Genomic DNA, 61,369 nt, shown 5'->3' on the forward strand with positions numbered 1-61,369 from the left:
AAAGCTTCTGAAGCAAATGGCAGCAACGCATGATCAAATCCCTCGCATATTCAATGATTCCTTGCTGTCAGTGTTGTTGTGATCAGACTAATCATCTTCCTGGCTGTCTCCATCTTCACCTCTCCAACACGCGGCCATGTCACGAGCCACTTTACATGATTAGTTTGATGCAGGAGGATGCGGGGGGGGGGGGGGGGGTTGCACTGTTGGTTATGCATGGAGGAGAGCGAGTGCGAGAAATATGGAGAGAGACGGCTCCTGCATGTCGTCACTGTCGGGCGGAAACCTTGTATCTCCTTATTTCAACTTTTTATGTTTTTTTGTTCCCCATAAATGAATGCCCTACTTTGTCGAACAAGAGCGTTGCTTGACAAGTGAGGTTATTTTTTTTCCATTTGCTGGAGATAAAACAAACACACTTTTGGACATACAAGGTTTCCACCAGCGACAATATGCTCGCGGCTGAGAGTGATTGGGGGGGTGCGGGGGGTGTTGACGACCTAATCTCTGAGTCTGATTATCTTCTGTGTACAATCAGACGGCAGACACTTGAGGAAGAAGAGAATGTGTAATTATTACACCGAAATCTACTAAAACAAAAAGAGGATAATAAGAAAAGGCATTTTTATTTATAGTTTTGATTAAAAACAACAGAGTTGTAGCAGAACTGTATTTTTCTGTGAGTTTGTTCCAGATTATGTGGTGCATAAAAACTGTACGTTGTTTCTTCCCGATGACCTGAAGAGTCTCGATGGTTCACGATGTAGCACAAGATCATGAATGTATTTTGGCCCGAAACCATTCAATGCTTTATAAACAAGCAGTAATATTTTGAAATCAATTATTTGACAGACCGGCAGCCAGTGTAAAAAGCTAAGAACTGCAGTGATATGCTCCACTTTCTTGGTATAAGTAAGGACTCAAGCAGCAGCGTTCTGAATCAACTGCAGTCGTCTGGTAGTGTTTTTTAGGGAGACCTGTAAAGACAGTTATTAGTCGAGTCTACTGAAGATAATGCATGTTTTTCCAAATCCTGCTGAGACATAAATCCTTTAATCCTTGATACATTCTTGAGGTGATAGTGCTGACTTTACAATTGTATTAATGGGATATTCAAAAAATTCAGGTCTTGAGTCCATGACTACGGCGAGATTGCTGTCTTAGTGTTGTTTTTTTTAACATTACCTTGTAGTGAACCTGAGCACTGACCTTTAATAAGCAGGGCCAGAGTTACGCGCTCATGTGTAATCATTAACGTTATTTTCTGCAGAAAAGGAGGGTGGGCTTAAGTTTTTGTTCTGTAAGTTGGGGCATTACAGTAATGAGTTTGTGGGGAAAAGTACACTAGAAGCCATGGGCTAACCATAATGATTGATAAATTACTTTCTCAAAGTCTATGAATGGACTACAAAATTGTGGTTTCAGAAACTCAGAAATTATTCATTTTGTCAAAAGGGGCATATTAACTTTCTGGCCTTTAACAAATCTGAACTTTAGAAAGAAGACGGCGCTTAAACTTCTTTCAGTACTTTTCCCAGCATGCATCTACCCTGAAATATACTGGTTGAGAGAAATGGAAGGGTGGTGGTGGGGGGGGGGGGGCACGCACTGTGGACTGGAGGAAATGGTTGCCTGAACCAACATAGTGGGGTTCCGTGTCAATGCAATTTTTAATTTTCATTTCCGATTCTTGTGAAAGTTTCGTTTTCACTACTAATTTGAAGGTAAGGGTCTATAAAACAATTCTGGTCGAAGATATTTTCACCCAGATAAAAAATGTGCCTCTAGGGGGTGTCAGCGGTTCCCAACCCCACACCAGCCATAGAACAATATGGGAACTGTTATAACTTTTGATTGGATTATCCAATATGAACATAATGAGGTATCTATGGATTCAGGATCAGGAGTAGCAACTGGTACTTCACACATATTTCCCAAAGAAGCAATATTTCTATCTGCACATTTCCACAAGAATTGTCAGAAGAGGTCTATGCGCTAACGTATGTGTCGGAATAGCATTAATTTCCATTTTCTCCACTACCCATCTATCTACTTGAATAACTAACATTACAGTGTCTTGCTATGTACATTATTATCATTATAATTATTAGTAGTATTACTTTCCATTTTAAGATAAATCATTCCAGAACAGCATGTTAAATGTCTTTCAATATAGGCAGGATTTCTATTAATATATGGCATACATGTTTTTTGGGGTATTAAGTGGTGCTGAATCCAAATCTGCTGTATGCCCAGCTCAAAATTGACCATTTAAAGATGGCGGCCACCACTATGCTGAAATATATTACGTAAAACATATTTTTGACTACACAAGGCAGAAACTTGATTGAATTTAGCTTTTTAGGTTTTCATATGGGGAATCCAATCCCATATTCTGATTTGAGATCAAATGTGAGGAACGTGTTTAAAACGTATATTGGGAAAATTGTCATTTATAGGGGATATTACAAACAATTTGGAACAAATTAGGCCTAAGGGAACCCGTGACAGCTGGAAGTCCAGGGAGTCCTGGGTTGTCCCCCTTCTCCCCTGTACAGTTTTGATAAGCTCCAGATTCGAGGGCTGAGCAGGGCCATTAAGGGTATAAGTTAGATGGGCTCATCAGTGGGGATACAGTGAAGAGGCATGGCCCCTTATGGGCCTGGAGAGGGTGTGGAGATCAGTGCAGAACTGTCATAACATACAGTGTCTACTGGGTGTCTTGGAACGGGTAGAGGCGGAGTGTAGCAGGGATAGGGTTTACCTTTGCTTGTTGCTTTTTATCTGGAGCTTTTTAACAGCTATAGGGGAAAGGTGAACAGTCCATGATGCCCTGTGCTCCATTCTCCTCCATATGATCCTAGTGTAACCAACCTCCAGGCCCTCAAGGGGCCATGTCTCTGCTGCTATCGGACAGACAAGCATTGCTTTCTGTATTCACCTGTTACAGCCCATGCCATAATGATAAGTCACTGATGACCACAGGTAATATTACTTAGAAACAACCAGACTCTCCTGTGAGCCAGTCTGACATAGGGATATCCTTGTCTGCCTGACACCACTGGGGACTGACCTGCATCGCTACCTATGTCTGCCCACGAGCACCTATCTTGGGCATAGGAAGAGCCAGCCGATCCGCATGGAGGTCCACTTGGGATGAACGTATCCAGTGATCCAGACCGACATAGGGACACCCCTGTCGGCCGTACGCATAGCCATGTGGTGACATGGAGTTCGTAGAACCACCATCACCAGCAACCGACTCACATATCAACACTCTCTCTAACCGGCTATGAGCACTCCTCCTGGGCTCACAAGTGCCCCACTCTACAGATTATTTATTTGGCAGCTGTTATGAGATGGGAAAGGGAATCAGCCGATGGAGTGCTTTCTTGGTCCCTATAACTTTGATCTTCCATGCTCCAAGTGCCCAGGGATCTATCCAGTGACCCCCATACTCCCCTTTACCCACCTGAGGGGCATCCTAGACTCACTAAACTCATAAACCAGACCCCCTATTACCTCCAAACCCACCACCCACTCCATACCCTCTCTACCCTGATAGCCCTGTTACACTCATCCAGACAGTGGGTTCTGATAGCTTTGCACCAACCTTCACACCCTGGCCCATAATAGGCCATGTCTCTTCAGTGTATCCCCACTGAGTAGCCCATCTTCCCTATAAACCTGATGGCCCAGCTCAATCCCCAGGTCAGGAGCTTTTCAAATCCATATATTGTAAGTACTTATTGTACAGCAGATATGTCATAAAGTCATGGGATAAAGTTGGTTGGAAAACCTATTCACAATAAATGACAATTTACCCAATATAAGCACTTTCCTCACATTTGATCTCTAAATATGCCATTGCATTCCCCATATGAAAACCCAATAAAGCAAAATGCAATCCAGTTTATACCTGGTTTAGTCAAAAGTATATGTTGTTTTAAATATATTTCAGCATAGTGGTGGCCGCCATCTTAAAATGTTAAATTTTGAGCAATTATCAGCCATTTCTGAGCCATTCTGATTTGGATCCAGCACCCCTTATTACCCCTAAAACCATGTATGCCATAAATGAACACAATTTGCTTTCAGGGTTAAGATTTTTGGAAATCTGACCTACATGTAGACTAATTTCGATTGTTGCCATTTTGGAAAATCGGTAAAAAAAACAAAAACATTTCAATCTGGTTTCTTGACACTCAAACTAAAATTGTTCTATAGACCCTTATCTTCAAATTAGAAGTGAAAACTAAACTTTCACAACAACTTGAAATTACTGACTGTCCAGGGCTAATAGAAGTTAGGTGCAATTTGAAGTAATTCAATGTAAATGGCAGCCATCTTAATTTTTTTCACATACCAGAATATTCAAAACATCAATATTTTTAACTCCAGTTGATTCCTCACACAGTATTGACTTGATATAGCAATAAAAAAAAATATCACACAGCAAATTAAGACATTTATCAAAACATCATAATTCCGATTTTGGCCATTTTGGAAATGGGGCAAAAACAATATTTTTTTTTCAATCTGGTTCATATATCTTCGAGACAAATTGTTCTATAGACCATTATCTACAAATTAGAAGTGAAAAATTAACTTTCACATGAATTTGAAATGACTGAGTGTCCTGGCACCCCACTAACATACATCTTCTCAAACGGTTAACCGAGCGTGTCCGAGTCAACAGATAAACACACTTCAAAAGGGTCTATGCAGCAAAAAATAATAAAAATAGGCCTACCAGATCAACCAGCTGACAATGTGTCGCAATGCGCTTGTGGTCAGATTGTAGATCGGCTGTTTTTTGCCAGGTGACACCGTAGTGTAAATCAGGCTTAAGTGCTTAACAGGTTTCTTTTCTATTCTCCTCGCAGGACGGAGTCGAGAGCCTGTCAGACGCTGGGGACGGACGATAAGCAGGCGGACACTGCAGAGACGAGAGTGGACGCTGCAGACAGAAATGGCTGCATCAGAGGCAAGGGACGCAAGCGTGGCGGTCACCACCGACGACGCGCCAGGAGGTGAGTGGCGCTCTCACACCTCCACTAGTGACGGGCGAAAAATGCATTTGTTCAGTGGTGATCCTGCTTCCAAAACAGGCAGTGACAAATGGAGGAAAAGGGACATTGAAAAAGAATGGTCAGTTTTCCCTTAGCCGCAGCTGTCCATCATTTGAAGTAAAGTAGCATTGCATTGCAGATAATAAGACAGCTTTTTCCTCCTTTTTTCTTCTAACAATGAGTCACTTTGGGGGAAAATTCAAGCTTTCCGTAACATAAGTGCTTATTTGTTGTCGGAGATGGGTTTTTTCTTTTTTCTTCGCTTTAGTGACTTTCTGATTAAGGTGCTGATGATAAAGCCTTTTACAATACACCAAAACCCCTGCAGGGCTCAACTCTGACTGCAAAAACAGAAATAATCTCCACGTTCTAGTAAACATCCTTATCAGGTCAGGAACAGTGTGGAGCAACACAAAGGTGTTGCTAAGAGTTCTGCACCCGCTGTCAATCGGCTCCCCTCTTTCATGGACACCTTGAACCAAACAACTTTCTTCATAAGCCGTGAATAGAACGCCTTTCCTTTAGAACTGTTATTCTAAGGTGAGAAAGTCAATTGAAGAATTTTTTTTAAGGAAACTGTCTAAATACAGGGGCACACGTGCAATATTTTGTGGGATTGGATGAAGTTTACTCAGCTGCCATTACTCTGTGGTTTTGAGCTGAACAAGACAGCATCATATTTTGTTTCTTTATTTTGCTCACAATGGAGTCCAGGGTATGTGGTTAACATATATTTTTTAATTAAATTGGATATTAGCAAACATAAATATCAAACATACTGTATCAGACAGTCTGCATGTCCCAAAATGAAATGCATATATTTAAATCAGTCTGACCAGAGGCAGGGTTAAAACATATCAAAATACACTATTGTGATGGACAACAGGCCCGGATTGGCCGTCGGGAGGACCGGGACTATTCCCGGTGGCCTGCCTCCTTAGTGGCCTGCCTGTCTCTTTTTTTTTTTTTTTTTTTTTCATCAGGTCAGGCCAGCCAGCCACGCAGCGCTTAAGTGCTGCAGCAAAAAAAAAAAAAATCTCCTAAACTCAGGCCAGGCCAGTCAGGCCTGTTGTGTGACTGTCACAGATGGTACATTTTTCAAGTGAAATTGCTGTAACTTAACTGTAAAGGCCCCCCAAAGCCTTCCAAAGGCCCCCAATTCGAGTGGCCTGACTGGGCGTATAACTCCCGGTCAGTTTTGGAGTCCCACTCCGGCCCTGATGGACAATAAGGTATTTCGAATCGCTGAATCTTTGAGCTTGAGCCATGGTTTCCCATTCCACCTTGAGCATGTGAATGTGAGTATAGAGAAAATGAACTGTGGACAGATTCCATGTGTTCGCCGGAAGAATGAAGGTTGTGAAACATCCCCTCCATTCACCCTCTGCAAACGGCCGATCAGAAATGGCTTTGAAGGCCTTTGCACCACCAGAGGCTCAATGAATAAGCCTTTCAGGTGGAGATGGAAGAAGTATTGAGATTTAAGTTAAAATAGTTAAAAGTCCTTCAAAATGTGTCAAACGTTCTTCGAACATTCTACAAGTGCTGCTATTTTCAAATAGACTAATAGGGTTTCATTGCTTATTGTATAACATACAAGGTAGTAACTAAAGTTTTCAAATAATTGTAGTTGGGTAAAAAGCACAATATTTGCCTCTGAGATGCAGTGGAGTAGAAGTATCGAAGAACAGACATACATAAGTAAAGTAAAAGAACAGGATTACAGTACAGGAGATGGTACGGTATGATACAATTGTACAGTACTGTTGGAAGACATGCAGGGTGATAGAGAGAGAGAGAGAGAGAGAGAGAGAGAGAGAGAGAGAGAGAGAGAGAGAGAGAGAGAGAAATGTTCTGGAAGCATTTGTCTGACTGCTATTCATCTGGGCAGCCTCGCGTTGGCTTCAGTAATTAGGTTTAAAATTAGCGTTATCGGGGAAATTAGACCTGGTGTTTGATGCAGATTAAAATAGATTGGCAGAGGGAGAGGAAGGGCTGGCAGGACATCTGGATCAGCGGTGCCAACACACTGGTAAATATGGGGACAGAACACATCGGCATGGAGAGAGGGGCCACTTACGGCTGTTCCTACACACACACACACACACACACACAGCCATCATCCACACACTATGTGCACAGCAGAGATGGCATGCCCTGGCACGCTGTCAGGCAGAAACGCCATATTTTATACTTTGTCACGCATAAGTAGCGAAAACAGCCAAACTACAAGCTCGCAATGCTTCGTGACTATAAATAAATAATAGAATATGTTCACCACACCTTTGCTGTATTATTTGTCAAGGGACATCCTCTGCATTTACCCATAAAGGAGCAGTGGGCACTATTAATACTGGGCCCGGGGAGCAGTTACGGGTCAAGTGTCTTGCTTAGGGACACTTTGACACACAGACCGCGCTGGGAGGGGGAGACCTTCTGTTTACCCATTTACCCATTCAGCCATTGTCGCCCCAGTGCGATGCAACGTGTAGTGAGGTAGATCAGCTATTTTTGCTGTCTTCCACAACTGCCTGGCTAGTTATGTTATTAGATGGTCCCTGTCTTTCTGGTGAATCCTGCCTGTAGTTGTGTGTGTTCTGTTCCTGTATTCAGCCTTTTGTGAAAGTCAACTTGTTTTACCCCACAATTCCTGCTTGCTCTTTCCTGTGCTTGGGTCCCTGCTTAAAGGGATATTTCACTTTCAAACATGTTTGGGGTCATTTTAATGTTCACACATTTTAACCATGTTAGATTCATTGAAAACACCCGTCCTTGGTGCTGGTGACTGATATTGTCTGATATGGTCTATTGAGAAAGAGCCATTGCAACATTTTACCGTCCGTAATGCAAGAAAGAGACACATGAATAGAATACAATATACAAGTATAATCAATGTAAGTTTTTTTATTCTGCAAAGTTAACACATCACATACAGTGCACTGCAAACACATAGCAGCCTAGTCTACAGCATGAGACGACGGGGCTTGCACACATTAAATGTCAATAATTTCATCCAATTTCGGTCCAAACGGTTGGTTAAATCTCTCTCAAACGCCAGGAGACACACTAATTGGGCGAGAGGTTGACATTGTACTTCTGCATGCAGTTTTGACTCTGTTTACACTGGAAAATAGGCATTCAACGCTGCATGTCGTCATTGGCAGTGTTACTTATTAATGCCCTTAAGAAATTATGGACACTGGAATGTTGGATCAGAATCATGCAACTCATTCTTGTGGTTACTTCTTTGTAGCCCAGGTACTTTTTTACTCCTGCGTGAAACCGGTTTTGCCGACTTTCCCACCCCCCATTTGAAAACAAAGGCGACTTGCTGTGGTTGGCTACAACAGAAATTAGCATGCACCGTGCGCCGTTCCCACAGTATGGACACAGTGGTGATTGGCTGTCCGTCTGGTGGGCATCCATTGGAGGGGCAGCCAATGTATCTATTGTTGGCGGGGCAAGAGCTCCATTGGCTTAGCCAAGGCCCGAGTTGCCCAACGGCCGATACGCTTCTGCCGGGGGCATGCGGGCAATGGCCGAAAAGTCACATAGCGTTAAGGAGAATTCCTTCTAACGCTATGGAGCAGAGCTACTGTGTCACCTGCAGTTCTGTGAAAGTGACCACCCTGGCCACACTGTAAACAGCAGCCAATGCTTTTGATGCGATCGCACAACAGTGACAAACTGCCGCCCGTCCTGATAATGCATCCACGTAGCCCCGGAGACTATAGGTGCCTGTTTCATTGGATGCAGAAGGCTGTCTCCCTCTAACAAATGGCTTTGGTCCGTGTAGTTGGCAGTTTGGGAGCATTAGCAACTGAAATGCATTAGGGCTGATTAGACTGCCTCGACCCAAGTACCCTCTCCCAGTAATGAGAAAGCTTTGTCACTCATTAACACCTCTCCCTCTCTAGCCGTGGAGGGGGGAAAAGGCATTTTTATTTATTTTTCTGTTTCCTTTGATGAGGTGCTGAGGAGAAGGAGAATGAGCGCAGTCGATCGCTGAATGCTGGTTACTTAGTGAGCGGTGTGGTGAATGAGACAGTGTGGTCTGTATTTTGTTGGGCCAAAATTGCATTAGAGCTCCATGAATAAGGCATAATTACTTGTGTGGATAATAAAACATAAATTATACGTAGCCTGCGAGTTAGTTCTGGCAGCATACACTCGAGAGGTTACATGCATTGCTCATTCTATATGGCTGTTTACAGCGTCATGCAAGATCCTTACGTCATACACAGACGTGGCAATCAGCTGTCCAATTGGGCGGGTATTTAAGTTCTCTTGAATCGGGCATTCCATCCGGTTGTGTCTTCTAGCTTGTTGTCATGCAGCGTTTGCTGTTCCTGGCTGGTTGTTTGGTTGTTGCTGGAGCTACTGCTACTTGCTATCATGCTTCCTTGATCAGAAGCTGCTGTTGTTCGCTGGTGTTACTGCTTCATGCTACTTGAATCATGCTTTCTGCTCATAAGCTGCTGTCTATTATAGGCTACTGTGAAGGCACCTGTGTACAGGTGGTATGGCGTCGCGGTTGTTATCTACTAAGGCTGCTGTGTTCTTCTCTATGCTGCTGAAAAAAGCTAATATGCTGTTGCTGCTATGTCATTGTTGAGGCTTCAGTGGTGGTCTGGTGCCGCTGGTTGTTATATGATACTCGTTCTATTACTAAAAGCAAAGCAACTTAAATTGTAGTGAAACTGCTCCTTGCTAATGTTTTCAAATTTAAGCTGAAAAACAGCGTGTTTTAGCTCAGCCAGCAGAGCTTTCTGTTGTGTCCCTCCGGGCTATGGGGCCTCATCTCATTATTAGCAACATTGGCTGGTTTTCTGTCAAATCGCTTATTAATGGTGGTTTGGCTTATTTCTGGGGAAAAGTTATTTTGGGATCGCTTTCTTATGTGGTTCTGTCATGGTCCCCAGATTAATGTGTAAAAAAAAATATATATATATATATATATATTCCACTTTATCATAAGATTTCGAAATAGCAGATCATCTACAAGCTCACTTTAGGCTATTTCAATGGCAATACATACATTAGGATAATGCAGGTTAAATACAAGTATTTTCGTGATCTAGGTTGGCTAATTTCTCTCTCAAACCGGCATCACTGCACGTATCAGTGATCAGTTGTTCAGAGCAGAGAGGGAGAGAGAGGACCAATAGTTAGTGTCACTTATGCAGTGCATTGCTCAAATCTTATGTTTCATATAATGTACTGGTTAAAAACGATTAATGCACAGTCTGGCCGTCATCTTGAGTGGGATAAGAAAGTACACTTGTGGATGAAGAAGAGCTAGTGTGTGTTCTTGCGCTTCCAAACATGTTGTGATTCACTGATCAACGTCGAGTGCGTTCCCTCCGGGCTATGGGACTGCAAGCATAGACCGCAACCCAGTGCTGGGTTGCCATGTCCGCTTATTATAAGCACAAGTTATAACTAAGTCATATTTTCTTGATCTCGTTTTAGTGTTGCAGTCAGTAGTCTGCGGATTTTACTCGAGTAAAGCAGCATAGTACCAGGTATCTCAGTGTAGGAATTAATAATGTTTCAAGTAAATCTACAGTTGGTTAAAATATATATATAGGCTATTTATATTAGTGATTCATTCTTTCAGCAGTTTTCAAATCTAGGAGTCTGCATTCAAATATGCTGTAAAGAGAACTTATGGTGCATACTTTTATACTAAAGTAGACTATAGTGTGCAGTATGGCCATTATATTGTGGTAATATATTTTATGTTGCAGCTAGTATGTGCTAATTGGTGGCTATAGCTATTTCCATCTGATGTAGCCTACATTTTCTGGTAATAATTTGCTCTAAGATATAGTGGAGGCTGGTAAATATTATAATGAAGTAAATTGTGCAAATCAAGTAAGTAATGGGCTATTTTACTGTGTTGGCTGCAGTGCTTGGTTAGATGTAAGCTTTTGGTTACATTCTAAAGTTGCCCCTGTGCTATTGTATTGCAAAGCTAATTAAGCTATTCTTGCTGTCAAGGTGATATACATTTTGCTGCTTACACCTTGGATAAGAGACTGGTAGGTTACAGGGATTTTCTTAAGTAAATCTGGAAACACTTGAAGGAAAACAACTGCTTTCCTTTATCTTTAGCAATAGCAGCCCATCTAAATGGTCTTGCTTATCTTTTGTTATATTAAAGATGGTTTAACACTGCTAATTGCGAAATGCAGTCAGTCCAGCAGAGGGCATTCATGCTCTCAGGGCATAAAGGAGGGGAGCAATTTATGAGGGCACTCATGTCTTATCTTGGGATCAACATATGTTCAGATCCCCGGATGTAATGCATTCTTATAAAAGCGGTTGACAATTGATGTCATGTTGTGTGACAAGCTACAGGAGTAAAGTTATTGCTACCAGATAAATGGTGGGGCTCTTCAGTAGAGTCATGGTTGATGGGCATTTCAAAGGTTCTTGGAATCCAAACTTAGTTCCGTTATTGTTGTTATGAAGTTATTGGATAATGAATGGTATGGTCATTAATTAAAATCTGCTCAGGAGGCAAATATTTAATGTTATGTTCTTTAAATGGTGGCTTATCATTCTTGGTATTATGTTGGCGTGGTTCTTCTTGCAGTCTCGTAAGCAAGGTTGCAATTTTACAAGCATGTAATGTAAAGGGAGTACTGGATTCAGATTAAATATTGTTGGTACTACTAACTACTATAAGTCGATAACCATTGCTTTCATCTACGTGGAGTCTAATCTAAGTGTATATCAAGAGTTAGTCATGCATCTTGATTTCTGATGTTTTATTTCTATGGAGGGACATTTTATGAATATATCTTAAATCTCTCATTGGAAGCTGCTTCAGTATTCTTAGTTAATTAGAAGTCAATCTATGGTTAGATGGGGCAGTCATAGATCTTAGCTGTTAAAACACAGATCTTAGTCTGTTCTCACACAAGCAGCATTATGTTTTATCTGTGGCTCATTTGTTCATCAGGTCATGTCCCATCTTCAGTTTAAGCTTTAATTCAACAGAACAAATTTTAACCATCTGCATATTATCAGTTGGTGCACAGATCAACCGTTCTGAATAAAATGGTCCTTAGTGCCATGTTCGTCATGTGCGCTAAAATGGGGAGTTCTTTGTTGGCTCAGGATGTAATGAATACAAGTGTTGTAATAGCTAAATGTAAATGGTAGTTCTGTTATTACCATGCATATCTGGTGGTCGCTGGGTGAAGGTAAGGTGTAGCGTGACTTCAAAGTCATGTTAAGTTTTAAATGTTTCTTTAGTTGGCACTAAAGAGTTAAGCTGGTTGCTCAAACTCAAACTCAAAAAAGTGGCATCATGGTTGATGTGGTTGGTTTGCATCATGGCTGATGCGGTTGGGTAATAGCATCACGGTGATGCAGTTGGCTTGCATAAGAGTTGATGCGGTTGGGGGCATCAGTAGGATGCGGTTGGGGGCATCAACTCTTAACACTAGGCATGTTAAGTTTATGTAGTATATTCTTCTATGTGGCTATTAGAGGAATGGTTAAGTGCTGCCTGTGCATGGCAGCTAAGGCCTTTTAGTTCACATAAAGTTAGTATGTCCTCGCTGATCCCAGACGCTGGTCTGTGGTGGATGGGATATCAGCTTGGTCAATTGGTATATGGGTTTGAGAATTCACCCCACACATAGTTTTAGTTCACATAAAGTTAGTATGTCCTCGCTGATCCCAGACGCTGGTCTGTGGTGGATGGGATATCAGCTTGGTCAATTGGTATGGGTTTGAGAATTCACCCCACACATAGTTTTCCTATCATATAGAATAAGGCTTACGGCAAGCGTAGCCATGGCTTCACATTCAAGTTCACATACTGTTAGAATATCCTAGCATGATCCAGAATTGCTAGCTGCATATTCGTCACTGTCTCCTGAAGGAGTCTATTGGGATATCTGCTAGGATGAATCGGTGAGCGTTCACCGTAGGGCGTTCTTGGTTCCGCGTGTTGGGGGTTATGTTAGAATATCCTAGCATGATCCAGAATTGCTAGCTGCATATTCGTCACTGTCTCCTGAAGGAGTTTAGTGGGATATCTGTTTGGATGAATCGGTGAGCGTTCACCGTAGGTCACGCGTGTTGGGGGTTGTTATGTTATGGTATATCTATCTCCCTGCTCTTAATGGTTAATGATGGCCGTATGATTGTGCTGAGCAGGGAGAACAAATATAGCAGAGCCTGAACGCCAAGATAAAATATTACTTCCACACTTGTATTCTCATTCTATTATATTGCTTAAATATATTCGGTCTATAATATTGGTTCAATCTATTCGTGAGTTATCTGACAGAAATTATACGTAGCCTGCGAGTTAGTTCTGGCAGCATACACTCGAGAGGTTACATGCATTGCTCATTCTATATGGCTGTTTACAGCGTCATGCAAGATCCTTACGTCATACACAGACGTGGCAATCAGCTGTCCAATTGGGCGGGTATTTAAGTTCTCTTGAATCGGGCATTCCATCCGGTTGTGTCTTCTAGCTTGTTGTCATGCAGCGTTTTCTCCCACCACCACCCCAGCACCACCAGTGGGCTCTGCTATTGGTCTGTTCCCCATGGGGGGTTGTTATGTTATGGTATATCTATCTCCCTGCTCTTAATGGTTAATGATGGCCGTATGATTGTGCTGAGCAGGGAGAACAAATATAGCAGAGCCTGAACGCCAAGATAAAATATTACTTCCACACTTGTATTCTCATTCTATTATATTGCTTAAATATATTCGGTCTATAATATTGGTTCAATCTATTCGTGAGTTATCTGACAGAACTCAATATGGGCAAATTGTCGACGCGAGTGCCACTAGTGATCATGTTAGTTGTATTCCACTGCCGGCATCGAGTAAATGAATTCCCTTTGTTTACGGTGAGCCCTACTTGTTCTTGTTCAATACAGAACCATACTTGGTATCAGTGGTTAATCAACGTGGGCTCCAGGGACACCCAGGGGTCTTTGAGGAGGTCCCAAGGGGTCCCCAGCAAAATGTGTTAATATTATATCAAAATCAGTTTAACCACCTTAACCCTATATACTGTACGTGCATCGTCTATTTGAAAATAGCAGGTCCACAAGCTCACAAAGTGTCACAATGCGATGCGTTTTGAGCTTGTAGATCTGCTATTTTCAAAACATATTGAAAGTTGAAGAAAATGTGAATATCTTTTGGAAAATCTTTGACAACACAAATCTTGTCTGGGGTCCCTGGCACAAAAATATTGTTAGATGGGGGGGGCCTGCAGCCAAATGCATATACATGTGGGGGTCATTGACATGAGAAGGTTTGAGAACCACTGATGTATATCAGGCCCAAGTCTAGCTGATCTCCTCAAGCTGTCGTTGTCCCTGCTGACCTTGGGGGTAAAGCTGAGATAAACAGGGACCATTACTCCTGAGCAGCCAACGCGTATGCACGCTGAGAGCGTCTGATCCAAAGGGATGGTCTCCCAGAAACAGATTCTCTTTCTTTTTTGTATTTTTTTTTCTTCACTTTATTTAGACTGGAAAGTATTGAGAGACAGGAAGCTAAGGACAGAGAGGTTCAAGGCCCTCTCTGAGTTTGCTTTTAGATTAGTTTTCTTTATTATAAGATAATTCACTGAAAGGGACATTCACCTTTTTTTTATCTTTAAAGGCATAGTATGTAACATTGCCCTGTGTTTACATAACAACACTATATAGATATATATTTCGTTCTACTCCTCCCGCCCAACACTCCATGCTGACAGGTGCCGCCCCAGCCCGTAAGAGTACGCGCAAAGCCAGTTGCACAACAGTGGATTTGTACCCACAACCTCTGCGGTGGTGGGCAGGCACTTTACCACTGCGCCACCTGAGCGCCCAGATTGTATAATCTACTTGCTCTGTGTCTCAGAGGCAGGTTGTGGATAGCATCTGCCGATGATCTCATCGGCAAGTTAATTTGTTTTAGCACTTCAGCTCTCTATTCTAAAGTGTGTTTTGAGGAAAACGCAAAATGGACGAAAATCGAGGGGAAACATTTTTGATTGTACGAACTACGGTTCAAGAGTTATGTGCCCGATTTTGAAAAACTGGGCACATTAGGGTGGAGGTTCTTCCTTGGCCTACTGGCAGCAGTGTGCATGCAACGTTTCATGCTGATCGGATCTGATTGCCGTGAAACGGATCTGATTGCAGTACACAGTGCACTACAGTATTTGAGTAAATGTACTTTGAGTATGTGTTACTTTCCACCTCTGTCTATAAGCTGTTGTGTTTTGTTGTGTGGTTTCAGCCCATCCTCTGACGAGGACCTCTCCCCTCGGCCCACACCCAAGGCCAAGAAGAAGAAACGCAAGTCAGAGAGGAAGAGGAAGAGGAAAAGGTGAAGTTGGACACGTTGTTCCCTGAGCAAATTGAAAAGGAATAGAAAATAACTGTTCTTTAATCTCTTGGTGCCTTTTTACTCAGAGCTGAATTAACAACGTTATTTTGTGTTTGTACCTTTATCTTTTCCCCCACTATATAGGTCTCCTTCCTACAGCCTCTCACCTCCAAGGAAGAAGAAAAAGAAGAAGAAGAAAAGAAGTTCCAAGAAAAGCAAGCGACACCGGTGAGTTCTGACAAAGTTAATATGGAACGGCGATTCCCAACCTGCGGGCAGGGGCCCACTGGTGGGCCGTGAGGATATTGCGAGTGGGCCCCCAAATAATTGGTTAAACACTAAGATTTCATTGATAATATAACATTAATATGAAAACATTTATATAAAAAAAAAAAGTCATGGGTATTTCCTCTTCAAAATCAATTGATTGATCATTAAAATTAAAATGCTGTGAAAATGCAGATGGGTGGGCCATGAACAGTTTTTCATGGCCCACCCATTTTCAAGTGAGCCCTGATCCAGAAAATCACGCATTACGTTTTTGTTTGACAGGAAGTGATTGGGATTGAACTTTCAGGGACTTGCACACAAACATATACCAAAATTGCTTCTACAGTATTGTTAATTATAACTCCATTGTGACCACGGATGTGCTCTAGAAGTGCCGAAAAACTCATTTTAAATTTCATAATTACTTTAAGGCATTTAGCAGATGCTCTTTTCCAGAGCAGTAAGTGGAGTAGGCATGAAGTAAACAGACACATTAGTAGAGTGCAAAGAGAGCAATGTAGTGTCTTAAATAAATTGGGATTCAAGGTAGAAGCATCAAACCTAGCATCTGTCTAAACCACATGCTATCTAAAAAATAATATTTTTAACAATTCTGGTCAAGGAAAATCTATGTTTTATACAGCAAATAAAAACCATCAAAAAGAAGGTGATACAAGGAGAGAGGAATGCTAGGGGTTGAGGTCTGAAGAGGTGAGCCTTCAGACTGCGGCGGAACATTTAGAGTGAGTTTGCAGTTCTGATTGCAAGGAGAGTCTAGGTCTCAAGGGCGTTTTAGGGAAGGCTAAAAAATAACAGCCATATAATCAGAATATGGGTTATTTCATATATTGGGCTGTTAGTTTTGACAGTGCTAGTAGATTCTCCCATGTAGCAGAATAGGGTGATAGAGGCGTAATCCAGTTCACAAATGTATGAGCACAATCCCATACAATCATAGAGTGGATTATAAATGAATTGCTTTTTTCCCCTGAGATTTTTCATTCCACAGTAAAGGGCGTAATTTAGATCCAAAGGTAATACATCATTGTTTTCTAGTTCATGCACAAGATTTATCAAACCATTCAGAGGTCTTAATTGCCCAGTGCTGCCCAGTAGTATAATTTAATGTTAGGTACACTAAGCCCATCTGACAAGTGGGAGATACAATACACTTAAACTGACTCTCAGGACTTTACCACTACAAGAAAATAAGGATTGATCTTCTTAACAACATACAGTACTCAGGGACCAGTATATGGGGAGCATTTGAAATAGATGTATTAGCCTAGGTAAAATGTACATTTTTAAAACAGTCACAAGGGCTAAGATAAGATGTTGGTACATTTAAGAATTAACAATGCATTTACACTTTTAAAAAAAAAAGTATTACAAGTTCACGTTCATGGCAAGAAACACTACAAAACCAGAACCGGTGCTTGATCTGCACATCATCATCATACAGAATGTATTTTTTAGGTCACATCATATTTATTTATTTTCTTCTTTCCTATAGGTACACATCCAAAAAGTCAAAACACAGGTATGTGCGTTTCAAATTTCTAAAAGTATTGTATTGTTCAAAACAAAAAGGTCACGTTATAAATATAAGAGACATGGATACATGCTATACCTCTATAGCCCCATTTTGAACCTCTAATAGCGGAGGGTGAGGTTTCAAAACAGGGCTAGGGGTATATCACGAGCCAAACAGTAGTGACTCCTTCTTGCGAGATTGCCTGACTGTTAATACACTTCACTTACAGCATGACTCTCTTTGATCTGAACAGTTCTTCAAGCTTGAAGCGTAAGAGGAAGGAGGAGCGCAAGCACAAGAAAAGGTCAGTGTGTCAGAATTACTGTACTGTGTACTGTGTACTATGTATGTATCCTATAAGATTCTGATTCAGTCAGACACTTTCATCAGGATTAAACATTCATTGCAATGACATTTCGTCTAGTTTGGCGGTGATGTGACTCTGCTCCTGTGATAATACAGATTGTCTGCGCAAGCATGACACAGAATCTGAGATCACTAGCCCCCAGAAGAAGAGCCTGAGATACAGAGTTATTACTTGAACATAACATTGAACAATCAACAGAATCATACATTTAACATAGTGAAGAACTAAATGCCACAGGGAGGAGGCTGGGGAGGTTTGATCACTGACAGGCTGCAGGAATGGTGCTGTGACCAATGCTGAGAATAATGGAATAAATAGGGAACAGTGTTGTGCTTAAAAAGACCACCTAGAATGAAGCATTAGGATTGAGGGCGAATATGTTGTTAGCGAATGAGAATAAAGGGAGATAGAGTGAGCTGAGCGCGGAGAACCGCCTGACTGCCGCGCCTGCCTGAATTATCTAGATGTTTGATTTCTCAGCCTGGGGTCTGGGGACCCCCAGGGGTCCTTGAAGGGGTTCCAAGGGGTCCTCAGCTAAATTATTGAAAGTTAGATACCAATTGGACTCTTAGGGGTCTGTAACTCAAAGAGTGTACTAATGGAACCAAATGGACCTGTAAAACTCTTACAGGTCCATTTGGTTCCATTTCCCACATCCGATATTTGGTCTATCCAGATTGGAATCTGATTGCAAAAAAAAAACATGTGTAAACTGATTTCTGCCAATCAGATTTGAGACACACATTCCTAGAGGTTATCTGACCATTTCTGTCTCTTCCTCCGAGTCCGATCCATTCTGACGATGCCCCTGCAGCTGAGAGAAACAAATAGAAGGGCACCCAGGGGTCCTTGAAAGGGTTCCAGGGGGGTCCCCAGCAAAATGTGTTAATATAGAATCAAAATAATGTTAGCAGCTTTAACCTCTTCAAGCTCACAACAGGTTGCGAGCTTGTGGATCTGCTATTTTCCAAAAATCTTGAAGATATGTGAAACCTTATTGTCTCCGCCAGGCCGAAAGGCATGGCGAGAGTATGTTTTACTCCCTGTCCGTCCGTCCGTGTGTCCATCCGTGTTTCCGTCCGTGTGTCCATCTGTCTGTGAACAGGTAATCTCTGGCACCGTTGGCTTGATCGCAGCGAAACTGTGCACACACGCTCCCTGGATGCCAATTCAGAACCCCTGGCCCAAATTTTTCACATGGGCCAATTATAGCGCCACCAGAAGGCCGATTTGTGCAAATACTTCTACAGATTTTGTCCAAAACATCCCGTAAATCGGTACACAGTATCTCAGTCATTACACAAAACGGCTCTTTCAGATTTTTTACATTCCATCCTGATTGGCTAAAATTGGCTTCCAAAGTTTGCAGGAGTGCTCCATTTTGAACAAAATGCCTCAAATCATGAACATAGCTTGCAATTCCCGTGAACATTTTCAAATATAACTATATAACAGGCCGATTTGTGTGTTTACCTATAATTGCACTGTTCTGTGTAAAACTTTGTTTGCACACTCCCTAGAGGCCAAGGAAAAACCTTTGCCCTGCATTTTTCACATTTGCCTATTATAGCGCCACCAGGAGGCCAACTTATGTAAAAAAAAAATTACATTAAGCCTTCAGATTTTATCCAAATTTCACGCAAATTGGTACGCATGATCTCTATAGTCATGTGATCAAGATGGATCTCTTTGATTTTTCATATTCCATCCTGATTGGCTAAGATTGACATCTAAAGTTTGCAGGAGTGGCCTGTCTTGAACAAAATGCCGCAAATCATCAACGCAGTGTCCGATTACGGTGAAACTACGTTGAGGAACAAATGCCACCCTTTTAACATTTCCCTATTATAGCCCCACCAGGAGGCCAATTCTTGCAACACCTTTCTTTTTTATATTAATCTTAAAAATGTTGTCCAAACATCATGCAAATAAGGATAAGGATAAGGATAATTCCTTTAACAGGTCCGTTCATGAAAGTCCTTGCGGTCTTGTTTCCAATGAGGGCCTGTGAGCAATTAGGGGTTAAGAGTCTTGCTCAGGGACATATTTCATTTCATCGACACATTTGCTGGCCTGGCCTGGAATCGTACCTGGGGCAACCAGGGCCTCTGTCACTAACCACTCAGCTATGGCCGCCCCAAATCGGTACACATTATCTCTATAGTCAAGTGATCAAGATATGGTTCCGTCCGAATATTCATATTCCATGCTGATTGGCAAATTCGGAACATTGCTGACCCAATAACCTACCTGACCTGGTGGTGACCTGTAGCCTGGTTCCATACCATAGACCCAGCCCACTCTCTGAGTGGACTGCCTCTTGGTCTGGAGTTGTAAATATGAACCTAAGACTTCTCCGGTACAAAATGCGTTGTCCAATGAGAGGCGGAGGTGGGCGTGGGGATCCCTTAGGATTAGTTTAGGGAATTTCTAATCCCCTCCCCCTTGTAATCCCCAACACTGGAGCCAATTTCAGATAATCAGGCTAGGTGACCTGTGCTCCGTGGAGCACTTTTTCTAGTTTTTGAATCATTTTAACACAAAACTGGTAGAGGGTCCCCATGGCACAAAATATTTTCAAATGGAGGTTCACGGCCAAATACATATTAATTTGGGGGTCCTTGACATGGAAAAGTTTGAGAAACACTGCTCAACCAAGTATCTTCACCAAAAATGGCCAAATCTACAAGCTCACGATATGTCACGTTGCAACGCGTTGTGAGCTTGTAGATCTCTGTCCGGGTTCCCAGGCTGTGTCCTAAAGGCATTATGCAGACCAGCTGACGGGAGTTTTTGCAGACATTTCTAACCTCTCCCGGAGGTTGTCCACCATTTTACCCGTCATCTCCAAGCACTCCAAGGTGACATGCCTGAATGATTGGAGACCTGTCGCTCTCACCCCAATAGTCATCAAATGCTTCAAGAGGCTGGTGAGAGACTACATCTCGTCTCTGTCGGGTGGAAACCTCATATCTCCAAAACTGTTACTTTTCAGGATTCTAATTCAAAAATAGCAAAAATAGCAGCTCTACAAGTTCAAACATAGCAAAGCGACGCGTTTCGAGCTTATGGATGTGAGCTATGTTTGATGCTTTTGTGTGATGCTGTAGTATGATCAAGTAGGGCATTAATTTGGAAGAAACTCAAAAAAGTAAAAAAATATGGAGATAAGAGGTTTCTGCCCGTCAGCAACAATCTGCTCCACGCTACCTTCTTTGCTAGACCTGCGTGGCAATTTGCATATAATCAAAACAGATCCACTGTTGATGCAATTGCCTTGGCTCTTCACACTGTCCTCTCACACATGGATGTCAAGTTGCTGAAGGACAAGTATGTATGTATGTTGTTGGTGGACTACAGCTTTGCATTCAACACTATAGTTCCAGCAAGGCTTGCCATAAAACTCAGAGACCTCGAGCTGCACCCAAGCATGTGCGATTGGATGTTAGACGTCTTGACGAAGCGCCGCCAGGTGGTGACAATGGGCAACGGCATCACATCTGACCCTCTCATCCTCAGCACAGGAGCCCCTCAGGGATACGTGTTGATCCCTCTCCTTTGCTCACTGTACACACATGACGCACAGCTCCAATGTCATCATCACGTATGCTGCTGACACGACAGTGGTATAGGCAGACGTGATTGTCAATGCTGATGAGTCTGCCTTGAGGGATGAGGTCAAAGCAATGGCACTGTGGTGCCAGGAGAACAACCTCGCCCTCAACGGCAGCAAGACCCAAGGCGGGTCCATTGATGGCGTTGCAGCAGCGGAAAGGGTCAGGGTGTTCAAGTTCCTCTGCGTACACATTGAGGAGGAGCTCAAGTGGCATACGCGCACTAGTGGTGTGAGAGAACGTTCATTTCAGTGAACGAACGATTTTGTTCATGTGATTCGTTCACATTCACCGCTCAGTAGCGCTATTGTGTATTGAAAAACACTATCGCGGGAGCGTGTCGTGCGTTCAGGCCGCCCTCCCGTCCTGTGTAAGGGTGGAGGGGACGGGGGGGCATGAACGAAATCGTGAACGTAGCGGTTTCAGAAAGTGAACGGCTCCACTGAAAGCGTTCTGTCAGGCCGTGTCACCGCCTGGTATGGGAACTGCACCACCTGTGAACGGAAAAGAGAAACGGTGCCGTAGACAAAGCTCACCATATCATCGAGGACATTCACCACCCCAGCTCTGTTCACATGACCGCTGCTATGACCGCGGCCGGGCAAGCTGGTCTACCACAGTATCAAGGGCAAGACCACCAGTCTGTTGAGCAAGGCCTGAACACCGGCTGTCACCAAGCTGGCGAGCCACACTTTAAACAGACAGTTTTTCCTTATGTTGGATTGCCTCCCTGGCTCCCTCTGTGTGGATCTGTTTCCCAATGCAGACTACTTTCCGTTGTGGATCTACCATGTGGATTTTTACCTGTGAAGTTTTGCCTGCTACCTTTGCACCTTATGTCTAACCTCATGTAGGCCTACAAACCTGCTGCAATTTAGACCTACCGATTAGGGGTGGGACGATATATCGATATCGCGATACTTCCTCCCGCGATAAATAATCGATATACTGCCGAAAAATACAGATATTTTTTTTTTTTTTTTAAGTGATAGGTTTTTTTTCCGACTGTATTTGTGTGATGATGATTTTGAACTGTTTGGTGCTATTTTATGTGTTTATGAATTGAATACAAGGACTATCGTGATATATCGTTGGTGAAATTTCATGCAATATATCGTGATATCGCAATATATCGAATATCGTGAAATTATTGTTATCGAGGGCCTAATATCGCCACAGATATCGTATCGTGAGATACCCATATCGTCCCACCCCTACTGCCGATGAGTTGCACCTTATGTTAGCCTCGTGTACAGTACATACATACCTGCGGCTTGTTTATGCTACGTGTATGTACTGTAGATATCTTTCTTTGACATGTTTCTTTTCTGTTTTCTCCTTGCTTTCCCTTTCTCTGCCCCCCCCCCCCCCCCCCATTTTGTTTGAACGAATGATGGCACTTGCACAAAAACAATTTTCACTCACTTCTTTACACCTGTAACAACGCTGTGATGTGACAATGAAAATGATTCTGATTCATCTACTTTCACAGAATAGAGAGAAAAAAAAATCTTGTAGATCTGCTATTCGCTATTCGGGGTGGGGGGGGGGGGGGCACTGTCCTAGATCAGTGCAAGGACGTGATCAGTGTAAACAGGAATGCGTGGCATTTATGTTAGGAGCCAAGCGTGAAAAGAGCCCACACTCGCAAAGAGAAAAACAGATTGGAAGCGTAAACCACAAAGAGAGAGAGGGGGGGGAACTGAAAGAGTAAGAGAAACCAATTTCACGCTCTGATCTCGCAATATTTTATAATTCAGTCTTTGGCTGAGCAGGCCGCCGTGCTTTAGCACAGAATCACTGTTCAGACCTTTCAACAGAACTGTGGTGGAAGAACCACTCTACTACTACCACTACTACTACTTAAGTAAAAGTAGCAATACCGCAATATAGAGATACCCTCTTACAAGTAAAACTAGTGTTCAAAATTTGACTTGAGTAAAAGTACTCACATTTTCCAAAGATGTCCAAACTTTTTCAAAACGATTGGCTATTTTTGAATAGTGGTTGCTGAATGTTTTGTATTAATAATCTAAATCTGCAAACTAACTAAAGCTGTCAAATAATTGTAGTGGAGTAAAAATAAATAATCTAAATCTGCAAACTAATTAAAGCTGTCAAATAACTATAAATTAAATAAAAAGTACACTATTTGTATTAGTATAAAGTAACCAAGAATTGGAAATACTGTACCTTGAAATTTGACTGTACTTACCTTAGGCCACTGCTTCTCCGTGCATTCTGATCACTTCTCCTCTGTCATGTCTAGTCATCTCCTTGATCTCCTCTGATGTGTGTTCCCCTTTCTTGAACACGGCTCATACAGCAGGCCGTCTGAATCGCATGCCTTTCACTTTTAAATGCAGATTGTACAATAATGCAACTTGTTTGAAGGAGAGAGGCAAAGACGCTTTCAAGCAAAGATGAGACATATTGTTTGATGAATTTATTTGAGGTGCTTCTACACCAGCTAGTGCATTGACCACATAATCACAATGTCCCCGTTTTGATACCATCCAGATCAGTGGTTCCCAACCTTTTTTTTTTCTTAGAGCTCCCCCCCTTCTGACAAAAACTGAGACCCCCCCACACGTGCGCGGGGGCATCCACGCACAATCGTACGAAGGCAAGAAGGCACACACGTTTGTATTTTTCTCACCGCTTAAGCCGTACTTCTCGTATACGACGTATACGACGAAAGCTAGCCAACCCAAGGTTGGGAAACATTGTTCCAGATGGAATTCAATCTTTATTTCAGACTCAAGGTCCATATCACATATCAAATGACAAAATACACAACCATTAAATAAATCAAGGTTTGAAAAGGCAAGGTCTTTACACAACTTGTTGGCACTATATAACTAAAATGTATTTATTGATTGAATAGGAACATTTAAGAGGAATAGGAAACATCAAGGTCAAAGTGCAAGTATGGTTTTACAACAGTATCATCATCTCACAACTTACTGTTCACAAACAATCAGATGAAACGGGTTGATTAGCGTAGTTGTATTTTTCTTTTTTTTTTAATAACATGCAGACCATAAAATATGTTTAGCCTGTACTGGAACAAAATATTTTGAAATGGGGGTCCGCTGGGCCAAATGCATATCATTTTGGGGGTCCTTGACATGAAAAGGTTTGAGAACCACTCATAGAAACAACATAAGGTTTTTCAGAAAACTGACATTTTGTAGAATAGTATAATTCTCATATCCTCTCAGAGAGATTGCATTGGCAGCTGCAGTTCATCATTCTAACGGACCTCGAGTAGCGGCGCTGTCTCAAAAGTGGACGTGAATTTGTAGGCCTTCCGCTTCCGGCCGTGCGTCTCTATCGGCCTCAGGTCTTAATGGGTTAACACGGCAGCCGTGTTAAGTGGTGAGATGGGTGGGCGGCGCCGCAAACACTTTCGTAGATGCTCTTGTGGGCCCTCATCCAGAAAAGTTGGGGAACCCCTATAGACTACGTTTGCTAAGTTCTTTTTGCTCATGGAGACTCTGGTCAGGAGACTCGTCACCTCATGTTGTTTTTTGTCTCCTCTGGTTTGCTCTCTATACGCCTTCTAGCACACGGAGTCACTCACATCGGAGGCGACGCTATCGGAGGTCAGAGTCGGACACTTCCACAGAGAGCAGGTAGACCACACACACACACGCACGCACGCACGCACGCACGCACGCACGCACGCACGCACGCACGCACGCACGCACGCACGCACGCACGCACGCACGCACGCACGCACGCACGCACGCGCACGCGCGCACACACACTCCTCCTCAATCCTCAGTTTATCTTATCACACAGGCTGTGTGCTGTGTTGTGGTTCTGGCCACAGTGAGGCACCGTAGTGATGACTGATAGGACCAGAGGTTGACCTTCCTGGTCCTGGACACGACCCTCACTTATCACCACTTCACAGGAAATGGATCAAAAATGTCCCCCTGCAAATCCATGCTCACTCAGTTACCATGACGTGTCAACATCTTCTCTAGTAAGAGTTAGATCGATTTTTTAATTCCATATTCAAGTGGGGTCTCCAGCAAAATGAGTTAGTATAGCAACAAGTTTAAGCACTTTAACCCTATTTTATACTTGGATTATTTGAAATGATCCGATCTATGTGAGCTTGTAGATCAGCTATTTTAGAAAATATTTTAGGCGGTCCCCACCAAAATAGTTATTGTAGCATCACAATAATTTTCCATTTATTTGTTGGCTAATAAAAAATAGCAGATCTACAAGCTCACAGAAAAATATGAAATATATTGAAATATCGGAAATGTTTGGAACATTTTGAATAATTTTGATTTTGTTTCTACCATAAATCTTCTCTTCTGGGGGGGTCCCTGGCACAAACCCTTTTCAAATGGTGGTCCGCGGCCAAATACATATTAATTTGGGGGTCATTGACACGAAAAAGTTTGAGAACCACTGACTAAAAACAAATACAAACATCGGAGTACTTGCTGCCACAGGGACTGAAACGGGGGCCCGGCCTTTCCAATTGAAATAATCTGAAGCTGGAGATGATTGCTTTTAAATCCTTGTGGATCCCTCTATTATTTGACATTTTCCCTGGGACATTAAGCAGGGGAAATCATTACCCGAAACGCAGCAGTGCCGCTTCACACCGTGTTCCTCTGAGATAAAGAGACCCGACAAGTTGTTGCGAGCCAAACGGGAGCCAATCCCAATTATTGTCCCAACAACATCTGGGGACATTCAGCAAAAACTAAATAAGAAATTATGCAGCAGCTACATTTTGCGATCATAATAGTACTGAGGCCATGCATGACAGCTGTTTAGCTCTCAGGTCATGTTCTCAAAGGTTCCCAATCGTTTCAGGCCACAACCCCCTCAAAAGAATCATATTTGAACCCTGACAAGCACTTGGAATTGTAGCCATTACTACATTATTATTAGTTTGACCCGCTTCCACAGATAAATATTGTGAAATTAGCCGAACTTTAATAGCTCACAACGCCTAGTGCGAGGCGTTGTAGATCGAGCTTGTACATCGGCTATTTTCAGAATGTTAGCTTCTTTCTTACGTAATATTTGACAATTTGGCCAAGTTGGTATTAAATAGGTCTTAAAAGTCATTAAATCGTCACTTGTATGTGCAGATACCCTGTATACATACACTGTATACTGTATGTTGGTTTGTTTACTGTTTGGTGAGCAAACCATGTTGCACAGTGCATATACCTGCTGCAATGTTGCTGCATCTGGGGAACCCCTAAAATCTCACGAAATTTGAACAATGAGTAAAGTAAAAGTACCATGAAATTGTACTTTACTTGAGTATACAGCACATTGGTAAATGTGCTTTCCACCACTGTTGGTAGCAGCAGCCAGAGTATGCCTATAGACGAATCCACAGAGCGCTGCGTTGTCAAGACTCCTGCTGCGGTGTGCATTCTGACACCGCAGTCATGATTGCGCCAGGGGAGCGCTCTGTGGATTTGTCTATACAGTATGTATCTGTTGCCCACATTTGCTCTGCCGAGCCAGTTACTGTGGCCCCAAATCTGTGAACAGCTGAGCCTTAATCCCACATCAGCTGGTGTTTCCAGTCAGTATGACTTCTTGCTGTGTTCTCACAATCCATGCACAGCCAAGACCAGTCTCTCTCTGTCTGTCTGAATAGGATGCTATGGTCATTCTCAAGGGAAACTAACTCCCTCAAGGACCCCTGGGGGTCCCTGGACCCCACTTTGAGAACCACTGCTTTAGGGGGGTTCCAGGCAGGGAGTCTCCGGCAACATTAGGAACAACTTACTTTAACCCTGTTTTATACTTTGGCTATTTGAGAATGGCAGATCCACAATGTGTCAAAATCTTGAAAGATTCTGAGACATTTGGGATAATTTCTTAACACAAATCTTTTCAAACGGGAGTCTGGCGGCACAAGTCATCAATAATCACTGCCTTTAGCTGCATGGAAAAGGAGCTGAATGTTCTTTTCTACTTGACTTCAAATGTGCACCTGTCTTGAAAAAAAACAGAAAGTATTTGATATAATGAAGCTGTGCCGTTACATAACAACATTTTATAAATATCCACAGACATCTGCGAAACTCTGTGGAGCAACTTGCGGCGATAAGGAAGGATGCAAAAGCAATGCTGCACCAAAGGGACTTGGAGTGGAGGCCCGCAGCCAAATCAGTGTGTCGAACGACTCCAAACTATCGTTCCCACCTCTCTACTAGCAGCGTAAGTACTCCCTGGGACTCTGATGTATGGAACCAGTGCTTTAAGCCACTTAAACCCTCTATACTCAGTAAAACGGACCTGAATTCTCCCCTCGACACCAAATCTCTTTGCCAAAAATAGCCGATCTACAAGCTCACACCGCGTTGCTTTGTGAGTTTGTAGATCAGCTATTCCCCACAGAATAGGGATGCTGGGATTCGAGTGGTTAATTGATTTTTTCTGGTTAACAGTGTGAAAACAAGTTAAAGCTCTATATTCTGATAGTAATCATTGCTATAGAGTGTTTGTTCATATAACATGGGTCTCCAGTCTCTTCAGCTCTTTAATAAACTAAAATACATTTTCAGGTGGGTTGCCAATTTCATCCAATCAGGAAAGAGTACCCATCTATCAGCTTTAGTGTTCCAGTTTCAATTTCGTATGAGTTCTCTCTCCTGATTGGATGAAATTGTTATCCTCACCTGAAAATGCATTTTCTGTTTCCTGAAGAGCTGGAAAGACGGGGCCCCTCGTTACTGAACAAACACTCTAGTCTATAGCAATGATTACTATCAGAATATAGAGCTATTTAACACTTATTTTAACAACCCAAAAAATCACTTAGGACACCTTTATGGCCATGTAAAAAGTGCACCTCTCTATGTGTCAAACTCTGCTACTTAGACAAATCAATCATTGACAAAACACAATTGGTTGTGGATAATTATTCTAGTAAATATTGGGATTTTTATCGGGTACTAGATATTAGGTATCATAATTTGATATCCTGGCTCTATTTCATCTCTCTCGGGTAGAAACCTCATTTGTGTTACTTTTCAGGATTCAAATTAAAAAATGGCAAAAGTAGCAGATCTACAAGCTCAAAACGTGTTGCTTTGCACCACGTTTCAAGCTTGCAGATCTGCTACTTTTGATACTTTTGTGTGACGCCGTAGTACGATCAAGTAAACAAAAAAACACAAAAAGTATGGAGATGAGAGGTTTCTGCCCGACAGCAAGGATTCGTAACGACAACAAAAACAAATCTCAAAACAAGGTCAGCCTAGAGGTGCGTAGTTGAGCTGTGAAATGCCAAATTTGCCCTCAATCCTACTTCATGATCTTACTCATTCTAGGAAACTTACTGCAGGGAAGTGAAACGGCTTGAGACAAGCTTTCAAATGTAATCAGTCTCAGTATACAGTGTGTTCTTGCATCCCCTCTTTTATATACTATTCTATTTCTGAGAGCTCCACACTATCATTCTGTAAATACTTTCAAAAAGGCAATACGACTACAACTATTGATCATTTTCTCAGCAATTATTCTACTATTCTATTCAATTACTTTTTTGAATAATCAAACAATCGAGAAGCGGATTTTCTTCTTCAACACATTGACAAAAGTTCGAATAGATTTTTATAATCTACTAAATCGATTAATCTGATTAACCACTCAAGCCCTAACCTCGCATCACCAGACTTTCCACCTCGGAGGAAAGCCTGGTATTCATTCTAAAACTAGCTGTGTGATCCGGTTTAGAAAAAAGGAAGAAAATAATTGAGGTTCCGGTGGTTGGTTCCGGTTGGCGTCGCAATGTTTTTGTTCCCCACATAATGTGAATCAATTAGTTTAGTCTCGCTAGTCGCGCTACGAGTTAGAATAAAAGATGGACATACCAAACCATTATTATACCAAAAGAAACGAAACGATTATACCAAACTAAACAAGTTTTAAACTAGGGGGATCATTTTGGAGGTGCACGGCACCGGTGGTTCCGGTCGTTGGTTCCGGCCGCCTGATGACGTAAAGTTATTTCTGCTCCGACCGGATCAGAAACCCGAAAATGGTATTGATCCCAGGCTACTCAAGCCCTAATTTATCGTTCATCATACAACGTTGTCCCACAAAAATACCCTAAATGGCTGATCTGCAAGCTCACAACGTGTCGAGATGCAACGCGTTGAACTTAGCTTGTCTCAAGACATTTCACTTCCCTGAATTACATTTCCTACATGATGTGAACTAATGAAGTAAGCTTACGTTGAAGTTTGCATTAACCAGCTCAACTATGCACACCTCTGTGGTTGCCCTTGTTGTCTATGCAGTGAAGCTAACCAACTTTTATGAAATTAATTTTACATGGCCTTCTGATTTCGCTTTATGGACTCACTAATTTACCAGCAATGTCATCAATTCTTATTTTTCTGTTTTCATAACTTGCGCGATCAAGTAAGTACATGCTTGGCAGAAATGTCTCCCTCAGGAAATTGCTGTTGTTGGCAGAACGATAACAATGTGCAAAGGGTGCATTTTAAAACTTTTTATTTTCATTTTAATCAAGAACTAATGGGGCAGAAATCTATCAAAAACATCAGGCTGACATAGCCTTCAGGTCACAGACAGCGTATTCTTTTTTTTCATTTCGAGGAAGGCATCATTAATTAAAACTGTTACTTCATTAATTTGAGTTTTGAGCATGTGAACATTAGACCGTAACAATACTTTTAATCAGTTATTTTAGACACTACTATCATACACAATATACAGTATGTCCATAATATCACATAATATATAACTGGTGAAGAGTATTTGTGTTCAGACGCTTGGTACTAATAAGTTGAGGTCTGTCATTCAGAATGCTCTGTGTTGTACATCAAGGTCAAATAAGACAAATCAGCCTCAGTGCAACATAAGCCATATGCCATAAGATTGTCTATTTAATTTTGGGTCTGAAATTAGCGCTGCTGTGCATATCGTTGTTGTCGGGCAGAAAACGTGTATGTCCATATTTCATGTTTTTATGTTTTTTCATACATGAATTCCCTATTTTATACAAGCTCACAACACGTGGCACCGCGACACGTTGTGAGCTTGTAGATCGGCTATTTTCAAATAGCAGATGTATATAGGGTTTAAGTGTTTAAACTGATTTTGATGCTGTATTAACACATTTTGCTGGGGACCCCCTGGAACCCCCTCAAGGACCCCTGGGGGTCCCCGGACCCCACTTTGAGAACCACTGATGTAAGAAATACACCAAGGCAGCTTCTGGTCCTTCTTTCATTGTGACTTCACTAAGCTACTGAAATGGAAATATACATGGTCATCATTACCACAGCTAACCACTTTCAACCTATAGAGTCAAGAACTTTTCATAGCTGATCTACAATTTCACAATGTCATGATGCGATGCATTGTGGATCGTGTAGATCTGCTATTTTCGCTGTGCGACACTGTCGTACGATGAAGTATAAATCAGCCTTAACCACATGAACCCTAGCATCTCAATTCTAAGAATGTCATAATACGCAAAACATAGCAGAGTTGCAAGCTCATAACGCAGCTAGTAGATTTGCCTTTAGATTTGGTGTAGAGGGGAAATTAATGACAAGGTGGCCTATATACAGTAGGGTTGAAGTGGCTAAGAGTTCTTTTGGCAAGATTGAAAGATGAGATTGACAACAAAAAACTTAAGTAAAATACAGTGCATTTTATTGAACATTGTGCTTTTCATAGCAATAACCATATTCCTTATACAGCATTCCCTTTCAAAGGTGGCATTCTTTCAAACATCCTTAGAAATGTAGCTCTTTCCATTATTTCACTGTCTCCTGTTCATCGGGGTGCGAAGAAACCCCCCCCCAGCAGTCATTAAATTGTGCTAATTGCATAAACAGATGCTTTTTTAAATCACACGCCATAAGGTTTTTAATTGAAATTCAATAAATTCAGGCCTGATATTCAGCATGTTGTGTTCTCTCCGAAAATACTTTAAAATAAATAAATCAATGTTTACACACTTGGCAGACTCTTCAGAATGGGTACTTGGAGACATTAAGTAAATGATCTTGTATGGAGTGGATGAATATTACCAAAATTTGTTTTGCAAAGAATTCACTGATGCTTGTATTTATTTATTTATAGACTACTGACTTTAATGAGACCGCAGCTGATTTTTAACTACTTTCATCCTGCCGTCTCTATTTTTGGCATGTCATTATAGGCAAAAAGTTTCTTAAAAAGATTTTCAAACATTTCCTAAAATATGAGAAAATAGCACATCTAAAAGTTCACAACCTGTCATGATGTGACGCGTTGTGAGTTTGTAGATCTACTATTTTCACTGCACGACGCCATTGTACGACAAAGTATAAAATAGGCCTTAAACACTTAAACCCTGTTGACCCGGTTCCCCCGGAGGTCTTTCCCGTATACACCACCACTCGTTGCCAAAAGTAGGCGAGATTGTAGATCTGCCAGTTTTGATGAATGTTCGCCTATTTTTGCCAAATGTGCCCATTATGACATGCCAGGGTTCATGTGAAAATCTGCAGGTTACTGGTTATTGTACAAAGGGTTTGATTTTCTCCACAACAGCATGGTAGGAAACGGGTCATAAATCAACTCATTCATACTAGATAGAGAATGAACTGTGATTCATATTTCTTTCCCCAAAAAAAGCAAACCAAAGACAAAGGTGGGTATAAAACTGCAAAAGAAAATACACATTTGGCCAAACAACCTAACTGTACATATATGTAGCCATCTAGATTATGAATTTGTCCAGGCTAAATGGCACATTGTTGCTGTCGGGTGGAAACCTTGTATGTCCAATACCGTTTCTTTTTTATTATTATTTGAAAAACATTTTAAAATGGTGACAATAGCTATTTTCACTACTTTTGTGCAACACTCTTGTGTGATGAAGTAGGGTATTCATTTACAAAAAAAACAAAAACATGTTAAACTTGGAGATATGAGGTTTTGGCCCGACAACAGCGATATTCTTAAGGAAGTGCGTGGATCGTTGTGGACAAAAGAGAAAACACGCACCAAAACCCCAATAGAGACGGATTGTGTGTCTTTAGGCATTCTATCTCCAGGCATCTCAAGATGACATTGAGGAATGCCTTTGTTCAAAAGGAAATGTTTTATGCTGAAATCATGCTCCTGTGTGCTGTGTATGCACAGATGGTGTGGGGATGTCAGCGGGAAATGATGGTGGAAGCGCTTTTTAAGCTTTTGTTTAAATTTCCCTCAGGGTTTGCTCTGTCGTGCCGACTGTGTTACAGATCGTGGACAACCTTAGGGAGAACAGAGTGGATTAACCTTTTAATATCGTCTGATCAAAACGTAAAGAGAGATCATAATCTGACAAATAACTACAATAAATACAACACCACAGTCTTAGCCAAACATTCAGCAACTATCTCCTATGCTATTCTATGTCCAAACATTCAGCAACTATCTCCTATGCTATTCTATGTCCAAACATTCAGCAACTATCTCCTATTCTATGTCCAAACATTCAGCAACTATCTCATATTCTAAGTCTGTGGACTTTTGTAGTAATTTGTAGTTTTTCCGAAAAGAATATGCGGTGTGCAATATTAATGATTGAGCACACTCAAAAGTAGTCTAGAACCTCTCACCTCCAATGAGGTACAATAAGCGATAAAGAAAAAGGAACACACCGATATAAGTGGCTCTGGGTTTGAAGAGAGGGTTATTGTCTTTTTTTTATGCAATTTACTACTCTAATGATGCACTTATGTTGCCCGCTCTTCCCTTTTTCTTACACCTTACCTACTTAAGGAGGAAATCTTGATTGGTAAGTCGATGCTATCCGCAGACTTAGGGATTTACTGTAGGTCGCTGCAGGTTAATTATTAACTTCTTGCAGGGGGCGAAAGCACAATCATCTGACCTATTCTGAGGGCTTTCTTAGTTAGACTGATGAGATCTCTTTGTCTGCAGTCCTTTTCATTTGTACATAATACCCATTTTGTGATGTTTGTTCGATGTTCTTTAAACAAGGCTTTTAATGGGGCTATTCTTTTTTATTTAAATTCTATTTCTTCTCTCTCACTCAACTGACTAAAGCCGGTAGACTTAAACTCATAGTTTATCTTCTTTTGCTCCTCAGTTTTTTCCTTTCATGATTGTTTTAGTTTAGAATAAATTTTCTAAAATTCCTCAGTTTCTTCTTTTCTTTTTCTTTCCTTAAACTTTCCTTTGAAGTTATCTGCATGCCACAAAATTTGCATGATGTCTTTTATCTTTCAAAGTTTCTGTCCCAAGAAAAAGAAAGGAAGTATATGTTTTCTCTGTGTTTTTTTTTTAAAGGGAAATGATGTGCCTTTGTAGTAAAGCAGTGCGTCAAGCAGGTAGCAGATTGCATTTATGTTATAATACCTGGTATTTAAAGCTGTAGCCTCGCTGTCTTTCGCCAGATCTCGTCATCAAAACCTGGGGACGCGCTTTTACGCGCAGAAGGGGCCCGCCGTCGCACTTTGCCCGGTCAGAGCGAAGGACCACACGATTACGATTCTGGCAATGACACGTCATCGCCGCCATCAAGTAAAACTGGTCTTTCTCGAATGAGCGTCACCGAAGACAAGAGAAGTGATTCTCGAGGTCTGGCCTCACCAGAGAAGCCAAAGTTCACAGACGGGGACAATGCCTCCGATTCGGGAAACTCTGTGACCAGTTATGTGTCTCTGTGCAAGACGCACGTGGATGCTGGCTTGTCTGACACAATTATCCATGGAAATAGCACAAGGTGAGCTTTGTGTTTTTTTTTTACCCATTAAGACCGAAATAATCAGCAGTTCTCAAACTTTTTTGTGCCAAATTATATATATTTGGCCGCGGACCCCCATCTGAAAATGTTTTGTGCCAGGAACCCCCAGAAGAGATTCTTGTAAAACAATTCAAAATAATGAAAACAGTTTCAAACACTTTAAATTAAAAAAAAAATCTAAATTTGTATTATGTACATACATGCAAGCTTGCAGCGCGGCACATAGTGACACGCTGTGAGCTTGTATATCTACTATTTTTGAATATCCAACGTATAAAATATGGATCAAGGGATAACATTTTGCTGGCGGACCCCCTGGAACCCCAGACCCCACTTTGAGAACCACTGTTCTAAATCCTAACAGTCATCTGAATAACGTATGTTGCTATAGCTAAAATCTAAAATGACACAGATGCTTTCCTGGTTTTAATGGGTTAATTAACAGTCCAACCATGGTGGATGAATGCTCATCAGGGAAATTGTTCCAAGCAACTTATCTCTTTAAAGCATTTTATCTCACCTGTAAAAAAAACAAACGCATCCCCAGGATGCCATTTTTGCCTTTATCACTAGAAGCAATAAAATGCCCTTGTCTTATCTTTGCAGTAAGCCGATAACCTTGGCGTGCCGGGTAGGGCTTCTGCGATCTCAGAGGGCTGCAATCTCCTCACAGAAACGTCTGAGAGCTCAGTCATCCAGCAGCAGGAGCAGAAGTAGATCCTCCGGAAGCTCCAGGTACTCCGGACGCTGCTCTCGAAGTCAATCACTGTCATCCGGCAGGTTGGTTCAACAGCATTTCTGTTGTGGTTCACCGGCTCTATGTCTGTCTGTGTGGTGCTGAGGAGCTGCTTGATTCGAGAGGGTAATTGTCATTTTTTCTCCCCCCCCATCATCAGCTTGTACTCGCGCTCGCAAAGTTATTCGGCTGATGTGAGGCGACGGGGCAGCGCGGCCAGTTCCAGCTCCAGGGGAAGCTACTCACGATACAGTCCTGACAGGTGAGACTTAAGATTGTCTATGCCAGCGATTCCCAACCTTTGAGCCGGGGGCCCACTGGTGGGCAGTGAGGATATTGCAAGTGGGCCCCCACATTATTGGTGAAACACTAATACCCCTTTTCCACCCGCGTGGAACCGGTTCCGTTCTTTTTTTCCCACCTAATTGAGAACCAGTTTGGAGTGTTTCCACTGAAAACAAGAGCTATCGCCTTTTATTTGAACTTTTCCTGAATACGATTGACCTCCCCCCGCCGGCCAGCATTCACATTCACAAAGTAATTTTGTTTCATACCCAAGTACACTTCAATTCAACTGTAATGGTATTTAGTTGCCTCAAGGGAGCGCTGTGGACTATGGGGCTTTGGGAGATAGAGTAGAGAATGTCATGTGAGAGAAGAAGAGTCACTTGTCAGAGGTTAGAGCGAATAATAAAGTTTGACTGTGTTCCTGACGTTTTCTTGAGTTATAATAATCGAGAAACGATACACAACCAAAGCAGTGCGCGCTGACAGTCTTTGAAGCCTCGCTGCGCAACCAACATAACATCAACAATTGTTGCATGACAGTGACATCACTGACGCATCCTTGGTATCGTATAAGCAGCTTCGAGCGTATGCCGTTGCATAACAGTGATGTCACTCATGGTGACGCATCCAATCGCAATCGCGGAACACCGCAACTGAAAGCTAAGGCCAACCCCCTCACGTGACCTTGTTCAAAAAACCTCAACCTGGCATTTGACGGGCCAACGACACAGAAGTCTAGTACGGTCGGTTAGTCTCGCCTCAACCTCCGGTCGTTAGGGGACGAGACAATAATTGGTTGCGAACCCTAAAGGTTGGTTTGGAACTGGAACAAAAAAATATGCGTTATTTTCTTGTCCTGAACTGGGAACCAGAGTGCGCGTGTCAATATTCTACAGATTGGATGATGCAGTTGTGATACAAAAAAGAAAAATAATAGTTGACATGCAGTGGTCTAGTTTGATAGCTGTGTCTTTGTTTGGTTGCACAAAACGTATTACGTATTATTACTTTTTTTCCCTGTCAAATTAACAAACAGAATGTAAATCAAGATCAATCTGGGACAAAGTTGTTGCCTACCATTACCACAAATTAGGACACAATCAGTTGATACACTAACGCTTTTCGGGTCAGGGCTGTTTGGTTACATGCAGTGAGCACTCTTCAACATCACTGTAATTTACCACTCAGGGAATAAAGTAGTGTTGTCATTCATCTCTATTGTTCTTTTATGTAACATTATTTTGTAGGTTACCACATGTCAAGCTTAATTGTGCAGGGAGGGATGTAGCCTATTATGTTTTGCGGAGACAAAAAAAGTGTCTGGCAACAGGTCAGTAATTCTCATCTCCGATCATGTAAAATGCAAGTGTGAGTATAATGTAGACAGACAGATAGATAGATACCTTTATTAAAGTGTCAGTCTGCAACACACATCATAAAATACAAAGCATGTAAGGGTGCAGAAGGAATACAAAATCACAGTATTCATAAAAGTGTTGTGGACCACTCACATTTTTAGACAATTACTACAAATCTAAAACAAATAAAAACATATAGTAGGCTACTATCAAAATAAAATACAAAAACAATGTGTGGAACTCATGAAAGACAGTCAAGGATGAGGTGGCAAGCTTTGGCACAAAAACTGTCATGGTATTTTTTCTTTAAAACCTTGAGCAATGTGTTATTGTCATACTGATAAATAATAATTTAAAGTATACTACGTTGGCTCTGTTGATCCAAGCCGCTTGATACAATCGATTGATTGATCACTAAAATAAACATGCTCTGAAAATACATGCGGCGCACACCTTCTGACCTTTCGGCTGTCGTGTCAGGTGGTCAGAAGTGTGGGCCGCACACGCAACGCTTTCGAGATTTTCAAGTGGGCCCTGAGCCAGAAACGTTTGGGAACCACTGGTCTATGCCAACTATGTATTACTGGTGCACCGAATATTAAAACCTTTCAGCATTTATGTTGTCAGTGAAAGAACGATCTTCATATATTGAACAATGTGTGTTAAACCTTAGAGTACGACGCAAGAAGAGAAAGCTTGTCTCCAGAGAGAGGGATACGAAGCACACACAGAAGGGTGGTGGGAAGAAACAGAGGCGCAAGTCTTACTCTCCCATGAGGAAAAGGAGGAGAGACTCGCCAAGCCACCTTGAAGCAAGGCGAATCACAAGGTAGGCATTTGCTTTTGCAGCTACTTGCAGCACCTAAAGTCATACTGCGTATGTTTTTCACTTAAGCAAGTTATTTTGATATCTTTTTTGAATCTTCCACTGGTATATTTTTCCCAATAACCGTTCCACCGTTTTTTCTTCTCTAAACAATATTATACATTTGTATTTGCGAGTGTCGGCCCGCAACACTCGCCCCCCAAAACGTAGTATAAATACAGTTTCTGATAATGTGTTCCAAAATTAAATTATGTTGCATTCCAAAATAGTCACACTGTGTTAGTATTATAGACAAACGCTGAAATGACAATGGTGCTACGAGAAATGTGGGCAAAACATACCACTAAAATGGATGTACACAGTATGACTTTAATGCAATTTTAACTTGATGTACCCTTTGGCAGTTTTCAAGCTAATTCTTTGAATTCCTTTAAACTCCACAGTGCCAGGAAGCGACCTATTCCTTACTTCCGGCCCAGTCCCTCCTCTAATAGCCGGTCCAGCAGCGTTTCCTCTTGGAGCAGCCTCTTCACGCGCAGTCGCAGTCGCAGTCCAGTACGGAGCGCCAGCCGAAGCAGGAGCCGTAGCAGGAGCCGTAGCAACAGTTACTCGTCCTATAGAAGCTACAGCCGAAGTTCCTCCTGGAACTCTATCTTTGGGACTCGCAGCCGGAGCCGCAGCCACTCGCCACAGAGCAAGCACAGCAGGGTCCGTCACTGAGCGCGCGCGCACACAGAGAAATAAAGGTGTCACCTGGAACCGAAACTGCTACTTCGGAGTGATGCCATAGAAGAACCATTTTTGGTTCCAGAAAGAACCTTCAGACCAAGGTTCTTTAAAGAAGGATTTATTTGAATGGTTCCACGAAGTACCCATAACCACTTAAACCCTATATAGTATATACTTCATCGACCGGTGTCCCTCAGGGGTCTATACTTGGTCCGCTCCATTTTCGCCAATACACCAAATCTCTTCGTCGAAAATAGCAGATCTACAAGCTCACAATGTGAGCATTACACAAAATGGGTTTAAGTGGTTAAACTGGTTCTTTGAGGAACCGTTCTTAAAAAAAAGGTTCTGGTATAGAACCTATATGAGGAACATGAAAAACCATTCATTCAGATGATGGTTTTTCTTGGAACCATATAGCCTTTCAAAAAGAAAAACAAAACATATTTTTCTGTGTGCACAGCAGGTTTGCCATTAAGTTTTCTGGAGACCTGAGAGGACTGCACTACCATTCGTCATTTCTGTTGGGTGCAAAGACAGTGATGTCAGAGCCCTCTACTATATTAGGCTCTTTGCTTCCTTTTGAGGCTTGAGTGGAAGGTACTCCAGCCACTCTCCAACCATGTCATACACGGAGGCAGTGTTGTTCACGCCATCGAGCAGGAGTCACTAGAGACTGAATGTGTTTTGCTCTTGTTTTCTACTTCACGCAAGGAGTCCTCGTCCTTCAACGCTCATAACGGCCTGGGACTGTTTGACTTTCGGACCCATTAAGCCCCCACACTTCCCATAATATAATTTTTCGATGAAAACTTTCAAACTGGACATTTTCTTACAAAAGTGTTGGTTCTGGCTTTAGCTGTAGGCTATGCATGTTCAGGAGCACAATTCTTTTCAAGGGACACCGGAAATGTACTGTCACCACGCAAGCTCCGTTCCAGGACCCCACACTGAGATGTATTCAGTCATTTGCTTCATGTGTTTTCAAATAGCTTCCGAGGGACCCTTTTATGAAATAAAGAAACGTTTGCTGTGTACTTCAGAAGGTAGAGCACACAAACGCTTCCTCTGAATTGTGGAAGCAGCCCAGGTGGCAATCAAACTGTCAGCTCAAATGCCAGATTTTTTTTTTTTTTTCCCTGATCAAATGGAAAACAGTTAACGGTAGTGTACGTGATATTTTTTGGAACAAAACAAAAACATATTTCTGAAAGGGTTAAAGCTAGTATTCATTGCTATAGAGTATTTGTTCGATAACAGGGGTCTCTCCACCTCTCCGGCCTTTAAAAAATAGAAAATACAATTTCAGGTGGGTTGTCAATTTCAGCCAATCAGGAAAGAGTACCCATGTATCAGCTTCAGTTTTAAAGTGGTCCAGTTTAAAATGTGTCTGCTCATTGCTTTGTGTCGTCACTTTCAATTTCACTTGTTCGTCCTTTATCCTGTATGAGTTTGTCTCTCCTGATTGGATAAAATTGGTATCCCGACCTGAAAATACATGTTCTGTTTACTAAAGTGCTGGAGAGACAGGGGGACCAACACTCATTTTAACATAAACAAATATCACTTACTGCACCTTTAAAATGTCAGTCATTGTAATACATACAAAATGGTCAAAGGGCTGTATAGGACTGAGAAAGGGATTTCTGATGGCAAAATCTTCATAAGGGGGGAAAAAAGACCCAAATGAGCACGTTGTCTGTTATGCTTGCAGTGCTTTGAGACATTTTATTAAGGGATTTTATGTTGCCATTGTATTTACTTTAGTTATTATTTGATTACTTGGATTTTAAAGATAAGCACTACTGTTAGTTGGGTATCTGGAAATGGTGATGTTCAAACAAATATACTGGTTTGTACACCAGTGTTGTTTGGTTAAAAGGTTTAGAGCAAATTCATCTTATGAATAGCATAGATTCTCAATTTGCTTGAAAAGGATTTTCTTGATGTAACTTAAACCAAACACATGACTCATCTATTTTTTTTATTTTTTGTGAATACCAAGAGAAGGTCAAGTTCAGAAATGCACAGACCCATGCATATTTATTGCTTATTTAATATTTATCCCATTGCCGTCTCTCTCAGTAGTGGTCTATCTTTCTATGCAACGCTATAGTTACGAGTCTGTTGTGATGTACGTATTTTAGTTGGAATTGTAAGGCACACTCAATACCCAGGCTTATACTCAGTAAAATCCTCAAATGGAATCAAATGGACCCGTAAGGCTAACACTGGGGATTTTTCGGTAGTCATTATATCCAGACATCAGACTACTGTAGGTGTTTTGAATGAATAAGACCGTAAAGGCTTGAAAGAGCCAACCCTAAATTGAGTTGGGATCAATTGGGGGTAGTTTAAACTCCAGAATGTTTTTTAAAAAAATGAAAAGAAAAGAAAACTTTTAAACTGCCTTTCCATATATTTGAAAAAGTTCTCTTTATCATGTCGAATCCATCATTCTGTCTGTATAGGGTCTGCTCTCTGTACTCTGCGCTTATTTCTCTGAATGTCAAGGAAATTGGCCAAATGAGGGGAATCCACCACTGTGGCAGTTGGAAGAAAAATATGACCCGTAAAACAGCCATTCCCAACCTGGTGAGTATATTGCAATTGGGCCCCCAAAAAATTGGCAAAACACTTAAGATTTTAATGATAATATAATATTGATATTAAGAAATTAATAGAAATGTCTTGAAAACCTTGGAAAAAAAGGAACTTAAAGCTGCACTATGCAACTTTCCTCTTCTACCCTGGATTTGAACCCGGTTTCCTGCGCAAGTGCTGACATTTTTACCATTGAGCTAATAGAGCCTGCCTGCTTGCTCAGGGGATAAATTCAATCTTGACCTTCAGGTCAAAATTTGTGTCAGATCCTGTGTCTAGGTGAGACGTGACCTTTGACACAATCTATATGTCTCAATAGAAGTGCAGGGAGACAAAGTGAGCGGCACTCGCAATTTCATGGTGTAAAGTTTACATTTCTTTGTGTGCAAGTTAATTTCGAATATGTACTGTAATTACTGTGGTGTAAATATGCATCTGCGCTGTATAAAGTATAAAAAGGATGTGGTTTTTCATTTTCATTTAGAGGACTGTATAGGCCTAGTTGCAAAATTACGTGTATTTCTATAGGTTTGCTATGATGCACTGTCCAACAACTGCACCGGTATTCAGCTATTCACTGAACTTATGAAGGTGGGAGAAAGAAAGAGGCGATGCTGGGCGTCAATGAACTTGTGAAATCTTTGTTGACTTGAACCATAGTATCCGTATTCTGGGGGGACCGGAACATTCACGGAAAATAGCAAATCTACAAGCTCATAACGCGCTGTGAGCTTGTAGAGCGCCTATTTTTGGTGAAGAGAGTACGTGTAGCGGGGGGGAAAGAGCGGGCCGAGTATGCAGAGCCGACCCCGGTCAACAAATGGCTCTTTTCAACTACAAGAACTAAGCGAACCATGTATCTCTGTTTCCATTCGCTACAGATTGGTTTCAGATAAGGTTCTCAGAACCTGCTCAGGAGGTAGTATACTATAACCCTGAGTACTGGGAACCCAGACTTCAGAAATTAACATGTCAATGTTTTCCAAAAATAGCCGATCTACAAGCTCACAACGAGTTGCAATGTGACATTTTGTGAGCGTGGATATCTGCTATTTTAGCTTTTTTTTTAAATAAGTTATTTTAATGACATACTGTACCTGCCCCTTCAGGGATGGTTCTGGTTATAATGGAAACGTAAACAAAAGAAAAAACGTCCAGAACGTCAAGGGTTCTGGAAAGTTCTGGGTTACCCATCATCGTCTAAAAGAGCCATAAGTATTAATTTACTAAGTGTAGAGGGTTTAAGTGGTTAAACTGTCTGATCATGTTTCATTACCTTAACATTTCAATAACAAGGTCACCACAACCAGTGTTTTGATGTTAAATGAAGCGTATTATCTCATTTTCCATGTGGACGAGCATAATGCCAAGCATAATGTTTTTCACACTGCTGGGCCTGTGCTGCATCGTGCCAGTGAACTTCACATTGTAACGTTTTCACCTGAAATTGAATTGTCCCCGTCATCGACCGTCCCCCCCCCTCCCTCCCTCCCTCCCTCTGCGTGTCTGGAATAAACAATGTAAAGTCATGTCCTGTATGAAACCGTATTGCTGTCTTTTTTTGGCAATTTCTTAGACTGTAAGTTATAAGGGCAATTAACCAAAGATATATAAAAAACAATATTTAGAACATAATCTCGCTTATGTAGGTTAATCGAATAATCGAGAAGCAGGTTTTTTTTATATACAATGTTTGAATTTCTTATATATTGATATATTTGAACAGAAATAGACTAAATTGATTGGTCTGATAACCACTTGACCTTGTATTACACTTCATTGTGCAATTGTGCCATACACAAATAGTGAAAATAGTCCATCAAAATATCACATTGTGAGCTTGTATATTGGCCATTTTTAGAATTTAAAAACAAAAGTTAATTAATCATAAATGAGGCAAAAGTTTGAAATAATCATGATATTGATTTGATGTCATAGATTGACTTGAAGTCATATCAGCCAGCCTTAAGCCATGAGACTTATGATTTTCTTATCTCTTTTGAGCAGATGTTCCAGTTTTTCTCCTATCTACTGTACATGTTAGCTCCGCCCCCTTGCTACTACTATAAATATTCACTGCCACTACTCTAATAAATGTCTAACTTATTCCAGACAGACCTGGTCAAGGTAAGATGCCTATTATACAGTTACTTTAAACGTACTGACTTTTTTTTTGTAAATCAAAAATGTCTAGATTGTATTGTGCGTGCGCGTGTGCGTGTGTGTGTGTGTGTGTGGGGGGGGGGGGGTGCAGTAGTACATTCCAATAGTTATATATGAGTGTTTGTTCAGTATCAGGGGTCTCCCAATCTTTCCAGCTCTTAAACGAGAAAATACATGTTCAGGTTGAGACGGAATTTCATCCAATAGACAAGTTAAGTTAGATGAAACACTACTTGATGTGTGATACCACCTTTAACTTTGGTAACACTTTCTTTGAAGCCCATGTCTATAATGCATTATAAACATATAATGCATTATAAACTGCTTGTAACTCTGTATAATTATAGTATGAATACTCATAATACGTTATAACAATAATAACAAGCATTTACTTAGAAGGTCAAGTATCAAAATCATAATTTCTGGGCACATGTTTTGCAAGTATAGTAGGCCAATATTGTAATTCTCATAGTTGTAATAAATTATAATAATTGTATAAAACATTATCACCGTTATAATGCAAATAGTGTGATTATAAGACTATTTTTTGATTTATCGAATAATCAAAAATTGCAAAGTATTGAGTTTATTCGAGATTTTTTTTAAATTATGAATATGAATGATTATTTTATTAAATAATTGATTATTGATTAAATACATAATCGATTGACTGTTGCACCCTTAAGTGCATGGCTACTAAGTGACCCTTAAGGCATTATAATGAGAGGAGGAGATGTTTACAAAGTTGAGTCATTAGCTGTAATGTTTTATCTGTAGTGTGACATCAGTGTGTTGGGAGTTGGACTCATATCATGTCATGTCTTCTTCCCATCATGTTGTCCCCCGCCGGAGTTGGTGTCTGCTGTCCTGAAGCAATGCGTCCTTTTCTATAAACAACTAATGAGTCACAAATGGAGGAGGGGTAGTTTGGACAGGGACAGATATGACTGCAGCCGTAGGGGGCAGTGTTGCCAGGTTTTGCGAGAGAAACAAGCAACCAGGTCTATGAAAACTAGCCCAAAAGAAGCGACTAGGCCACATGAGCACTTTAAACCTGTATATTACATCGGCTATCTAAAAATAGCAGATCTACAAGCTCACAACGCATCGCAATGTGAGCTTGTATTTTTTTTTACATTTTAAAAGGATCCGTGGCTATTAAGCCAAATATGCCTTAATACATTATAATTGTCCTCTATAACTACAATGTAAAATGAAAAACACCTTAAAGACAGGGTGCCGTGATTTCCCCCCCCTAAAACATAATCATCAGGTATTATGGTTATACTAGGAGGAAGATTGTTTTCAAAAAAGTGTACAGAAATTGTTAAAATTATGTTTTATGTGGACACGTCTCCAGTTCATTAAGGGTGCGTTCGAAAATACAGCACTGAGCGCACTGGCCAATACAAACTAATAGGCGAGTGTGCTCCGGTGCGTAATTTTCGAACGCGCCCTAAGTATACCTGGTTCTCACCTTAGCACCTCCTCCACCACCTTAGCACCACCCACCTGTCCTAGTCCCTCCTCCTCCTCATGCCCACACCTGTTGTGTTATGATAATGAGGGGGAGGGTATGTTTTTACTATGTCACTAAAGCGCTGTTTCTCTATTGGCACGTTTGACCCTCAAGGTTTCAGCCTCCGGGTAGAAACTCAAAATAGTCAGGGAAGACATAAAACACCATAAAAACACCACCAGGGGGCTTAATGAAGTTCTATCAACCTCATAGACACATGAAAAACAGAAAAAGTGCAAAACCATGGCACCACCTCTTTAAATATTTTATTTATTTTATAAATAGTTTATCCTTATAAACAGGGGCGGCCATAGCTGAGTGGTTAGTGAGCCCACCTAGGGAGCCAGAGGCCCTGGTTGTCCCAGGTACGATTCCAGGCCACGCCAGCATATGTGTCGATGAAATGAAATTTGTCCCTGAGCAAGACTCTTAACCCCTAATTGCTCACAGGCCCTCATTGGAAACAAGCCCGCAAGGACTTTCATGAACGTCCTGTTAAAAGGAATTATCCTGCCCATCGCAAGTTGATGATGTCATTTGTCCATGTGTGGTCTAGCCTATATGGAATTTATAAAATGCATGTGAAATGAAAAAACAACTTAATACTTCCTAAGGTTAATATATGAGCATCAAATCAATATTTTAAAATATTTTTTTTTGCACATGTATTCCATAAATTCCATAGGGCTGGACCACACATGGACAAATTATGTCATCAACTTGCAACAGGCATTGCCCCTATTGAGTAAAAGATTAACTGTTTCTAAAATAAATAAAATATTTAAGGTTTTAAAATGTTTATTTTAGTTATAGAGGTCAATTATAATGTATTAAGGCATATTTGGCTTATTAGCCAAAGATCCTTTGAACAACACAATGGGGGTCCCTGGCACACATTATTTTCAGTAGGGGGTCTGCAGACTACAACTATAGCCTATATTAATTTGGGGGTCCTTGACTGACTTGATAATGTTTGAGAACCACTGGTTTAAACAACTGGGAATTATGGGAAACAAGCCCAAAAAACGCAACCACCTTATAACACTATACTCAGTGTGTAACTCAGATTTAAGGCTTATAATAAGCGGACATGGCAACATAGGTGGGGGTAAATTACAGATATGGTGGCTAAATTTGGGTATAGGAGGAGGGTCTCTTTGGTCAGCAGTTGCGTCTGTGAGCCTAGTTTGTGGGAGGTGTCGCGCACCGAACAATAGCAGATCTACAAGCCCACGACGCGTCGCGGACGCGACGCCTCGTGGGCTTGCAGATCGGCTATGATTGGTGCGCGACACCATCGTATGACTAAGTATAAATCCAGGCATATCCCTGACCCTCCCAGTACTTTCTGGACACTTGTTGCCGACTCAACGTCTATGAAAACAGCCTCTCCATATAAAAGACAAGCAGCTTGAAGCACGATCATATTCACTTTTAGTTGGAACTTTTGAGAGGACTGCAGGGACTTTTTCAAGCGTAGATAAACACGTGATTTCGTGCGTAATGGTAACGTCCACAACACCTCCAAAGAGATCAACTTTTATATAGTTTTAGTAACCGGCTAAAACCGTTATTTCTACTTACAGCCGCTTATTAAGGACAGATTTGAACAGATCAAGCCCCTATAACTTTTCTGTGACCTTTGGCGCACCGTTTAAAGGACAATGGCCGAGGGAGACTTCTACACCCTGGGGAGCCGACAGAGGATCAATCCCAGGGATCCGTTCGCGGAGTCGCCGTTCAGAGAGGGATCTCCCTTCAGGGACCAGCTCTCGTCTCGGTTCATGGACGATCACGAGTTCGGGCTGCCGGCTTGTTTCCCCGACGACATGGGCATGGACTGGCCGGGCTGGGCTCGACCAGGCCGGCTCAGTACGCGCCTGGGGGGCGCGGGGTCGCCCTTCGGCGGGGGTTTACGCGCGGGGTTCGCGCCCCAGCAGCAGCAGCGATCGTCCACCGGGGGTCCGGGGCCCATGGTGTACACCACCACCCGGTACAGTGAACCCTCCTCCGGATCCCGCAGCTCCACTCCCACCACCACCGGGGGGGAGCCGTGGAAAGTGTGCGTGAACGTCCACAGCTTCACGCCCGAGGAATTAAACGTCAAGACGAGAGACGGTTTTGTAGAAGTTTCAGGTGAGAAAACTAAAGCCTGGAAAAGTAACGAATACCAAAACGCTCGCCCCAAAACACAGTCGCCCCGGGGCAAATTCAGTGACCTCAGAACGGTCGCCACCATGGTATTCCTAAATGTAACATCAGTAATCTATCAATGCCTAAATCTAATCTTATTATTCCTAAACTTAACCTCAGTAAAACTATGCCTAAACCTAACCTTATTCCAAAATGTAAGGTAGTAAACTATGCCTAAATCTAACCTTATTATTCATATATTTAACCTCAGTAAAACTTTGCCTAAACCTAACCTTATTCCAAAATGTAAGGTAGTAAACTATGCCTAAATCTAACCTTATTATTCATATATTTAACCTCAGTAAAACTTTGCCTAAACCTAACCTTATTCCAAAATGTAAGGTAGTAAACTATGCCTAAATCTAACCTTATTATTCATATATTTAACCTCAGTAAAACTATGCCTAAACCTAACCTTATTCCTAAACGTAACCTCAGTAAACTATATGCCTAAACCTAACCTTATTCCTAAACGTAACCTCAGTAAACTATTCTTTGAGACACATATATGGGTATTTCGGGGCATGGCCGAATCCGCCATTCCTTTGCCGGGTCAAACAACACAGCTTTCACCATTGGAATTGCATTGCGGAACGTACACTTTGTTATTTTTATGGGTTTATTTTGTCATAGTGCAACATATGGTGAAGTATTGCAGTGCAGGTAATTACAACAACCACTGATCTTGTGAAAAATGAAAACGCGACGCAATATCCGCATATTCTTTGAGACACACATCCGGGCTTTTGCCGGGTCAAACAAGGAACCACGTGACGTTGATCGCCTTCCCCTATTCGCTCATACTAGGACATGACGTATGTGTAGGCAGAAGAATGCCTAAACCTAACCTTATTCCTAAACGTACCCTCAGTAAAACGGTGCGAAACCCTATCCTTATTCCTAAACTTAACCTCAGTAAAACTATGCCTAACCCTAAACTTATATCTAACCTTATCCTCAGTTAAACAAATACAAGAATGCAAGAACAGCTGGGGGCAAGGGTGTTTTGGGGCGAGGTTTCCGGTTACCAAACTAACACCACCACTGTTGCAACACAACAAACTACAGCCTCCTAGTACTCTTACAGCTAACCCTGTGGTTCTCAAAGTGGGGTCAAGGGACCCTCAGGGTAACTTTCGTGGGTTCCAATTGGACCCTCTGTAAGTCTGAGAGTTATGGGGGTCCTTGAAAATTTTAAGTTTGAGAACCACTGATATACCTTTTTTATCTATTCATTTGAAATCATCCATACACTTCTAGTGATATAAAAGCCACTAGTGCACTGCAGACTTGTGAAGGGGGTTGGCAGGCTGAGCCTCAAACTCAGACACACCTGTTTCAGATTCTTAGAGAACTCATGAGCTACATTTAGATTGAAGGCAAGGCCCGTGACAACAGTCTCTGTTAAAAATAAGACACACAGTGTTGTGCCATTAAAACACTTGGTCAGAATGTTCTGGGCCTCGATCCTCTTTTCCCCTATGGCCCCCAAACCGCTATTCCACTGGCCGCCTGGTGATTTATTATTGAGCTAAAAGTGAATATACTTACTGCACCGTAAAAAAAATGGGTGTTTAAAGGACCTGACAGGAATTGATACTGTAGGCAGTGGTTCTCAAACCTTTCCATGTCAAGGACCTCCAATTTTGATACGTATTTGGTCACTGACCCCTGCCTGAAAATATTTTGTACCAGGTAGGGACCCCATACAAGATTTGTGTTAAATGTTTAACAAATATTCACAATTTGCAAGCTCACAACACAACATGTTGATAGGGTTAAAGTAGGGTTAAAGTGGTTAAACTGATTTTGATGCTATATTAACTAATTTAGCTGGGGGGGGTCCCTTTTAAGAGCTACTTCAAAAGAAAGGCAAATGCCAGGGATACCCAGAGCAGGACAGAAGAGGGCACAGAGGAGAGAAGGCCCACCCAAGCACTGCATGGGGGCTTTTTATAAACACAATGCTGGTATGCCAGTTGGGTCATTCACTCATGTTGCCATGGAGGGCCGGCCTGCCTCACTGACTCCACTTAATTTCTAAAGCTCTAATTCTTATTAGAAGCGCTAAAAAACCTATAACACTCCATCACACAACAGTGTCGCTTGCCGAATAGCCCCATGACTGATCTCCAAGATAACAAGGTGTCGCATGCATCTGTTCTTTTTTGGCAAGTGACAGCACACCCTGGCCTAGCACAATGGAGTATAAGTGTAATACTGTCACTGCCATCTCTATTCCAAGAGCATTTCACTATCTGGACGGTGATGTTGCCGTCATATGGGCGGCATGCTCCTCACAATCTCACGCTAATACGTTTCCGTCGTTTGGGGAACCGCGTTTGACGTCTGAATCGCAGTGATGAAGTTTGTAGGGGTCATACGTTACATATCGTCTCAGTCGGGTGGAAACCTCATAGTATGTCCAAAAGTGTTCACTTTTCAGGATTCAAATTCAAAAGCAGCAGATCTACAAGCTCAAAACGCGTCGCTTCGCGCCGCGTTTCGAGCTTGCGGATCTGCTACTTTTGATGCTTCTGTGTGACACTGTAGTATGTATCAAGTAGGGTGTTAAGAAAACACAAATAGTTAGAATATGGAGATAAGAGGTTCTGCCCGACGGCAACGATATGACTTCACCAGTGAGCCCAGCTCTGCATGCGCTCTCGGCGGGGGGCTTTACATAGTCCAGACCCTGGCTCTAGTCGAGTCCAGCACTTTCGATGGGAGGGGGGGGGGGGTGGGTCAGAGACGTCACACTGGGGGTGAAGGGTAGCAGATAGCCAGGCCTGAAGCCCTGAAGAGGGGGTGGGGGTAGAATCTGGCGTGCTAGCGGCCCTGATATTCAACAGCCCCATGAGCAGCTGCTGGCTGGCTGGCTAACATAAGCCTGCATAAACAACGCTTTGGGGAGATGAGGCCTTTAACTTGGGGGCATTCCAGTTCTAGCTGTTCCACCAAACTATGTGTGTTTCTCTGAGGGAGTTCTGGAAGAGGCCAAACAGGAAGGAATGCAGGTTTCATCATATTCATTTGACTTGTAGTCTGACGGTTGGGCAATCAACCAAAATATATATTGAAAACCGACATTTAGAACCAATAACAGACTTAAAAGCGGCATTATTTAACTTTTTTTAAATGAATAAAATGTAATTATGTCCAATCTGGATGGTAGAGTTTGTTAATACAATATAACTTATATAATTCGGGTTGTATTTTGTCTCCCTGCTCTACTATTGATACATTTAGATCGTGTCAAAGGTCATGTCTCACCTATAAACACAGGATCTGACACGAATTTTGACCTGACGGTCAAGATTCTATTAGATCAATGGTGAAAATGTCAGCAAACCGGGTTCAAATCCGGGGTAGAAGAGGAAAGTTACATAGTGCAGCTTTAATCTTGCTCATGTAGGTTAATAGGATAATCAAGAACGTTTTTTTTTTACAATTGTTTTACATTTCTTATCAACGAATCGACACGAAACATTCTAATATTTTTTTATAATCGACTAAATTGATTTGTCCGATCAACGACTTAACCCTGTATTATACTTTGTTGTACATTGGTGGCATGCGAAAACAGCAAAAATAGCTCATGCGCTAGTGCTATTTTCACTATTTAATAAATAACAATCGTTCGTTAATCATAATCGAGGCAGCCCTACTCCCTGCTTCCACCAAACTGTATGTGTGTTTCTTTGAGGGAGTTCTGGAAGAGGCCAAAAGGGAGGAATGTGGGTTTCATCATATTCATTTCACTTGTAGTCTGACTCAATTATTTCACTTGTAGTCTGACTCACTGGTGTGTCTGTAGAACATTCTTTTATACCGGGGAGGAATCCACCTCTAGTAACTGCCGAAATCAGATTGGCAATGGGAAATTCTATGTCTACCAAATTAAATGTACTTTGATTTCAATATCATCAAAAGATTCTAATTTCCCTGCGTAGCAGAGCAAGGGATAGATTTAATAGAGGATTCTAGTGTCGGCTGTTAGGCCTATCTGGGTGTTTAAAGGGCCCGTATGAGCACCTTTTTTCATTTCCATTGACCTGAGCTATGGCTTTGTAAAATAAAACCATTGTACAGCGTGAGACTGAATCACTTTCTGACATAATGATAGACGACCATACCCACTGAATGTTACACCGTTTTGTTGTGTTTTTACAGGGAAACATGAAGAGAAGCAAGAGGAAGGAGGAATAGTGACAAAGAATTTCACAAAGAAGATACAGTGAGTACTTACTGTCTTATGTTGTAAAGAATAACAGATGCACTTTCTTTCATTTACAGGTCCATCTCACTTTATTTCCACTCCTACCATTAGACAAAGAAATCTCAATCATTTTATCCTTTATATACACAGTAAAATCCAGAGTGAGAGTCTTAAGGGTAAATTCTTTCACTATCATGGTTAGATTATTGCAACATTGCAGGTAGCGAACATCTTGTGGCTTACCTCAACAGCGTGGAAAAGTATTAGGTTTTATATAAGAGAAGAAATAAAGCTAGATTAGATCAAGAAAAAACGAGTTGCAACTGTCACTATGTCAGAGCAGCCCAGCCCAGCGACAGCAGAGGGACAGCTGTTTGCCAGAGACCCACGCTAACGTAATGCAACTCAAACAAACCAATCCGATCCAGCCATCCCCAGTGTCTGCGACTGTAATTGGACGGTGGGAAGACTTCAAACAGCGTTGCTAATCGCTGGTGCAGGCCACCGTCTCGCAGGCGCGTCACACCAGCGACCGTTAATTTCCTGTCGGCTAATTGGTAAGCAGCTGGGCCACGCTAGCCTCGCACACTTCCTATCGCAATCCCCTATAATTGGAAAGCCCTCGGATCGTGCCCGCGTGCTCCAGTTAAGCGAAACCTTAAACGAGAGATTGATAGAACAGAGAGAGAGACAGAGATAGGAGAGAGAGAGAGCTGGGTCTACATAAATAATTGACTTTTATACACAAATAAACGGACTGAATGGAGTACAGTGGAGAGAGAATACACATTCCTTTGCATGGCCAAAACGTATATAGTATATGTCAGACAATCTTACAGTATATGTCCAAAACCATTACTTTTCAGGAAATAGAAAAGAGAAGCTGTGTTATTATCTGTAGTTATATTTATAGGCTACTTGGTTATCATTGATTAAATATCAAATATTTATAAAACACACAGACTTAACCACTTTCAACTTGACAGACTGAACCAATTTCCCTTTTTTGTCCACGGTGAACTCCTTGCTTTGGATTCAACCCTCTAGGCTGGGATCTTTGAGACAAAATTGGCTGTCCTGTTAATGTGGAATCTCTTCTTCTTATGCAAGCTCAGAAACATGTAAATTAGTAACCGGTGATGGTACAGAGCGTGTCAGAGGTGAGGGTGAAGGTACAACTACGAGGTGACACCAGACAGAACGGTGACAGAATGTGCTTTATCTGTATTCCCTCCTGTGTGTGTGTTTTGTCATTCAGCGCTCGTGGGCGCATTGTTGTTTGTCACTCTGTCCCTGTCCCAGAGAGACCCATAATAACACTGGACTCCATCTGTCTACTCTCTCTCTCTCTCTGTGTGTGTGTGTGTGTGTGTGTGTGTGTGTGTGTGTGTGTGTGCGCGTGTGTGTGTGTGTGTGTGTGTGTGTGTGTGTGTGTGTGTGTGTGTGTGTGTGTGTGTGTGTGTGTGTGTGTGTGTGTGTGTGTGTGTGTGTGTGTGTGTGTGTGTGTGTGTGTGTGTGTGTGTGTGTGTGTGTGTGTGTGTGTGTGTGCATATATACATAAAACATGCACTGGATAGGTTGAAGGACTAGTGATCCACACAGACCATCCATTGACCCCTTGGTGGCTTCTCACGCACGCACACACACACACACACACACACACACACACACACACACACACACACACACACACACACACACACACACACACACACACACACACACACACACACACACACACACACACAGTTATACACACAACAACTTTCTCTCTTTTCTAACTGTACCCCCAAAGCAGTTTTTGAGCATCCCCGTGTGGTTGGAGGTGGGGGGGTTATTGGATAGTTTTTTGGCAGCCTTACAAAATCAATGTTTGAGATAAAATGAGTGCTGGTCAGAGATAAACAAACTCTCCACGCGCTGGACAGATAAGGGTTCTGCTTCAGCCCCACATTATAGACCACCTGACTGATTTGACTTTGTCAGAAAGAGCCAACTTTCTGCTGCAGTTTTGGCTCCTTAGATGAACCCTAGCGTCCCTATTCTGGGGTGAACACTGGGGCGAAAGTTTTTGTTTGTTTGTTTTTCTTTAACTTTTATTTGCCCAGGTTAGGTATGCTAAATACGAGGGGAACTGCTTAGTACACTGTGGGCCACTGAGCAGCTCCACTGGAGCGGTTGAGGGTTCAGTGCCCTTGCTCTAGGGCACTTCAGCGGTGTGGAGGGAGGGGTGCCTGTTCAGGGGATCGAACTGGGACCCTTTTGGTTGCAAGCACGCTCCTCTAACCTTTAGGCCACTGCTGCCTGATCTACAAGCTCACAACACGTCGTAACGCGACGTTGTTGTGAGCTTGTAGATTGGCTATTTTGGCAGAAGTACATACAGTATATAGCCTTGGGGGGACCACCCTGTTTAAATGTTTACAAACAGAAGGGAGGCAGAGGTATTGGACGTAATGCACTATGCAGGCAACGTGTGCGTGTGTGCATGCGTGCGTGCATACTTTTATTTGAAATGCCAGTTCGAAACAATGCCTCTCTTGGTGGTTCTTTACTTTGAATCAAATTATATTACACAATTGAGTACAATTGAGCTCCAAAAAGCTTTTAAGCAATGTAGAATTGATTTTGTCAATGGAAATAATTCACTAGACCAGGGGTCTTCAACGTTTTCAGGCCAAGGACCCCCTAGCTGAGAGAGAGATGAAGCAGGGACTCTTGTATAAAATTGTGTTTCAGATTATCCTTTTTTTTGTTTACTTGGTCTGATCTTTTTTCCCCTCTAGTCTACACCCATACCTCTTTGCCAAAAATAGCCGATCTACAAGCTCACAACGCCTCGCAGTGCGAGGCGTTGTGAGCTTGTAGATCTGCTATTTTTGGCTAAAGTTCTCCTCAGAAAAGGGATGCTAGGGTTCAAGTGGCTAATGTAAAGAAATCATCATCATATCACACAAAGATTTGGCGGACCCCCTGTTGAAGACCCCCTGCACTAGACTAACACCATTTGTGACACCCGACCCTAGTGTGATAGATAGCTCAGATGGTCTATCTTACATACATAACCAAATCCTCAGTGCTAATTTAGCATAATACCAGATCCATACAGTAGTTTCCATTCACAGCTATATACTGTACAGGCCAGGGTCGCCAGTCCTCTCGCCCGCCTTTTCTTTCAGGGTGTGCTCCCTCTTTGTCTTCCCAGACGTACCCACAAGCAGTGATGTAAAGAAACTTAAGTACATTTACTCAAGTACTGCACTTCAGTACAATTCTGGAGGTTCTTTTACTTTACTGGAGTATTTCCAATTGTCTATACTTTTACTTCTACTGCACTACATCCCAGAGGCAAATATTGTACTTTTACTCCACTACAGTCATTACATTTTTTTTGTTACTAGTTACTTTGCTGATATAAATTATTATAAAATATGCATTAACCACTTTAGCCCTATTTCATACCTAGGCTATTTGAAAATAGCCGATCTACAGGCTCATGCGACGCATTGTGAGCTTGTAGATCTGCTATTTTCAAACATTTTAGTACTTTTACTTTTGGTACTTTAGGTACATTTTGATACCAATACCTTTGTACTTTTACTCAAGTAAATTTTGAATTCCTGACTTTTACTCGTAACAGAGTACTTCTACATTAGAGTATTGATACTTTTACTTAAGTAAAACATTTGAGTACTTTTTCCACCACTGCCCACAAGGCAGTGGGGCAGTGGTTGGTCAGGTGCCAGCCAGGGCATGTCCACCATCACGTGGGCCTACATATCAGACCTCTGGGGACCACCACAGCTCTGAGGTGTCTAGTTTGCACAGAGCTGTTAAGTAGCTGGCAGGCAGCATAGCAGGCAGTATGGGTAGCTTTGTTACATGAAATAGCATTAATATATAAAGGACCACTTCACCCATTTTCAACCTATTCCTCATATAATTGGTCCTCGCTAATGCTCACATGGCGCCATTTTTGTCTACTCTGTGTCTCAGAGGAGGGCTGTGGACAGTTCACAAAACCCGCCTACCAGTGACATCGTCGATGGGGAATCCAAAGCTAATAGAAACTGCAGTCTTTCTATTCCTGGAAAGTTGGCATGCTATAATGGATGCCATTGTTATTGCGTTAATAGAAATCTAAATAGAAAAATTGAAGTCATGTTTAAAAAAAAGAAAAAAACCTGCCTAACGATGATGTCACTGGTAGGCGGGTTTCTGAAGTGTCCACAGCCTTCCTATGAGACACAGACTGCGTAGAACATTTGACCATTTTATCATGAGCATTAGTGATGACCAATTTTTACACTCTCAGTTAAATTAACAGTCTGTTTAAACTCGGGACTGTGCATTGGCGTGTGTGTGCTGTATCAGTGTCTTTAAACCTCGCCATGTGTCTGCTCTAATGAGCCGAGGAGGATGAGGGACTCTCTCTCTCTCTCTCTCTCTCTCTCTCTCTCTCTCTCTCTCTCTCTGTCAACCATCTGACATGTAATTGTCAGTGGGGTGGTAGGACAGTGAAAGGTCCACTCTAATTAAATGGAGGGTAAAGTGGACTCCCAGCCAGGCTGACATGCAGACTGCTGTTTGTGTCTGCACCCAGAGACACTTGGCAGCATGGATGGAAACTCCAGCAGCGCCCGTATTTGGCCATGTTGTCTGACAAAGACCAGAGTTGGATCTGGTCTGCGCTACAAACTCCTGAGCATTCATTTAACCCTGAGAGTGTTGCAAACGGAACCATTCCATTTGTACCAAACTCTTAAAGAGAGAGAGAGAGAGAGTGCGTGTTTTGATTAGCCAAAGTGTAAAGTAATGGCTTAAGTATGTTTTGTATGTATGGCTAATATATGTTTTGTAAAAATAATCTAAATCTGCAAAGTAAGTAAGCAAGTGGAGCAAAAAGGAATTGTGTACACAATATCCTGAGATGTAGTGGAGTAGAAGTATCAAAGTATCAAAAAAACTCAAGTTAAGTAAAAGTACCTAAAAATTGTACTCAAGGTACACTAAGTAAATGTACTTGTGTGTCACTCACTCACACACACATGCTCTTCGCTCATGGAGTGGTGTAATTAAATTAAAGTGAGTAATGTGAGTGTGAATGTGAGTCATCACTTTAAACAATAACAAGGCTCCCTCTGTGCCAATAGATCTACAAGCTCACAACATTGTGAGCTTGTAGATCAGTTTTGGACATACACGGTTTCTGTCTGACCGCTACGATATGACACATAATGCCTATATCAATGCTGTTGGGCAGCTCACTGGCAGGTGATAACACAGAAATGTGTGAGGGGAGGCATTCATTGGCGACTAAAGGACTAAATTGGGGAGAAAAAGGGGTAGAAAGCAACAACAAAAAAAGGCTGATGAAAGCAAACATATGTTCAGTATTATTCATATATTATCATCATACCTTTGCTATACTTTATTTGTCATTATGGGGGGGAAAGCAACATTGTAGGTGGTATAACTCGCTTCGCTTGTATTGAAATATTGATGTTAGGCAATTATTCTCCAGCTGTACAGTATAGTGTATTGGTTTGAAACTAGACCTTTCATTTAGCTATTTGCAGCACAGCTTCATCTGGTGTCGATCGATACTGAGCTCACTGCTGGTTGCCAATTATACCAATCCACTCACAACACATTCATTTCACATACACGAAACGTGTCAGAGATGGAGGAGTACAGGAATAAAATACATCTGATTGGAAATTAGCTGTTGTGTCTGTCTGTTAGATGATAGTTTACACTCTGCAGGTGTTAAACCTTTGCCCACAAAATGATCTCAGTGTTTGCAAGCAGACTATGTTTCTCCAACCTTGCGACTGAAAGCACACCTGCTCTTTACCATGGAATAATATGGAAATACAAGGTTTCTGCCTGACAGCGACAATGTTTTTTTCTGAAAACCTGGGAAAACGGTTTACAATTCATCTCCTGGCTGTGAGATGTCTTTGTTTAGAATGGCTGCGAGCCAAGGAACAGTCTTAAATCCCGAGGTACAGTATACTGTATATGCTGGTAAAATCCCCTTCTTCTGACTGAAAGGCTGGTTATTGGCATTGACAAGGTGTCAATCGAATCCCCTGGCATTTAATATTTATACTGCAGCTCTAATACGAGAGAGAAAAAAGGCCAGCGTTTTTCTTGACCTTAAACAGGCAGCCTCTGCTATTTCTCTAGGCAGTTCGGCTGCAGTTTGTCATCTATCTACACCTCTCTCTCTCTCTCTCTCTCTCTCTCTCTCTCTCTCTCTCTCTCTCTCTCTCTCTCTCTCTCCTACATGTACACAAATGCCACCCCCACCTATATGGTTTGTCAGCCAACCAATAAAAATTGTTCGCCGCCCGCCCCTGGCCCTGTCTCTAAATGTTTACGTAAACCAGATGCCAGTTCTTTAAGGCGCTATACTTGTTTATATATATATATCTCACTTATCGTTCTCACCCACCTGTTTCTCCCGTCGTCGTTCCCCTCCGCAGGATTCCGACAGACGTGGATCCCCTGACGGTCTTCGCCTCGCTGTCTCCTGAGGGGGTGCTCATCATCGAGGCGCGGCAGACCCCGCCTTATTACCTCTTCAGCAACGAGGCGGGGCAGCCCCAGGGAGGGGAGATGCTGGAGGCGGAGTCACCCCCCAAGCAACAGGAGCCGGCCATGGTCTAGCTAGCTAGCCGTCGCCCGTCGCACCCCAGAGAGGAAGGGAAAGATAACCCGGTGGGAGCCTGCGGTTCAAGCGACCCCCCCCCCCCCTCCCCCCCGCCAGACCTCCACCCCCTCGAGCACGGTGGAGCATCCGACACAGTCAAGGACAGGGGATGAAACCTGTGACCTTTAGCTTCACGTTGTTCATAGCAGTGGTTCTCAAAATGTTTCATGTCAAGCAAGGACCCCCGAATGAATATTGTATTTGGCCGCGGACCCCCATCTGAAGATATTTTGTGCCAGTTGAGCCCCCTTGAAAGATTTGTGCTGTTAAAATGTTTAATTTTTTTTATTCATGAGTTTTTTGAAAATAGCAGATCTACCAGCTTGTAGATCGGCTGTTTTCCAATAGCTGATGTACATAGGGTTAAACTGATTTTGATTCTATATCAACTAAGTTTGCTTGGGGACCCCCTGGAACCCCCTCAAAGGACCCCTGGGGGTCCCCGGACGGCACTTTGAGAACCACTGGTTTAGAGATAACGTATTTGCAAGGGTAAAGATATATGATGTAGTAATTTAAAATGCGATTTTTACATGAATGTTGTATAGCGTACCGTAGGTGTCATTTGAAGCCTTGTTAACATCGTGATAGTCCACATAAATATTCTCAATGTATCATTGATTGTAGAACATGTGCTATTTTAAAGCCGTGTAAAATTCATATTTACATACATTTACATTCTTTACAGGAGCACATCCTAATGCCCAGTTACCTCCGTAACTCTAATATTTTGATTTAAGTCTATATTTGATATTTATTATATCGTCTCTGTCGGGTGGAAACCTCATATGTCCAAAGCTGTTACTTTTCAGGATTAAAATCCAAAAGTAGTAAAAGTAGCAGATCTACAAGCTCAAAACACATTGCTACGTGCCACTTTTGATGCTTTTGTGTGACACTGTAGTATAATCAAGTAGGGCTTTAATTTACAAAAAAACACAAAAAGTTTAAATATAGAGATTTTTTGCCGGACAGAGACGATAATTTAAATGCATGGCAACAGTTGGTCAACTTCTGATATTTACATACTGGTCAAATAAACAACAATGTCAGTTTATTTTTTCATATAATTATATGGAAATTACTTAAAATGAGAAGTTTTGAAAAGGGGACCCTGCAGGTAGCAGAGTGGAACTGCACAGTGATGACATCACCAATGGAGTGAGGTGGTACAATATTGGCCCATATAAATGAACATTGTAAATGTCTAGCATTCAAAACCAGATACATTTGCAATGTTCTGGAAGCAGTCTGTGCTGTAAAAGGTTACATATAATGTATAATGATGATATAAGTATCCTTGTATTTGTTTATAGGGAGTTGTGGTGAATTTATCAGGCTGGACTTCCTCTCCTGACATCGCAAAACTGCTCAATGTTGGTTAGCTGTTCAAACACCATTTCCCCAACATTCATAAAACATATTTATTGTTTATGGGAATGCCACATTATAACATAAGTGTTATTTCTCCACATCATTTGAAAATCCAGCTTTTAAAATGATGTGTTGCCCTGCCTTTGAGATCATGAATGTCATTTAAATTGACAACAAGCAATGAAAGTCACCCTTTTATGAGATGGAGACTTGTGTGCAGAGATACTGTATGTAAATATTCTTACCAATTCATGCCAATCCAGAATTCAGAACATAATTTCAGCATCATACTGTAGGTTTTACAAAATTGTTATTTACATGTTTTGTTTTGTATTTGTGCGTGCAATGAGAAGTGAATGTGTGTGCGTTTGCGTGGGTGCGTGCGTGTGTGGTTTTGATGGAGAATGTGTTTTATTTTTTTGGCCAGACGTTTTGCCTCCTGCCCACTTTTGTGAAAATGTCTTTGTATTGGTTGATGCAATAAAAATCTCTTGCCATTATCTCTGGTGTGGATTCACAGCTGTGCCTTTTGGCTCCAAACCATGCTACCTACAGGCCTGAGTCCAAGCGTCCAGGGTGTGCCTGTTATATTGTGATTGGATGGCAGGTTTGCAAATGGTTTAATGCCGGGTGAGACTGCTATGCCTGGCAGCATGGAGTACAAACACTGGCAGGTGTTATACAATAACTGGCACAGATTCACAGCATGGAATGTGAATGATGCTAAAAAGTGTAATTTCTTTAACCACTTCCACCCTGGCAGGGTTTCTGCTGGTCTACAAATAAGGCCTTCAAAGGTCTTAAAAAAATGCCACAGACGGGGAACATAAGATTTACGGGAGATTTGGGATTTAGCTACTGAATGGACGGCGTTTAGTGTTAAGCAGACTGGAATGAGCGGAAACATATGAGGTTTTGTGTCTGAACACTATAATGAAGCACCAGTTATACAGTGCAAAAGAAGGACTATTTGGAGAAATATTCCATGCAATGTTCCCTGACTGAAATCGACCCTTAAATCTGAGTAATTGCTGTGTGCTTTTTTTAATTTAATTATATTTCTTTTTGTTGTAAATTGGTCTTAAATGTAATTCTGAGTGACATTAAAAAGTCTTAAAATGTTTTATCTTAACTAAACATGAAGAACCCCTGCCTTGTTGCATCCCTATTTTGGGCATGTCATTATAGGTGAAAGATTTTCCATAATTCTCAAAAATAGCCGATCTACAAGCTCTACAACTGTTGTGAGCTTGTATCTACGGCCCTAATACTCTGTCATATGTATCGGCTATTATTAAGTGCCGTGGTTACATTACAGAACAATACATGCTGTACATTACAGGCATCATTGTCTGCAGTGTAGCCATATCTACATAAACGATTATGTATTGACTGGTATGAGACATGTGGTGCCATAGCAACAGCACAATGACACTTGTGCCAGTTTTCCTCTGGGGCGACTTGCTCATGTGGAACTCACTGTGTAAATGTACGACACAATATGGAGCAAAGAATCAACATTCATGTCACAGCCACTTTAGCTGAACCAGCACAATAATTAATCAGATTATCAAATGTTATGCTCCCACATTTCTCAATGTATGTGTGTGCCTGTATGAATCTGTGTGAAACCCCCACGGACGTATATTGTCTCTGTCGGGTGGAAACCTCATATGTCCAGAACTGTTACTTTTCAGGATTCAAAAGTAGCAAAAGTAGCAGATCTACAAGCTCGAAACGCGTCGCTTCGCGCCGCGTTTCGAGCTTGTAGATCTGCTACTTTTGATGCTTTTGTGACGCTGTAGTATGATCAAGTAGGGCGTTCATTTAAGAAAAAAAACAAAAACAACAGCGATATTATACTCCCACTTTTCTCAATGTATGTGTGCCTGTATGAATCTGTGTGAAGACCCAGTAACCCACGGACATACTGTAATGGCTGTAACAAATGGCTCTTTTTGACCACGAAGGGTAACCCAGAACCTTCCACAACCTGGAATCGTGATGTTCCATGATATTGTTTTGTTTAGGCTTTGTTTAATTTCCGTTTCCATTATAAACAGAACCACCCCTCAATGGGACGGTACATCATTAAACAAAACATGGAAAAAGCTCAAATAGCCTATCTACAAGGACACACTGTGAGCTTGTAGATCTGCTATTTTTTCTATTTTAGAAACCTTTTTGATAGTATAATTTCTGAGTTCTAGGCTAGAACACAGGGTTAGTACCACCTCCTGAGCAGGGCCCAAATTAGGTTCTGACAATATTATCTGAAAGCGAGCTATGGTGAGGTTCACTTAGCCTGGTAAACCCTCCCTCCGGAAATCTCATTTCCATTTGATTTCACTCCTGAAATCAAATGGAAATGAGATTTCCGGAGGGAGGGTTTACCAGGCTAAGGTTCACTTAGTTGTTGTTGTCAAAAAGAGCCAAAAGACACTGTTCTGAGAACGTGTGTTGAATAAAAGCAGCTGAATCAGGTTTTTATCAGTTAAAACATCACAACAGACTTTGCCTTTTCTCATGCTGTTGTTTTATTTGATCTCCATTCGCATTGCTTAGCTTGCATACAGTAGCTGCAGGGCTATTACTAGGGAACGCACTGAAACTCATCTGTGGGATTGGCGTGTAAT

General features: G+C 41.7%; 2 protein-coding genes across 2 annotated transcripts; both read left to right on the forward strand.

The window, feature by feature from the left end:
* Positions 1-4,781: 4,781 nt before the first annotated feature.
* srrm4 (serine/arginine repetitive matrix 4) lies at positions 4,782-38,194 on the forward strand (the record flags this gene model as incomplete). Its single annotated transcript, XM_080433636.1, has 13 exons — positions 4,782-4,792; positions 4,887-5,033; positions 15,348-15,437; positions 15,582-15,665; positions 17,221-17,247; positions 17,495-17,545; positions 24,792-24,860; positions 27,294-27,441; positions 33,657-33,985; positions 34,613-34,786; positions 34,903-35,004; positions 37,062-37,217; positions 37,658-38,194. 13 exons carry the CDS (start codon positions 4,782-4,784, stop codon positions 37,932-37,934), a joined length of 1,665 nt encoding a protein of 554 aa, XP_080289762.1. The 3' UTR covers positions 37,935-38,194.
* A 7,394-nt stretch (positions 38,195-45,588) lies between these two features.
* On the forward strand, positions 45,589-59,233 carry hspb8 (heat shock protein b8). The gene is made up of 3 exons (XM_080434416.1): positions 45,589-46,365; positions 50,596-50,659; positions 57,133-59,233. Exons 1-3 carry the CDS (start codon positions 45,894-45,896, stop codon positions 57,314-57,316), a joined length of 720 nt encoding a protein of 239 aa, XP_080290542.1. The 5' UTR covers positions 45,589-45,893; the 3' UTR covers positions 57,317-59,233.
* Positions 59,234-61,369: the final 2,136 nt, after the last annotated feature.

Source organism: Gymnoscopelus braueri (genome assembly GCF_963280865.1).
Source record: "Gymnoscopelus braueri genome assembly, chromosome: 7".
In the NCBI taxonomy this organism is placed as follows: Eukaryota; Metazoa; Chordata; class Actinopteri; order Myctophiformes; family Myctophidae; genus Gymnoscopelus; species Gymnoscopelus braueri.

Coding starts and splice junctions, on each gene's coding strand:
- hspb8 (XM_080434416.1), top strand. CDS start 45,894: ATGGCCGAGGGAGACTTCTACACCCTGGGGAGCCGACAGAGGATCAAT. Junction 46,366..50,595: donor CGGTTTTGTAGAAGTTTCAG/GTGAGAAAACTA, acceptor GTGTTTTTACAG/GGAAACATGAAGAGAAGCAA. Junction 50,660..57,132: donor AATTTCACAAAGAAGATACA/GTGAGTACTTAC, acceptor TCCCCTCCGCAG/GATTCCGACAGACGTGGATC.